This window comes from Staurois parvus, unplaced genomic scaffold, assembly GCF_062004578.1.
Source record: "Staurois parvus isolate SC_StPar_1 unplaced genomic scaffold, SC_StPar_1.0 ptg000303l, whole genome shotgun sequence".
NCBI lineage: Eukaryota > Metazoa > Chordata > Amphibia > Anura > Ranidae > Staurois > Staurois parvus.
In genome coordinates, this window is record NW_028318099.1 from 12,602,489 (window position 1) to 12,674,577 (window position 72,089).

General features: G+C 39.5%; 2 protein-coding genes across 2 annotated transcripts; both read left to right on the top strand.

The window, feature by feature from the left end:
- Window positions 1–16,002: 16,002 nt before the first annotated feature.
- LOC149457797 (killer cell lectin-like receptor 6) lies at window positions 16,003–41,431 on the top strand. The gene is made up of 7 exons (XM_089683266.1): window positions 16,003–16,216; window positions 20,467–20,593; window positions 24,073–24,183; window positions 25,972–26,124; window positions 30,819–30,970; window positions 34,005–34,111; window positions 40,504–41,431. The coding sequence occupies exons 2-7, from the start codon at window positions 20,503–20,505 to the stop codon at window positions 40,532–40,534; spliced, it is 645 nt and encodes a 214-aa protein (XP_089539392.1). The 5' UTR covers window positions 16,003–16,216; window positions 20,467–20,502; the 3' UTR covers window positions 40,535–41,431.
- Window positions 41,432–62,496: 21,065 nt separating this feature from the next.
- Window positions 62,497–68,612, top strand: LOC149457798 (olfactory receptor 5AR1-like). Its single transcript, XM_089683120.1, has 2 exons — window positions 62,497–63,260; window positions 68,376–68,612. The coding sequence occupies exons 1-2, from the start codon at window positions 62,601–62,603 to the stop codon at window positions 68,610–68,612; spliced, it is 897 nt and encodes a 298-aa protein (XP_089539246.1). The 5' UTR covers window positions 62,497–62,600.
- Window positions 68,613–72,089: the final 3,477 nt, after the last annotated feature.

The window sequence follows — 72,089 nt, forward strand, 5'->3', positions numbered from 1 at the left end:
TTCATTCTTCTTCTTCTTCTTTTCATTCTTCTTTTCATTCTTCTTCTTCTTCTTCTTCTTTTCATTCTTCTTCTTCTTCTTTTCATTCTTCTTTTCATTCTTCTTCTTCTTCTTTTCATTCTTCTTCTTCTTCTTTTCATTCTTCTTTTCATTCTTCTTTTCATTCTTCTTCTTCTTCTTTTCATTCTTCTTCTTCTTCTTTTCATTCTTCTTTTCATTCTTCTTCTTCTTCTTTTCATTCTTCTTCTTCTTCTTTTCATTCTTCTTTTCATTCTTCTTCTTCTTCTTTTCATTCTTCTTCTTCTTCTTTTCATTCTTCTTTTCATTCTTCTCAATCTTCTTTTAATTCTTCTTTTCATTCTTCTTTTCATTCTTCTTCTCATTCTTCTTTTCATTCTTCTTCTTCTTCTTTTCATTCTTCTTCTTCTTTTCATTCTTCTTTTCATTCTTCTTCTTCTTCTTTTCATTCTTCTTCTTCTTCTTTTCATTCTTCTTTTCATTCTTCTCATTCTTCTTTTAATTCTTCTTTTCATTCTTCTTCTCATTCTTCTTTTCATTCTTCTTCTTCTTCTTTTCATTCTTCTTCTTTTCATTCTTCTTCTTCTTTTCATTCTTCTTCTTTTCATTCTTCTTTTCAATCTTCTTCTTCTTCTTTTCATTCTTCTTCTTCTTTTCATTCTTCTTTTCATTCTTCTTCTTCTTCTTTTCATTCTTCTTCTTCTTCTTTTCATTCTTCTTCTTTTCATTCTTCTTTTCATTCTTCTTCTTTTTCTTTTCATTCTTCTTTTCATTCTTCTTCTTCTTCTTTTCATTCTTCTTCTTCTTCTTTTCATTCTTCTTTTCATTCTTCTTCTTCTTTTCATTCTTCTTCTTCTTCTTCTTTTCATTCTTCTTTTCATTCTTCTTCTTCTTCTTTTCATTCTTCTTCTTCTTCTTCTTTCATTCTTCTTCTTTTCATTCTTCTTTTCATTCTTCTCAATCTTCTTTTCATTCTTCTTTTCATTCTTCTTCTCATTCTTCTTTTCATTCTTCTTCTTCTTCTTTTCATTCTTCTTCTTCTTTTCATTCTTCTTCTTCTTCTTTTCATTCTTCTTTTCATTCTTCTTCTTCTTCTTTTCATTCTTCTTCTTCTTCTTTTCATTCTTCTTTTCATTCTTCTTCTTCTTCTTATCATTCTTCTTCTTCTTTTCATTCTTCTTTTCATTCTTCTTCTTCTTTTCATTCTTCTTCTTCTTCTTTTCATTCTTCTTTTCATTGTTCTTCTTCTTCTTTTCATTCTTCTTTTCATTCTTCTTCTTCTTCTTCTTTTCATTCTTCTTCTTCTTCTTTTCATTCTTCTTTTCATTCTTCTTCTTCTTCTTTTCATTCTTCTTCTTCTTCTTTTCATTCCTCTTCTTCTTCTTTTCATTCTTCTTCTTCTTCTTTTCATTCTTCTTTTCATTCTTCTTCTTCTTCTTCTTCGTCGTGCCCCGTGACTGCCTAAATGAGTGAAGTGTGCGGTGATTCTAAGATCGACGGCACTCATCTGCATGTCATACTGACTGACAGTATTATTTCTCTTCCCCAGCAGACTCCAAGGGCATTTAAATTAAAGGTACAGTGTTCTGCACTAATATAAAGGCTCTCTGAAGCCTAGAAACCCTTTAAATAAGTTAAATTCGCGGCGAATAAATTCGCATCGAATCGAATTTCTCCCGCAAATTCGGCGAATCAGCCGAATCGAATTCTTGAATAATTCGCTCATCTCTAATCATAATGTGATATTATAACAGGACTCACATTATCACCAGTATCTTTATTTTATTTTGTTATCATTATTTTTTGTACATTTTCATTATTTCGTTTGTATAGTCAGAAGAACTTTTCTTTTCATCGGGTTTATACAATGAGTGCACAACATTTTCAAAGAAAGTTTATTTTTGCATTTCAACCAGGTTTTAGATAGATTTCCATTTGTAAAGTAAAACTAAGCTGGGATATTTTACAATTTTCAAATGCTGAATAAGAAATGGGTCAATAGGTATTTTTGGTTTGCAGCATTTGTAAAGAAAAAAACATAGTGTACTGAATGTGTTTTGTTTTCTATTTTTCCCATACATACAGTTATATACATATATAATTATCTTATTAGTTTCTTTAAGGCACATTTGACATCTTTGTTTCTCAAAGTATAAATAAGGGGGTTTAGCATAGGTATTACACCTATATTTAACAGTGATATAATTTTACCATCAGTCAAAAATGTCTCTGATGGAGGTCGTAAATACAGACAAAACAGCACTAAATATAACAACGTTACAACAGTAAGGTGTGAGGAGCAGGTAGAAAAAGCTTTGGATCTACCACTGGTAGTACGAATAGCCAAAATATTTTGACCAATGAAAATATAGGAGATTAGTGTCAGAAGAAAGCAGGGTATGCCCAGCAGTGCCGCCGCTATAAATATGATAATCTGAATTCTCAAGATGTCTGAGCATGAGAGCTGCAACAAGGCCATTACATCACAATAGAAGTGGTTGATTTCACAAGAGCTGCAAAATTGCAGTGTCGATATTAGAATAGTGATGGGCACAGTGAAAATATATATAGTTATCCAAGAAAAGAGAGATAAGAAAACACACAGCTTATTATTCATAATCAATAGGTAGTGTAATGGTTTACAAATGGCCACAAATCTATCGAAAGCCATGACTGCCAATAGTATATATTCTGTACTTTGAAATGTAAGAACACAATGACACTGTACCATACATCCTATAAAAGAAATTTTGTTCCCATCCACAATAACATCAAGTAGCTTTGGTAAAGTTACTGAGGTGAAGGAGACATCCAGGAAGGAAAGATTACTGAGAAAGAAGTACATTGGAGTGTGCAAATGTGAGTCCATGTATATTAGTAATGTTATCAGAATGTTACTAGACTGACAGGTAAAATACATAATAAAGATACCAATGAATAAAAGAACCAGAGTGTCTGGCTTATGTGACAGGCCAATTAAAATAAATGTTTCTCCAGTAGTTTGGTTGCAGATCTCCATAGACGTACAGACTAAAGTGCTAATATTAAAGAAAAAGAGAATTTGTAGCATTCATTTAGAAGCTGGGGTACAAGAGGTAAAAATGCCTACAACAATGAATGAAAGATGAGCAAAGAACACATGGATCTTGTGCAATTAAATAGGTACATTTATAAGGTAGAAATAAAGTGGCAACTCAGAAGATTCACAATGAAAACAGTGGATGAAAACAGTGGATGAGACTTGGTGGTTGTCAACATCGTTAGAAAAGACTGTCTGTCAACATCTTTAGAAAAGACTGTCTGTCTGTACCGTTGGCACAACACAGACCTGGTCGTAAATAAAGGATAAATATAAGCAAGCGCTATCTTAGAGGAAAATAGCCGCTGAAACACCAAAAAGGCATCCAAATAATCCTTCCCATGGGGGCTACAGCAACTGGACGTCTAGCCACCGGTGGTGGCCATCCTGAATCCTAATAATATATGGTCAGCGTCCTTTGCATTTTTTCATGTATGTCATTGCACCTTTCTTTGATGGAATAAAGTTCCCTACAGTATCACACTATGTGGTCTCCTTTATGGGGCCATCCGCAGAGTTTGCTTTAAAGGTGATCCCAGATGGTGATATGCATCAAGGACCCCTGAGTACTCCATGCAGATGTGACCAGGAGGTGTACAGGATCCTGACCTGACCTGGGAAGCAGTTGACCTGAGCAATACCTGATGAGATAGGTTATATCTCAAATGTGTGTTTTTATGCACTTCTGGTGAGTGCACAATTTACTTACTTCAGATTCATACCTGCCACCTTGGATCAGTTTTCCACGCATGCTTATCGGGATCATACAGGATCCTCACGTAGGCAGCTTTATCTGGGACTTTTTATGCACTAAGCACTAAGCTTGATTAATTGGACCCTATTATAGTCTTTCATTGATCAATAGTTCCTCAATTTATGGATAATGCACCACTCTCTCCTTTTCTGAACCTTAATATCAGGTGGTTTGGCAATTGCAGCTCTCCCATGAATGTTTTGTGGACACAGGCTTTGGAAGACTGAACTCTCTATTCATTTTTGCAGCATTGGATTATTATTATTTTGGGTCAAAATCCTGCACAATGTCCTTTTGTCTCTTTCAGTTAGTTGACCATGTCAATCACGCTTATGCTTCTCAGATGACATTTTCCAGGAAACGTTACATGCCTTCATGATCTTTGATACTACACCTCACAACACCGCAAATAAAATTGGCAACTTCAGTCACAGAGGCACCACCTAAGCGGGCACCATCAATTTACCCTCTTTGAAACTCAGTAAGCTCTAACTTAACTCTCGATTACTAGCAGTGCATGCAGTAAATGAAAAAAGTGAGACTTCCCACCTGTTAGCTAGGTGTCTCATCACACAGCGGAAGCAAATGAATGTTACATCACTTCCTCTTTCAACGTGAAACATGTTGTTGCTTTTGCACCTGCAAATCGCATAGTGTTTCTATATTTTTGTCCCCTGTAAATATTGGAGCATTTTAGATTATACTTATGCTGCATTTTTCTATATATACTGCATCTATAGTCCTTGAGCCAACCTTCTTTTGGAAGCAGCCCGCAACTTATGGGTACAACCAGAAGACAGAGATTGCAGTCCAACTGAAATTACTGTAGCGGGTCCTGTCAGAAGATTTTGACAGACATCAAGTACTTCACCTCAGCACCTCTGAACTGCAGCTGACTGTCCCATCTGGCCTGTGATTTGCTATTTTCATTGTAAAGTGTATGAGGTTCCATGTTGTTTTTATACCAATTAAAAGTACCTGTACCTGTACCTGCTCTTTCATTAAAATAATACCAGGTGATCCTGCTATGTACCGTAGATACTTATTCCTGGTTTGAGGTGACAATGCTCAGTTGTACTCCAGCATTGGCACATGGTCACAGGGGCTCTTGGTTAAAACTAACAGCGGCCACGCCAACACATATGGCCATGCCAACACACACTGTTGATACCATCAGGATGCTGGTCCTGAGCAATAATGTGCCAAGGTTGGAGCAAGGGCATCTAACCAGGAAAGAGCTGAAAAAGGCTAAAGGAGAATACCACCCCTAGATGCAACAATGAATGTAAAAGTAAAATTTTATAAAATAAAAAATAGCAATTGTTTATGATACCCAATGCTAGCCAGTTAAGAGTTTGGATTTACATTGCACTAATTTAGATTTAATATATAATAATTCTGATAATTTATGTAATAAAAAAATGCCAGTTTAAAATATATTAACATGGACACACCTAGCCTCCACCAGCTCATCATTAGAATTAACGTCATATTTTGTGGATATAATGCTTAGCTAACAGACATTATTCAAACTGAAAATCTGAAGTATGTTGTGAAAACAAATAGCATTCCAAATGTGTGATGAAATATCAATGCGTAAAATACATGTTTACAAGACATCAGTGTCTGTACACTGTTGATCCTGTTGGAATTAAGTATTGAAACAATGCATCTGATGCCTTTGGTCAGCATGGCACAGCAAAGGGGGCAGGAGAATGCCCTGCAGTGCAGGGAGTAGGGGAATAGTACAGGGGGGTCAGGAGGGCACACATCAGGAGGATCAGGAGGGCAAAGCATGGGGATTGGGAAGGCACACACCGTGGGGGGGTTGGGAGGGAACAGTATGGGGGTTGGGAGGGCACACACCAGGGGGGTCAGGAGGACACACACCAGGTAGGTTAGGAGGACACACACTGGGGGGGTACACACCAGGGGGGTTGGGGGGACACAAACCAGGGAGGTCAGAAAATCAAACACTAGGGGGCAGCAAAAACCTGGGGGCAGTGACAATGCTTTAATAAGCCCAATTTCTCACAGTGCAACATGAAGCTTCCCATTTGTCAGCTAACAACAATTCTATGCTAAGCTGCAGTAACTCAGCAGACTTAGCATAGAGGTGCCTGCAAGCTAATCTCCACGCACACGCGCTTGGCTCCCTCTGCTCAGCTCTGTTACACCATCCTTTTCCAGGTGGGAGAGATCTTGGAGGTCAGACACATCTCCATCCCATCCACTCAAGCAGCAGAAGCCAGAAGGCTCCACCTCCGGAATGTTTCTTAGGTCTGTACGAGAGCAACTAGGAAAGCGATGTAGGGGAGGTACAGGGGGTGGACATTCCAGTCCCAATGTGTCTGGACAGCAATTCCTAAAACTAGTACAGTGATCCGTGATGTATGAGTGAAATAGCTGCAAGCTGTCCCGACCACGGCTCTGATTTCTGGGATGCAACTGGGGACAAGAGCATGGTGGGACAAGCAGTTTATTAGACTCTGTGGCAGTTGGCAAGTATAGGCAGTGCAGGCTCAAGGGGCAGCTTTGGGCACCACAACAATGACTGGGCCCAGGGCAGCTGTCCCTTTTGTCCTACGTTAAAGACAGCCCTGCTTACTGGTTGAAATGTGAGCAATTAGATGCAGGCCTGTTCCATGCTTCTTGGTCATGCCCCAGAATTGAACCCTTTTTTGGAACTCCGTAGTGCATTATGCTACGACATACCTGGTAAAATACATATCTCCATCTCCTGAATGGACTCATTTTGGCCTAATTAATTTCCCAAGCATTAAAGTCTCAAGGTGCTGCAAGCAACTACTAACTCTCATATCCAATGTGGCACGGAAGGCTATTCTACATAAGTAGATCTGCCCAGAAGCCCCTACTATATCTATATAGCTAATTTATCCTATGTTTTTGCATGGAATGGGTGGAGGCCTCCCTGCATAAGGAATCAAAGGGTCAAAACATAAAATAAAACATTTGTTAACTTTTCATTCAAACCTTCTCTGTAGGAACTCAACAATCTATAATGCAATGCTTTCAACATACTCAATGAAATCTACTCAGACTCTTGTCAATGATCCTCCAATTGACATTTCACGCCTCTCCTAAATTGAATTACACATGGTAATCTAAAAGTTGAGGACTACCCCTCTTCCCTTGCTAGTTACTTACTAGTCCAACAGCCATCCATTCAAATATTTATTAATGTACAATTGTACACCAGCTAGGTCTCTTTCAACATATACTAACATACTGTATATTGTCTTCTTGATTCAACCTGATGGTCAAATGTCACTGATCTTATTAATTGCATTCTCACAATAAAATGTATTAAAAAAATAAATAAAACCCTTTCAGCGGGGGGGGGGGGGGGGATCTACTGTAAAATGTTCATTGGGTCTATGGGTAGAGGAATAAGTTGTAACAACTACCACATTATTCACTCTTGCAGGCACCTGGCGCTCACCTCTTCTGTCCTGTGCTCCTGGTTGGGGGTGGGCCCTCACTCTCCTCATGTACAATGCAGGACTGGTTCTGCATTGTATGGAAAGATGTTAAAGTGCAACCAACTGTTGGAGCACCATTGAGAAGAGGCTTCTGGGGACTGGTCGCACATATAGGATTAAAGGATAAGTAAACCCAAGATCAATTAAACATTAAATGAATTGCAGCTTACCAGTCCTTAGGTGCAATGGCTGCATATTTTCATATAAGGCTAAAAACATTTTCAGAAAGTACAGAAAGAAAAAAAAATGCAATCTTATCTTTTTTTTCTGTAAACTACATAGGCAGTCTATATTTATAGTCCAGCCTGGGAGAGACGGAGAGAGAGAGAGACAGAGAGAGAGAGAAATGAAGTCAGAATGTAGGCAGGTATATATTGTATATATTGTATTTCTAAATGAACAGTCTCTCTCTCTCTCTCTCTCTCTCTCTCTCTCTCTCTCTCTCTCTCTCTCTCTGTCTCTCTCTCTCTCTCTCTCACTGCCCCATAGTAAAACACACCCAACACACAGTTAACCCTTTGATCGCCCCTCATATTTACCCCTTTCTGCCCAGTGCCATTAGTACAGTGTCAGTGCTTTTTTTTTAGCACTGATCACTATATTGGTGTCACTGGGGATGTCAGTGACACCAAGTCAGTTCCCCCCTGTGTCAGAGTGCCCGCCACAGTCCTGCAGTCCCACTATAAGTCGCTGATTGCTGCCATTACTAGTTAAAAAAAAAATCCCAGTATATATACCGCCATTTGTAAACGCTATAACTTTCACGTAAACCAATTAATTTACACGTATTGTGATTTTTTTTAGCAAAGACATGTAGCAGAATACATTTTGGCCTAAATTTATGATGACATTTGATTTTTTAAACTTTTTAATAGCAAAAAGTAAAAAATATTGTTTTTTTCTCAAAATTGTCAGTCTCTTTTTTTTTTATAGTGCAAAAAATAAAAACCACACAGGTGATCAAATACAACAGAAAGAAAGCTCAATTTGTGGGGAAAAAAAGGATGTAAATTTCATTTGGGTGCTCTGGAGGGCAAGTGGTTAAATGCTGTTACTGTTGAAGTCTTTGATAAACTTTATCTACATTTAGATGTGTATAATTGGGTGAACATTAAACAAGTAACTGACTATAAAAACTTGAAGCTGGGATGAAGATATTGGAAACTTATGTTTATGGAATTTACACTAGCTTATTACAGAATGTGTAGCTTGAAAGAAAGTAGTTTTGTCTTGTTCACCAATCCACATTCACTTCCACATATACAGGCTCCATTGACAGTATTTGTCAATGGGGACTGTGTATGTGGTAGGTGAACCAAGAAATGAATGTAAATTCTGTAATTTAACCCACTTTTTTATCACACTGAATACTAATTCTACAAGGATCAGTCAATGAATGGCAAACTCACATTTTATACATGGGTGTTACTTGACAATCCAAATATACACTTCTGATGCAAATGGGGCAGTGGTCAAAATAAGGTTAATCTTATATTAACCTCATTTTGACCACTTTTTATTTATGTTGTTGACATAAAATATGCAATTCTCTAAATGCCACTGTGTCTTAAAAAATACCTTATGAGATCTCTTTTATATTTCTTTAATATCAAAATCTGTGTCCTTTCCCTCTTCCAAAAGGGACAGTGTGTCAGAGGTGACACCACATGAAATGGTATCTTCCTAGATGCACCCCTCCTAATATAATCTAGTCCTCTCCATACCCATGCTGCTGGTATAAAAATATGAGTGGAGCTGGAGAGGGGGGCCTAAGGGGAAGACTTCATCGCAGGACTTGATGTAGCCATCCATTAGATTGTGGGTTTTCCCCTTTGCGGGACATTAACTACTGTAATATAGGGCTACAACTATTGAGTATTTTCATAATTGATTAGTTGACCAATTATTGTTTCAATTAATCGATGAATCGGATAAAAACCTCAAAAACCTTTGGTGTATAATTTAGGTAATACCTGTATGTAAAGTTTAAATAAATAAATATCAGACTCAGGTAGTACAGTATATACAGGAAGTTTTAACTGGGAGTCAGACATGAAGCTATATGAAAGGTGGAGGGGTGATATAAATCTTTTATATAAAAGTAGTACTAAAGGCTGAGACTTTTTCATGGATATAATATTGGTAAACTTTTACTTTATATTTATTTCTAATGCCTTATATTACCTCCAGTCTATCAGCCTCCAGCTTCTCTGGGTTCATATGCTGTTCTTCCCGGCACAGATCCCTTAAAGTGATTGTAAACATTGGATTGTTTTTTAAACTGCAAACTTGTCATTCTTTTCTGCTCTGTGCAATGGTTTTGCACAGAGCAGCCCCAATTCTCCTGTTCTGCGGATCCCACCAGCTCTTCTGGCTCCTCCTGCCTTCAGAGTGCCCCTATAGCCAGCTGAAAACTATAGTATAGATTACCTCTATAGCAAGGTAAAAAAAAATACTTCTGCCTTTTTAGAATCACTTTAAATTACTTTCTGCTCCTGCCCAGGACTACATGTCCCACGAGGCATTGCTGCTCACACATTCACAAGTTCTCAGGCAGTTACTAACATGTATGGATAGTGTACTGAGCTGTATGTGTGTTGCACTGTATTTTCTGATATGTAAACAAATAACGCATTCTGTATGCAGGTCAACTAATCGGTTGACCAACTAATCAATTGTGAAAATAGTTGACAACTATTTTCATAATCGATTATGTCGATTAGTTGTTTCAGCCCTACTGTAATGTGTGCCAATAATTTGGGTAGTTCAGTAAATTAACTTATGTTTATAATGCCTCATTATTGTGTTCAGTGGAGAGAAAGAAAGTTAGGCCTCAGTAGACCATAGCTGGGTGATGGAAGGCTCTGATGGAGGGGTGATCTTGATGGTCCAGGATGCATCCACTTGGTTGTTGGGTTATCATAGTTTCCCAGTCATGACACCAGGCTACATCCAGTGACCCAGTCTGTAACCACAGTGACTGCAAGGCTTTGGAATGGTATAATATGTAATGAATTCTGGCTTTGCCCAAACCTGCTTCATCTGTCCCCTGCTGGCTCTAAGAGTGATCACATGACTGCTGATCACTCAGTTCTCACCGCCGCTGTGAGCAGAGAGTAGTGACTATCAGTCACCACTCTCATCTCTGCTCCCGCTCCCTCCCCCCCGTGCTCCCTGGAGCACTGTGCTGTGGAGGGGGAGGGAGTGACTGCCTCAGGCTCTCAGCGGCTCAATGAGAGGCTGAGTTAGGTTCCATTCCAAGCTCTGGGGTGGATCCTGACTTTAAATTTGGGATCTTTCCCCAGCCTGGACTGGCTGAGTGATGTCAGCCAACATCGGCATTCAGCCCTTGTCAGCTGAAAACAGGTCACAGGAGTGCAGAATGACCTGTACTCCTGTGATCCACAGGAGAAGTACAGCCAAAAGAACTTTGACTGTATTTCTCCTTTTAAGGTAAAAAAACTATTATCCTTTAGAACCACTTTAGGAATATATACAGAGTTTAATATCACTTGAATGCCTTTTGGCTAAGAAAAAAAATGTAATTTGTCCAATGGTGCCCAAAATTTTGTATAAAAGTGTGAATATATCTATCATATATGTATTTTATTTCCAGAGAAAATCCTAGAGATAACATATGATCCATGTGTTATAAACTGAAACAATATTCTGTATTAACCTACAAAATTCTATTAACCTGTTTGCAAGTATATCATTCAGTTTTATGATCAGCATGGATTGTTCAGTCAGTATTTGACTGATTTGAAAAGTCCATTAGCAAGGACAAAGCACAAAGGACAACATAAAAAAACACAACCAATGTTAATATGCAGCAGAACGTGTGCTACTTGTTGAATGACTGTCTCCCTCTCTTGACGTCATATTGATGTTGCACTATCTGCTCATGCTTAATATAGGCACAATTCCTGAATCAGCACAAAATGGAAATCTGTCCATTGGGGACTAAAATTCTCATTGGGATTAGTGTAGCAAAAGAAGATGAACTGAAGGCTGATTATTTTGAAGAACTCATAAACAAGGGAATTGTTTATTTTTAGCTTGCAAACATTAGTCTAGTCTAGTCTAATCATCAGATTCTGTAAGAATTTATATAAAGCATATAAAAGCCACTTCTACATTAAGAGATATACCCTATGTAGGCTATCATTGTTGACCTGCATCTTAAAATTTTGGATGCCTTTTTCTGGCTTCAGTAGTTTGAGTCATGGATCCAGAACAAGCATGCAACAAGTTGAGCCAGAGTGAAGTCAATGCAGCAGATCTGCATACTTATTCCTCCGATTGGTCACCAGTGAGCCTTCCTCCACCCATTGACTTCCAATACTGGTGGTTTTATTTGTCCCACTGGGCACCAATGCTGGAGCCCTGTAATGACACTCGCCCAATGAGAGGTAGATATGGGAGCAGGGCCACTCAGTTAAATCACTGGGTAACTTTGCCCCTATGTTTACCTGTCATTTGTCTATGTCCCTGGATGGGAACAGTTGTGCTAGGTGAGCGGCAGTTTTGTTGGTCAGCGTTTTTTTAATACAGGACTTGTCAAAAACTGTTGTGTTTTTATTAACTTTGACTTTTTTTTAAGATGAATAAGTAGGGGTACATAGTATACTCATTCACATGGGGGGCTGGGATGTGGGGGCCACCTTGTTAAATATTCCGATAAGTCACCCCCCAGCAGACCCCAGAGCTAGCCTGGGTTGTAGGAAAGAGGCCCTTGTCCCCATCAACATGAGGACGAGGTGCTTTGGAGGGGGGAGTGCCCTGCCCCAAAGCGACCCCCCCATGTTGAGGACATGGGGCCTGGTATGGTTCAGTGGGAGTGCTCTCCCACCTCCCCCCCCTTTCCTGGCCTGCCAGGTTGCATGCTCAGATAAGGGTCTGATATGGATTTTGGGGGGGAGCCCATGCCTTTTTTTTACATTTTGGGCCTGGTATAGATCCTGTATTAATCAGGATTTTATTTTTTTCTATTGTTTACATTCAGTTGTGAGAGAGGAACCCTACTGACAGCGGTAACCCCGAGCTACACTCGGGAATACCATGCGGCGCTGCTCCGGCATTTGTTCTTCACTTACCTTACCCTGCGCTCCCACGATGTGTCCCCTGCAGCGTCCCCGGCCATCTCCTTCGGCCGATGCCGGCATCCGGCTTCTGTGCCCTGTCCCTGTGACGTCGGGACGTACGGGCGCCGCCGGCGGCGGGAAATTTAAAAATTTTAAATAATGTCATTTTTTTTTTTTACATTTTACATAGTAAAACATTGCTGTCTCAACCAATTTCACATACATATTGTCCCGAGTGCTTTGTCCTGCGCCCTGCCTGCATTTTGTCTGTTCTTTCTGCCTTGAAACTGAGAAACGTCCATGGCGTCCAAAAAGTGTCCCTTTAGGTCAAAAGCGGTTTAGATCAGCTAGAGAACAGCGATAGTAAATCAGAACCACTTGCAGAATTGAGTGATAATGATTTGTGGGGAAATTCGTCATCAGACACTGAAAACGATTTTGCGACTTTGCTCAGCAATGTGCGAACTTATTATGGCGCTATATTTCAAATTTCAGTGTTTTTGGTTTGATTATATTATTGAATTAAATGTATTATTATTATATTATTATTTTTTATGATTATTTATTAAATTATAATTTATGATTTTGTGATTCAAATTTTATCATACCCGGGATGTTTAATAGACTCTTGTTCGGACAGATTTCAGTGAGTTATTCCTAAATATTACAGCCTACAATAAAAAAACTACATATTTCCATGCAAAATAATGGTACCGCTTTCAGCACCAAAAATCTGAAATAATCATACCGCCAGGGAGGTTAAGGATGCAGCAGCATGCCTGCTCCTTAACAACCAGAATTCGTATTGGTCAGTTTTGAGGGAAATTTTGATACGCAACCTGATCATGCCAGAACAGATCTGCTTCTGCAGTTGGTATGGTCAAGATTGCAGCTGCAATGAAGAGGAATGTCAGGGTCACCTGGTAAAAGGTGCAACGGAAGCAGTAACACTTTAATAGGCTACAGTTCCAAGCACAGCCATGATAGCACATTTATTAAATAACACATCTAGGGGTAACATGCACTTTATTCCTTTCAAGGCCACCAATGCTGGAGCATTCTTTATCCCACAAGCTACCAATACTGAGGTATGATTAATCCCACTGGCCCCCAATACTGAGACAGTCTTCATCACACAGACCACCAATGATGAGGCATGCTTTAGCCCACCAACCACCAGTGCTTAGGCATTCTTCATCCCACTGGCCACCAATGCTAAGGCATTCTTCATCCCACTGACCTCCAATGGTGAAGCATTCTTCATCCCCCTGACCACTAATGCTCAGGTATGCTGTAGCCCACCAACCATCAATGTTGAGGCATTCTTTCTCTTATTTCTTACCTTATTTTAAAACAGAAATGTATTCTCACTTCTCTTGCCATAATTATTTTTCGCTTCCACTGATCACCAGTTCTGAGGTATATATATGTCGCTCTAATCATCGATGCTGGAACATCCTAACTTGCACTGGCCACCAGTGGAGGTGCTTTCTTTCCTCCTCTGGCCACCAGTGCTGGTGTATTTATTCCTCTCAATGGCTACAGATAGAAAGATTTTTGGCAGTGCCCATTTGCCCAAGCTGGTATACATAGGAGTTTGTAGAGGGGACTTATCAGAATCTGCAAGCCACCTTTAAAATAAGAGGGACCCAGATACTTCCTCCCTACATAAAAAAGTAAAAAGGTACATACTGCCCCTGGTTACTCATTCATAAAATGATACAATACAAATAAATACACCACAATGTCCTTTATTGTAAAAGGCAAAGAAACAAGAAGTGTGTGTCTTTCAACACTTATTCTATGGCATATGTGTTTTAATTTACTTTTCAATATTTTGTAAATTAATAATCGGGAATACTATGTACCCCTTACTCATTCACATAGGGAGACCCTTATTTTAAGGGGGCTTCTAAATACTGATAATTTCTCCCCTGCAAACCCCAACAATCCAAAGGGTCTAGTATAGAACTGAGGAGGGAGGGGGTCTGGAATGAATTTTTAGGGGAGTCCACACTTATTTTTCTGGGGTCCCCTATTTCAGAGCTCGACTACAATGCCACCTTTGAAAGAATGGCTAGACTGTGTTGATTAAGTCCATGAAATTGATTGGTCCTACGATCTGAGCAAAGCTGACACAATTTGACCATACGCGGTATGCATGGTGAGTGTTCTAACAATCTAACTCTTACAAAGAAGTAAAGATGAAGGGATGAAACACAAACTGAACAGATGTAAGATAAGCTCTTAGCCAGGGAAAACACTCATATTCCCTGATGTGATTCCTTTTGTGAGCCCCAACTCTACCTTACCCCCTTTGTTTCTTTCTCTGAGTTCCTCTGAATTCTATCTCTACCACACCTTCCTCTTTTTTCCTTTTATTTTATTACTGTATATAGATTCCCCTTCCTGGATTCTGTAGCTGGCATTCTTTTACACTTGCACATAGATCCAGAGACGATTTTGGAGTGAGACAAGCCAGAAGAGGCTTAAAACCCTTAGCACTCCTCCCCCCTTTCTGCACTTTTTTTTTGTTACAAAACTAGATGAAACCTCAAACTACTTATTTGAATACAAACAGGGCAATTGTTTTGTGTCGACTATATGATTTAACTTTATTTTTCCTGGTTTGTGAAAATGTTATTGTATTAACCATGGTAAAGTGTTAGTTGCCATCAATGCATATGGATCGGTTTGTAATCTATTATAAAATGAATCTAAATATATGGTTACTAATTATATGTATTGACTATACGTTATTTCCAACAGCTAAATTTGTATATCTTTGACTAAACAACTGTTAATTTTACTCTTTTTTTTTAAAATAAAGTCCTCTATGAAAGAAAATAGTTGCTCCCTATCAAATAGTATTTAAAATTTTTTTTTATTATTTTGCATTGGTGTATGTCTCCCTGGCAGCTCCCATCTCCCCATGCCTTTTGTTTGACAAGCCTTTGTCCTTTAGCATTAAAAATAGAGAAAATTGATTTTAAAGATTAATTTCCTATTGATTTCAACAGGGTGCATTAAAGTTCACAATTTACAGATTTGTAGACATGATCACCAAAACTGTCTTTGAATTTAACCTAAGCAGATTCACTTATCACTAGCCACCAAAATTTATGTCTCCCACTGACTACTAACGTTGAGGCATTCTTCCTCATCCTTTTTCCTTATTTTGAAACAAAACTGTGGTCTTTCAGCTTTTACAATAATGTACACATATGGCCAGTGGAGTGGGACCAAAGCATACATTATAAAATAAAATTCCTAGGACACAGGAGGAAGGGTTTTATTTTTTAGCAGAACATACCAGTACATGCAAAATCTCTTCTTCTAAAAAGAAAACTCTATTTCCAAGATTTTTTTTAATTTAAAAAGTTCCACATTAAGTTCAAGATGTGCCGACAAAAGGAATGTGTTTCTGCGTCTGTCTTTCCTCCCCCATATGCATAAACATGCAAACTCAGGAAACCAAAATGTGTATGTCCATCCACCATCTGATAAGTCTGATAAGACTGAACGCTGCTTAGCTGTGACAAACCAAGGAGGTTTGACAAGATGCACAGAGGATGTGTGGTCATGAATATATAACCTGACAAAATCCAAGTATCGAATCGTTTTTACAGAAATCATTTTAGATGTTCTATACTTAGCGTGTGGAATTCGCATGTCGACATAAGTAGTGTTTAGCAGAAGATAGGTTCAATTCACATCAAAGACAAGCACGTTGTTTTAGCCATGTGACTGGAATCTTCAGATGTCTTTGGACTTCGCTGTAAGTAATTGTAACTTTTGAAAATAAGTATCATTATTATGACTCTTACTAAATATCTTGGACTGTTTTGTGATCTGAGCCATAAAAGGTAATATTTACCAGAAAGGTTGGCATGCCAAAGGCTATTATTGGTGGGCTAAGACTCAGTAAAATCAATTTGTTCATGGTGTTATTTATAGTGAGAGGTGAGGGTGTAAATGTACAAATTCAAGTTTTTCTGTTGATGTTTGTTAAGGTTTACCAAGATTTTGTGGGTCATACAAATTTTACGTCTTCACTGTTGTCACATATATTTCCCACAACCTAGATACCTTTATTTCCAGTGACTAGCCTCTGTGTTTAATGCATCTATGTTTTGTGATATTTTTACTATAGCAATTACACAGTTTTCTTTTGCAGAGCAGTGTTGTTCGGCTTTAATTGTTACCACCTAATACCAACGTCCATCAGTATCCACACTTATTAAGCTATATACTAGTATGTCTTCACACAGAAATTTAGAGTAGTGGTATGTTTTCCTCCTACAGAAGAGGAGAGTGAAGTTAATCAATGAAGGAAGTGTATTGATTAGTTATCATATAGGCACCAGGGTGTGTTGAGGAGTGTGAGAACCAACAAATCTCAATGATCAGATGCAAAATGCGGCATTTGACCCATGCTTTTGAAGCACGCTGAATGCCAATCAAATCTATCACTAAATAAAATCGATACCTTACAGTCCTGTAAACACTGAGTGGAGTTTGCTTTGCTTCAGAAATTATACCCTTTGTCACTTTCTTGGTGCATCACCGCATCTCTAAGGCTCCATGTACATGGTGCATTTGGAGAACTCTTCTGAATGCTGGAAATTGACAGCAGGAAAATACAGGTTAAAAAACGTCAGTTTTGCTGCATTTGCGTACCAAGTTTATGCGCGTTTAGCCGCATTTATGAGCATTTGTGATCAGAAGCGTTTTTTAAAGATAAGCACAGGAGAACCTCCCAAATGCCCAGAATCCACTGGAAAATTGTAACTTATTAACTATTTCAGACTGTTTAAGAGAAATAGAGAGAGTAGAAGCAGAGATTAGCTGTCTTTTTTCTTTTTGTGGTGTTTGGATGTGTTCCAGCTCATTTCTGTGCAGAAATTATTGAAGCAGTGTCAAACATGTTTTCTTTCATGCAAAACCTCAAAGTATGGTGTACCAGGTCTATTTGAGTACCGGGAAAACGCTTTGCATGCATTTTTCATGATGAAAAAAGGTTCTGGACAGCATCTGGAAATGTAAGAGTTAAAAAAATTTCCAAACGTAAACGCATATAAATGCGATTAGCCATGTTTACAAGCATTTGCCGTTTGAAACGCTGATAAAATCTACTCCTGAACATAAGTTTGGTGCGTTAAAAAAAAGACTGTACACTCAACTGCCTGTAAACGACTGTAAATGACATAGTGTACATGGACACATAGGAAAACATTAGGGAGAGTTCAGGGGCTGCTGAAAAAAATACAGAAAAGCTCCTGAACGTGAGTTTATCAGCTGTAGTGTACATGTAGCCTTAAAATATCGATCACAGTGCTCCCTAATTACACCTAAAACAGGAGAAGGGTGCTTCAGCCTCACTTTGCAATTCCCGTATTAGAAAAAATCTAAAGCCAAAACACACAGGGTATTTGTCAAGCTTTATCACAGGTTCAAAAAAGCCTCACAAAACTTCAGAAACACATCAAAACTGCATGTAAAGCAGCAGATGCTTTCATGTGTGTTACAAGTTAACTCAAGTGTATAAGAGCCCTTCGTGTGAGAAGGATAAGTAAAGATTTTTTCTGTGGTTCACAGTAGTTGCATTACATATAATACTGCATAACTTGTTGCAAGGACAAACAGATTATTAACTATTACAGATACATAGTTAAAAACCGTCTCCAACATCACTGAGAGTTAAATAAACTTAGCAGATCTTGATAAGCATTAAAACATGAAGAAATAAAACAACAGCTTCTTAGCCTATCCACTATAAACATCTGATCCTGTAAAACATTTAGGGACAAAGGGGAGATTTACTAAAAGTGCAAAATGTGATGCAGCTCTGCATAGAAACCAATCAGCTTTCAGGTTTTATTGCCAAAACGTAATTGAACAAGCTGAAGTTAGAAGCTGATGTTATGCGATGAAACCATGTATATTTCAGATGTATGTCCTGACAGGGGACGCTTGCATTTGCTGATACTATCCATGATCTGAATGCAACCTGTATATGTTATCATTCTGCTTCTTTTCTCAATAAAAATTGTTTTTGAAAAAAAAAAGAAGCTGATTTGCTACCATAGACAGGTGCACCAGATTCTGAGTGCTCCAGAAACCCCTAAATTTCCTTTTGTTTTTTAAAATTGTCACTTGTAGCGTATTGTAAAGATGATGTTGTCATTAGTGGTATGTATGATATTTATAAAGCTCTAGAAACTGATGACACTCATCTTTTAGATTGTAAGCTCCACGAGCAGGGCCCTCACATTCCTTCTGTATTGAAATGTATTGTAATTGTACTGTCTCCCTTATATTGTAAAGCGCTGCGCAAACTGTTGGCGCTATATAAATCCTGTATAATAATAGTAATAATAACTAGAAAAGCTACAATTTCTGGGGAAATTGTGTGAAGTGTTCTTGCCTTCACCAGTAGTCTACAACTGGAGTGGGCATTGAAACACCTCAAATACTCTCTACTATAGAAAACTTATTTCCAAACCTTTAACCAGAAGCCGACCAAACTGTCACGAATTCAAAATTAGATTTCAAATAGGGCAGAGAAGGGCGGTTAAAAACAAACTGCTCCAAATTGCTCACTTCACTGGCATCATCAAATGGTCGTAGTTTTAAAAGTATAAATCCTACAGTGAAGAGCCTTATATTGTAAGAATCACAAGACCCAGACCTACATTTTGATGCATGCAAGAACACTTAATAATCTTGAGTTTTTCCTGTTTATCCTTTTTTAAAGTAACTGCTCAGTGAAAGCACAAAATAAGTAAGCAACATCTGAACACTCTGTAAGTCTGTCGGGATTTATTGTATAGAATAATATTACCATGGGTAGTTTATTAATTATATTTTTACTGAATGTTGATTTTACGTAACTTGGAGTTCCTCCTCCTGCCCACATTCCTTCTCTGTTCTCTCAGGTACGGCCAGTGACCTCATCATCCCCTTCCTCCTTGTCAATGGAGCCAGCTGGGCAGTGTGCTGTGGCTGGGGAAACATGACTTCCAATTTATTTTCCCTCACTGGCACCCCCTCACTCTAGGCTCATATCACTCCTTTCCTCATCCTGGGAAGTAACATCAGAGCATTCAAATTGCTGTGCATCCTCTAGCAGCATGTAACTGACACTATGATCAATAATTCTAGTGACTCCTCTGTGCATGATGGTGAAGCTACAGAAGGAGCAGCTGTGGTGGACAAGGAGCCTGTGGAACAGGCTGCTTTGGCAGCTGTGGTGGAAGGTGAACTGGTATGAGCCTGGATGACAGAGGATGAAGAGGATGAGGATGGCTGAGTTATCCACTCCACCACTTCTTCTGCATGTTGTTGCTCAATATTACAGCCAGCACCAGAAAAAAATGGACAAGCGTGTCCTGCCTGCAGAGGATACACCATGTCCATGACCACCACTTTTCACTGTGCACACAGAGGGCTGTTTCTCCTTTTGGGGTTTTAAAGCGGTCTTCTAGATTTTGTGCTTGTGTATCTACATGCCTATAGCTCACTTGGCTTGAGAGTATATTATGTTTTCTTATACCCTTTAATAAAGCGTTAAAGATATTGCGAATGCTTTTGCGCCCGCTCTGTTTGTGTTTTGTCTAAGAGCCACTTGAACTGAGGGGGTGTGGAGTGTATATGGAAACTGGGGGTAGGTCTGGGAGAGAGGAAACAAAAAGAATACAAATGGGCAGGGGAGCATTTCAAAGCTCTATTGTGGGTATTTAATTAGTTAATTAGTTCTGGACACTGTGGAGAGTCATCATCAGAGAATGACTGATGTTGCAGGTGGATGTGGCTTGCCAAGTTAGGTCACGGAGATTACTTTAGAACACTTTCTGCTTCGTTTGTGCCTTACTGTTGTCGAGGCATAAAACTGATTGGCTTATTCTTCTGAACAAAGCATTATTTTATTAAATAAAAAGCGAGTTCTGCACATCTGCTGTCTTCATATTGTGTGCTTTACTTTACATTTCAGGAACTTACTAATATTGGCATTCTGCTTAACTATAGCAACTTCCTGCATAGCTGATTATCGCTTTTAGGACTATGGGGACGTTTGCTGAATATTCACTTTTAAGTCTTCCTGCGTGCTCAAGTCACTTGCAATTGGATCTGCCTAGTGAAAGAAGACCAGTAGGTAAACACTGTTTATAATCCATTCTGTGCAAACCTTTTGCCGCTCATGAAACAAATGTTTGACATTTATGTACATTTCTTATAAAACAAATACTGCAGTGCCAAAAACACTAATTCATAAACCTAAACTTTAGACTCCTTGCACAGGTGATTATCTGCATACAAGGAATTCCAGCTGCATTCGTCCCTTGCGGATACATGTGAACAGTCAAGGCCAGGGGCGGACTGACCATTTGGTAACTCGGGCATTGCCCGAGGGCCTGGGGTCAGTAGGGGGCCCCATGAGATGCCCCTGGTAACTTTTTCATAGGCTTTTTTGAGTTTGGGAAAGGACACAGGGGCCCCATGATCCACTTTTGCCCAGGGGCCCCATGAGTTGTCAGTCGCCCCGGGTCAAGGCTCTTCTCAGGCTGCCATTGCTTTGTACTACTGTTCACATACACCTATGATTGCAGCCACTAGAATCTGCTTATTCTTGCCCCTAGAATCTGCTGTATGGAAATAATTGTCCCTGTGAAGGAGGTCCAAATTGCTTAATAAAAGAATAGGGAAACAATCAAACACATATTAGTATTTGCAGCTGCTGACTTAATTTTTTGGAGGGAGACTGGAACAAATTCTGTGATACATATTAAACTGGAACTTCACTCTGCCAATCAAGATTAACTATGTTTAATCCTTTTGTTGCTAGCATTATAAAATAGATAGGAAATGATATCACATTTACTTGTTTTTATTTAACATTTCTTCAGTTACTTCCCGGTTTCCAGGCCTAGGCAAATTATGCCATACATCCTAGGAATTTTTAGGAGAGGATGGTAAGGTTTTCGCAGCCAAGCCTGGATGCCTGAGCTAAGGACAGATGGATTCCAGGAAGAAAATGCTACATGACTCGCCTAACCCTACTCAAGATGGACATGGCTAAAAATGCTACGGGGGTGTTTTTCAAAATGCATTTTATCACCACTGGGTTTTTTATTTATTGTGTTAAAAATGAAAAAAAAGAAAAACCAATATTTTTTACTTTTTGCTATAAAACATATCCAATAAAAAATAAAGAAAAACAAAATTACTTCCTAAACTTAGTCCAAAATGTATTCTGCAACATGTCTTTGCAAAAAAATTCCCAATAAGTGTATATTAATTGGTTTGCATGAAAATTTTAGTATCTATAAACAATGGTATAGATACTGGAATTTTTTTTCATACTAGTAATGGCGGCGATCCGCGACTTATAGCGGGACTGTGTTAGCATGGCGGGCATTCTGACACTAAAACTGGGTGGGAACTGACTAACTGCCACTGACATCTCCAGTGACACCAATACAGTGATCAGTGCTAATAAAAGTACTGTCACTGTTCTAATGACACTGGGCAGGAAGGGGTTAACATCTGGAGCGATCAAAGGGTTAGCTGTGTGCCAGGGAGTGTTTTTACTGTTTACTGTGTGGTGTTTTACTAGGGAGTGTTCTGGTTTTTATCTCCCTGCTAAAAACCGGCACATTCCCGCTGATCTGTGTTGTTTACATTCACAGATTTCCCTCCTGTCAGTTGCTCTGACGATCACCAGGACCAGACCATGAATAGTTGGCTGGGACCCAGTGACTGACATGTACAGGAGCCAATGAGAGAGCGAGGTACGCAGGCGTGAGCAAGCACATACCCCCTACCCGTAAATGCTGAATCACGTATATATACGCAATTCTGCACAGGGTCGCCACCCTGTAGCAGTAAACCTACTATAGGGAGGATGGAAAGTGGTTTTTAAACAAATTATTATTAAACCCTTAATGATAAAGTTTAAAAAAAGTTTTACCACCTGAACCCAGTTTTGCTACTTTGGCGTGTGTTATAAAATTGTACATATCTTTGCAATTACTTAGTATACCTATAATTTGCTTTTTTTCTGGATAAATTTGCCCTTCATTTCGCTATAAATGTTTGGGGCTAATTCATGATTTTTTTTTTATCTGGAAAAAAACAACTAAAAATAGTAAAAAATGTATATATATATATATATATATATATATATATTTTTTTTTTTTAAATGTTAGTTCCCTGCACCCAAGAACAACCCAAAAAAAATTCTACTACTGCTGTCCTGCAAAACTGTACTGTATGTGTGTGTTTTTTGTTGTTTATACCCTTTGTAGGGCCCAGAAACAATGGTGTGCCTTTAACATTTTTTATCCTACCTAAAACACACTGATACTAACTAGCACTAACACGGATGCTAAATATAAATAAAACTAAATGTAAAACCAATTTTTTTAAATGTTATCCTACCTAAAAAACACTGAAACTATTTAACACTAACACCACACTAAAAATTACACTGACCCTAATGCTAATATTGACACTAATACTAACCTATATCAAGCCTTGATCTAGTCATTTTATCTCAAATTTGCTTTCTCACAGACTTTTCTTGTTAGGAGAAAGGGATACTGTCCTTCCAGTTCTTGATCATTAATACAAGACCAGGAGCTGTTAATGACAGCTCAGTCTCCATTTTGGGGGGTGCTTCCAGCACAAATACAGTATGCATATATGCAGCACCATGGAAGAAAGCCTGCCTCCATGATGACGCATATTACTCTGGTGGAAACAGGTAAAAGTCTGCAATAGAGGGGGAATGTGTAAGATACTAAGGTTGTATGTTTCATTGTGGTGCATTAATAGACGTGTATGCACAGTTGTGTTGAGACAGATCATTCATCATTAATGGGCTACCAAAACACCATTATGGACACAGCACATCGCTATACACAGTAGGGGCATTGTGTTGTGCTGTGGTGCGTCCTGCATTGCACTCTACTACAGTACGTTGTGCCATTCACAATGTATGGAACTGCTGTCCACCACACATAGAGAAAAGGTCTTCTAAGTACCTTTTAAATGTAATTTTTTTATGTTGAATAAGGAGCAAAATACAAGCTCTGGGTCAGGGGCAGACTGACCATTTGGAAACTTGGGCACTGCCCGAGGGCCCGGGGTCAGTAGGGGGCCCCATCAGATGCCCCTGGTACATTTTTCATATTTTTTTTGAGTTTGGGCAAGAACACAGGGGCCCCATGATCCCCTATTGCCCGGGGGCCCCATGAGTTGTCAGTCCGCCCCTGCTCTGGGTGTAGCTATAAAGGGTTATTCCTCCAAAAACTGATCATTTTTGGTGGATTTGGTTAGTAAAACCACCTCACAGGATTTAACTACCAGAATCTCTACTGAGAGATCTCTGCACTTGAGTTCCTGGGTTTGCACACCTGCTCTGACCAATATGAGGTGATCCCATTTTCCCTGCTGGATTTTTATTTTTTTTAATTTAAGGAGAAGGTAAGAAAAGACACGCAGGTACTTTTTGCATACAAACAGGTAGAAGTCTACCTTAATCAAGAAGGAAATTAATAATGCATAAAAACACTTATGATACAAATTATTACCGTTACTTACTGATTTATAGATTTCTAACATTTTGCTTAGACTCAACTCCGACACCTCCAGGAAAAAAGCAGGGTCGATCTTGTCTGCACAAATCCATCATCTTCCTTACAATTACCAGCATACTTCTTTGTTTCACAGTATGCTTCTTGGGTAAGAAGAATGTGACATTTCATATACTGATGTAATGACATTAAATGAGAAACCTATTATAAGATACAGAAACATATCTTATTATTATTGCTATTATTATTATTATTTTAATTTGTTTGCATCTCTTTGTACTTATGTATTGAAAAAAACCATGTTCAAGTCTTGACATTGTCCAAATGGACTCTATCTCACTAATTATTTGGGTATGCAAAAAGCAAACTGTAATCCACATGTCCCTGCCCATTTTCTTTTACCTGTATTATTATTTTGGGGTGTAAATGTATATGTAGCGCTGCTCCCATAGGAGCCACAGGCATACTGTCCAGATCTTGCCCATGAAGCCAGGCATATAGGGTCATCTACATGTTTCTTCAATGACCAGTCTAGGGGTGTTGTTTTTATTTTTGGAGAACTTGGACGGGGATAAGGGAATTAAGTGGGATACTCCAAAAACAAGAACTATGTACAACTTGAGGACTTTAGGTATTCTTTCGGATAAGCTATGACGAAGTCCATGGTTGAAACAATCATTAGATTTCAGCTTTAAGACAGCAGTAGAAGTAGTAGTAGTGAGCTAGAGCATAGTCCTTTCAAGTTGTGAATTAAGTGGACAAAACTCTTCAAGACACCATCTGGAGTCTCCTTTAGCTAGACCCGCAGCTGGCCCCGTTGCACCAGAGGGGTTTAAGCAGCACAAAGTCTTTAAGATCCTTTAGAGATATCTGTACTCACAAGGCCCAAGAGCACCTGAATGCCTTCCCCTGTGATACCAGACCAGATTTTTAGGTGGACGGACCCTCAGTCAGCTTTAGCAGAACCTGGGTCTTAGCATTCAGGCCCTCAGGTCGCCCACCTGCGGCCTACAGCAGTATATATAGCAGCATGCGCTCTCCGAGCTGGGACAATCCTAGACAGGAAAGACCCAGAACTCAGAGTGCTTACTGAATATATACAGTTACCCAGAATGCCATCAGAGCCTCTCTCTCTGGGATAGGCCAAGACTGCTGCCATCTGCATAGTTGCACACCTATTATCCAGAAGCGTCCCAAGCTTTCTGGATGCAGAGAGAGCTATCAAGCAGGCCGCAGCTGAACATGCTGAGCAGACCTAACTAGCAGAACACATCAGCACTGATTACAGTGTGTACGTTATGCTTTTATCCAACTACAATTACAACCACACCGACTACAGTGTGACAACTTAATTTGCCGATCAAAACACAACTAAATCTTATTTATTTAAACCTAGCACCTATCTAGGAGGGTGCTACATGTATTATATCAAGGCAGTGCAAAAAGTCACGTTGATATGTAAATTGCAGCAACCTATGACAGCCATTTTAAATTGGCTTTTTTCAGAACAGTACATTTCTTGTCACAGATGCTATCTTTACATGTTTTAAAATGTGTCTCTAAAGCCTGTACTGTAGTTATATTGACTAAACAGCTGTCTGTCTAAGCATTTAGCTGGACTCCACCACTTCAGTCATTGCAATGCAGATCACCATTGTTTTACAGCTTCCACTGCACTTTCTCTAGTTCACAGCAATTGAAGATTCCACAGCAAGAATTGGAACCTTTTGTATTGGTTGCATCTGGTGGGCAGAGCTGGGAATGCCTGAGAATTATAAGACATTGGTTGAAGATAACCCTTTGGCATCTATCATAAACTGCAATATTAATTGAAAAAGTCAAAAAAATTTGGTTTACTGTTATGCACAAAAATACGTTATCATAATATTATTATCAGTATGTTATCATCATATTTTGTCATTATTGTCTCCTTCAGTAATCAAAATAAAGCATTTAACAGAAGATTTAAATGAAGCACAAAACCAGGGCAATGTGCCGCTGGAAGAAGAATGCATACTACATCATATTAGAAAAGAACTATGTATTGATTTTCCAAGAACTTTAAATGAAGCCAAATATAACCAAACAGGTAAAATAAAATACTTTAACATATGTCAAAAACGTATATATCATTTTTACTGATTAATACTTGATATTTCATTAGCAAACTTTGTATTTTAGAATTACAAACACACCAACGGATTGGAAGGACATCTAAATCAAATGTAGTGCCATGTTTAAATGTGCTATGTTTAAATAGGTGTGCTATTTTTCCACTATAGTTAGATATAAACACACATCAACTACAGTTAAATATAAAAATACAACTTACATCTAAACTCCAGGCAGATGTAAAAAAAAACATAAATTAACCACTTGCCCTCCAGAGGATTTACTCCCCTTCCTGACCAGGCTATTTTTCACAATACGGCGCTGTGTTACTTTAACTGACAATTGCGCGGTCATGCAACACTGCACCCAAATGAAATTTGTGTCCTTTTTTCCCACAAATGGAGCTTTCTTTTGGTGGTATTTGATCACCTGTACGTTTTTTTTTGCACTATAAACAAAAAAAGGCTGACAATTTTGAGGAAAAACAATATTATTGGCTATTAAACATGTGCAGTAAAAACATGTAAAAAATCTAATTTCGGCATAAATTTAGGTCAAAATGTATTCTGCTACATGTCTTTGCTAAAATTAAATCCCGATACAGGTAAATTAATTGGTTTACGTGAAAGTTGTGGTGTCTACAAGTGGCGGTATATATACTGGAAATGTTTTATTTTTTATACTAGTAATGGCGGCAATCAAAGACTTATAGCGGGACTGCGACGGGCATGACACTGGAGGGGAACTGAGTAATTGTCACTGACATCCCCAGTGATACTAATACAGTGACCAGTGCTAATAAAAAGCACTGACACTGTACTGACACTGGGCAGGAAGGGATTAACATCTGGTGTGATCAAAGGGTTAACTGCATGCTGTGTGCTGTATTTTACTGTGTCAGCACATTTGTATGGTTGTGCTATGTAGAGCAATACAAAGCAATGTGCAGGAGCTGACAGGGGAGAGATCTGTATTGGTTACATACAGACCTCTCCCCCATCAGTGATACTCGGTGATTGCTGGGAGCAGGCGGGGAATCAATCCACCAATGGCCTACCCGGAGATGAAAAATCACGTATGCCCTGTAGCAGTATTTCTGCTATAGTGTGGCGAGAAAGCAGTTAAGTGAGTTCTCTATTCATTAAAAGAACACTCAATTTGCTTTTCTTTTAATGTGAGCAGTGTGAGAATCTAACTTTGACAGCTGTACATAGCATATTTCAGCCTGCTACTGCCTACAGCATGAGGGTTGCATCTGACTGTCTTTCACTAGCCTGATGTATGTGTATATTACAAGTTGCGACTTCAGCTTTAATAAACGTATGTTACTTTTTCACATTGGATCCATGTGCTCTGTGCTCTGCACACCAGAGAAATACACAGCAGTATGTGTCACTAGTAAAACACACACAGCACCCAAAGTAAAACAGCACACCGTTAACCCTTTGATCTCCCCAGATGTTAACCCCTTCCTGCCCAGTGTCATTAGTACAGTGTCAGTGCTTTTTATTAGCACTGATCACTGTATTAGTGTCATTGTGATGTCAATGTCAGTTAGTCAGTTCCCACCCAGTGTCAGAATGCTCGCTGCAGTCCCGCTTTAAGTCGCTGATTGCTGCCATTACTAGTAAAAAAAAAAATTTCAGTATATACTGTATACCGCCATTTGTAGACGCTACAACTTTCACGTAAACCACTTAATTTACACGTATTGGGATTTTTTTAAGCAAAGACATGTAGCAGAATACATTTTGGCCTAAATTTATGAAGAAATTATTTTTTTTTATTTTTTTACTGGATATATATATTATAGCAAAAAGTCAAAAATATTGCTTTTTTTCTAAATTATCGGCCTTTTTTTGTTTATAGCGCAAAAATTAAAAAAAAAGCAGAGGTGATCAAATACCACCTAAAGAAAGCTCTATTTATGGTATAAAAAAGGACATACATTTAATGTATGTACAGTGTTGCATGACCGCGTAATTAACAGTTAAAGTAACGCAACGCTGTATCACAAAAAATAGCCTGGTCAGGAAGAGGGGTAAATCCTCTGGAAGGCAAGTGGTTAAAGGAGTGCTATAGGCAGGAAAAACATTCAACCTGTTGCATGCCCCTGGTTACTTAGATAATTTAAAACCAAAATCCAGACATAGAAAATCACCAATAAATGCATTCAATTATTAATAAGAAATTAATAAATGTATACATACTCTTGAAGAATTGTCTCTTATAAATAAGAAGACACCCTGTATGAGGTTAGAATTTTATTTTTAACTAGGCTATAACTCTGGCTTGATGAATAGTCTTTCTAGCCTAAATTAATTCTTTATAAATTATATACATAGTTAAAGTGGAACTCCGGCCACTATACTATATTTCCAATATACACAAAGGATGTATAGTGTCATGAAAAAGTATTCATACCCCTTGAAATTTTCCACATTTTGTCAAGTTACAACCAAAAATGTAAATGTATTTTATTGGGATTTTTTGGGATAGACCAACACAAAGTGACACATACTGTAATTGTGAAGTGGAAGGAAAATGATAAATGGTTTTCAACATTTTTTACAAATAAATATGTGAAAAGTGTGGTGTGCATTTGTATTCAGCCCTGCTGAGTCAATACTTTGTAGAACCACCTTTCGCTGCAATTACAGCTGCAAGTCTTTTTGGGTATGTCTCTACCAGCTTTGCACATCTAGAGAGGGACATTTTTGCTCATTCTTCTTTGCAAAATAGCTCAAGCTCTGTCAGATTAGATGGAGAGTGTCTGAACAGCAATTTTCAAGTCTTGCCACAGATTCTCAATTGGATTTAGGTCTGGACTTGGACTGGGCCATTCTAACACATGAATATGTTTTGATCTAAACCATTCAATTATAGCTCTGGCTGTATGTTTAGGGTCGTTGTCCAGCTGGAAGGTGAACCTCCGCCCCAGTCTCAAGTCTTTTGCAGATTCTAACAGGTTTTCTTCTAAGATTGCCCTGTATTTGGCTCCATCCATCTTCCCATCATCTCTGACCAGCTTCCCTGTCCCTGCTAAAGAAAAGCATCCCCACAACATGATGCTGCCACCACCATGTTTCACGGTGGGGATGGTGTGTTCAAGGTGATGTGCAGTGTTAGTTTTCTGCCTCATATAGCATTTTGCTTTTAGGCCAAAAAGTTCAATTTTGGTCTCATCTGACCAGAGCACCTTCTTCCACATGTTTGCTGTGTCCCCCACATGACATCTCGCAAACTGCAAACAGGACTTCTTATGGCTTTCTTTCAACAATGGCTTTCTTCTTGACACTCTTCCATAAAGGCCCGATTTGTGATGTGCATGACTAATAGTTGTCCTGTGGACAGATTTTCTCACCTGAGCTGTGGATCTCTGCAGCTCCTCCAGATTTACCATGGGTCTCTTGGCTGCTTCTCTGATTAATGCTCTCCTTGCCCGGTCTGTCAGTTTAGGTGGACAGCCATGTCTTGGTAGGTTTGCAGTTGTGCCATACTCTTTCTATTTTCGGATGACAGATTGAACAGTGCTTCGTGAGATGTTCAAAGCTTGGGATTTTTTTCATAACCTAACCCTGCTTTAAACTTCTCCACAACTTTATCCTTGACCAGTCTGGTGTGTTCCTTGGCCTTCATGATGCTGTTTGTTCACTTATGTTCTCTGACAAACCTCTGAGGGCTTCACAGAATACTGTAGCCGTATTTATAATAAGATGAAATTACACACTGGTGGATTCTATTTACTAATTAGGTGACTTCTGAAGGCAATTGTTTCCACTAGATTTTAGTTAGGGGTATGAGAGTAAAGGGGGCTGAATACAAATGCACGCCACACTTTTTAGATATTTATTTGTAAAAAAGTTTGAAAACCATGTTATCATTTTCCTTCCACTTCACAATTATGTTGCACTTCGTGTTGGTCTGTCACATAAAATCCCAATAAAATACATAAACATTTTTGGTTGTAACATGACAAAATGTGGAAAATTTCAAGGGGTATGAATACTTTTTCAAGGCACTGTGAATTCACTTTGTAGATTGCCTTTGCAAACCCAAATATTACCTTGTATATTTAGCAGTGACATCATCACTGTGCTGTACATATTATGTTCACAGAGCAGAGCTCCACCCACTACAGAAAACTACAGGAGGATGTGGAGCCAAGAATACTCACCCTGCACAAGGAGGTAGCAGCAGTGACCGGTCTTTATTAGGCTATATTTGCACAAGAGATTTGGCCTAGTGGTAGTGGCAGAAATATGCTGATTCTTGCTGTTGATTTTGCCACCTGTGAGTGGTAACTGTGGCCGCTGAAACCATACACTTTACTGACAGGTTGGCGACAGTTATCAACAGCTGTTTGCACAGCCAATGGTTGCCTGCGGTGATTGTTGCAAGCATGGGCTTGGTGGGCACGGCTAGATGCTCATGGAGGGTACTGGGCCGAATTGCCCAAGTGAGTGTAGCATTACAAGAAGCTCCTGACAGGGGCAATTTCACACTGCTTGATTGCAGAGATCTGGAAGAATGCACATTAAGATTCAAGGATGAATACACACGACTCTTGTATTTAGACAATTGGCTTATCCAGGAGCTCAACTTTAAATATTCTAGCTGTTTAAACAGTATAACAACTTGATTTTTATATACATAATGCTTTCCTTTCAGAATGCAGATTATGTCCTGCTGGCTGGCACTTATTTCAAGACAACTGCTATTTGATTTATGATTCTCAGCAACGTGAAACATGGAATAATAGTCTCATGATTTGCAATAAAATGAATTCTCATCTTCTGAAGTTCAAGAATGAAGAGCAAGTGGTAAGCATATTTCTAATAAACAACTATCTTCAATCTTTTCGTAGACTAATTTAAAGTGTATGTCCACTTTTGCTGTCAAATTTGAAGAAACGTAACTATATGTTTGTTATACATCTCTATTCACACAACATACCTAAGAAAAAGTAAAAAATAGAGAGTCTCCAGGCTTACTGCAAGCCCGATTGCCCGATTGCCCGATTGCCCAACGCATTAAATTAAAATGACTAACTCTGACATACAAAGCCATTATTAACGCTGCCCCAAACTACCTCACTGACCTGATACCCAAATACCACCCTACCCGTGCCCTTTGCTCCTCACAAGACCTCCTACTCTTTAGCTCCCTGGTCTCCTCCTCCCACGCCCGACTGCAGGACTTCTCCAGGACTTCACCCAACCTCTGGAACTCCCTACCCCAATCCATCAGACTGTCACCTACCCTCCTCACCTTCAGGCGCACCCTGTAAACCCATCTCTTCAGGGAAGCTTACCCCACCCTTACCTAACAGCCGTTCTCCTCCACTCCTCCTACCACTCCATCCCCCACAGCCACTTCCTCCTGTACCTCTACCCCCTCCCTCCTAGATTGTAAGCTCGAAAGAGCAGGGCCCTCAAACCCCTCATGTATTGTATTGTTACTGTCTCATGTACTGTCCCCCCACTGTAATGTACAGAGCTGAGCAAACCCTTTGGCGCTATATAAACACTGTATATTAATAATAATAATAATAATTTATTAACAATGTCAGAATAAGTCTGTCCTAAGGACAGGTTAAGTTTCCTTCATTATCAAATAATGCAAGAAGCCCAGCTTCACCAGCCCAGTTAATTATTTCCCTGTGGGATTAATAAAATATTCTAACCTGAATATGAACATCTATAACCTTTGTTAGGATAGACAGTTATCAAGTTTAACATAATATAAAAATGATGAATAGATGACCACACAGGCACAATGCACCACATCCCTAAGAAGACAGAATCTGATAATGTGGAATTTATGGGACTTTAAAGGTGCAGAGAAAACAAACAAATATAGTATTGTTAAAAAAGATTTTTCTCAATTGTATTACAAACCAATATTAAAATTGTAAATAGGTACAATGGTTCTAGACAATCAAGACAGACGTGGCTGTTTACTGAGTCTTTGAAGAATGTAGCTTCCTCAGGGAAAGGGATGACTTATCCGCAGTACAGTCTACAATTATATCAAAAGTATAAACCAAACAAGATTCCAACAAATATCAATCATTATTATACACAATGCATTTTTAACTGTTCAGAACAATGCATGAATCCCCAGCTTACCGTCAAGATCATACTCCCAAATATATTGAGGCACACCAATGTAACTAACTTAGCATCATTCTGGCCCAAGTATCCGTGCAATTGCAGAGGATATAAAAAGGGTCAGATGTCCACCTAAGCATGAACATATGTCCATCAGCAACAATGCAACAGAGGACAAAAAAAAAAGAAGGGAATGACTATAAAGATCTAGCAGCTGTAAAATTACTTACAATAACCAAGATAAATAAGATTTGTTTCTCAATGACATTGAAAAACAAATCTAACAAAAGAGCTTTCTTAGAAGACTCAACCTCCTCTAATACACACATAGAATTTCAAATCTAACAAAAGTCCAGGGGACTAGCTTAAAGCTCACTTCTAGGGCAGCTAAGCTCAAAAGGTGTTTCCTGAACGTAGCAGAAAAAACAAAGTTAGCTGATCTCCAGTTTTGTCACACACAGGCTCACTGATCCAGGTTTTGACCCAAATTTTAGGCCATTCTAGTGACACCCAGTATTATTCAACCCTCTTCCTGTTAGCTCAGGGCATTAAGACCCCACCACCTTCCCTGGACTCACAGGACGTATGCTGCAAAGAGTGGTGATATATTATGACATGGTGCTGCTTTCTGCAGTATTTGGGATTAGATAGACTGATAGAAGAAGAGTGAAGAGGACCTATGACATTATCAAACCCGGGCCAAATACACCTGAAAATGTATATATTTTAATTTGTTTTAGTGACCATGGCGGTGCTTCATAGGGGTGTGGAAGGATTTATAAACAGGGAGGGAGGCACCTGAGCACAGAGCTGGGCTCTAATATTCACTTCAAATAAGTCTCCTACAATGCAACACATCTAACCTTATAAATGGTCTGGTACCTTAGACAATCTCACTGTCAGGAATCTTGCTGCCGTGCAGCCATACGACGGCGATAGATCCCCTCGGACCGCGGCGGTGCGAGTGCGCATGTTCAGGAGCGTGTGGGTGCACATGTTCAGGAGCGTGCGATTGTGCGCATACGCAGTAGCGTACACGTCACCGCAAGGCGGGCTATTTAAACCTGCAATACAGTGTAATCAATGCCTTCTGGTCTATAACATCCTGCACTCCATAACCTGATTCTGTTGCCTGTATCTGATCTGATCCTGACTAAAAGAGAACTCCGCCTGCACTGACCCCGGCTGCCCCTGACTATCCGCTTGCCTGCTCCCTTGTACTTGATTTGCTCGTTTGATCCTGACCCAGCTTGTCTGACTCTGTTGCATCTACTTACCTGTGTCTGCACCTGGCTTGTATCCTGATTGCTGCCATACTTACCTGCTGCTGCACCCACAGTCCTGCACCTGGCCTGCATCCTGGTCACCGCCATACCTGCCTGCTGTCGCATCCACGCTCCTGTGTCCAGTACCAGTCTGCATCCTGATTGCCGCCATACCTGCCTGCTGCTGCACCTACGTTCCTGCATCTGCACCTAGCCTACATCCGGATCGCTTGGGTCTTCACCTGTCTGCTACCAGCTCCAGACCTACCTGGCACTCGCGCCACTCCTGGCTCTGCGCTCTCTGTTCCCACTATCAGGGGCTCCGAGCGGGAGTAGTAAGAGGAAGCCTCCTGTCTACGTCAGGCTCCCCAACCAGGTACGTGGCACTCACACCACAGATATGCAGCTATTAGGCAACAGAGCGGGTGTGCCGAAATGCACTCAAATCTTTGACACAATTAACCTTTTTTATTGGACAGAAATTTATACAACAGCAAAAAGTTGTGAGTCACTGGATTGGCTTTCATTACGATAGAAACACAAAGAAGTGGATTTGGGAAAATTGTGAATCTTGCATGGATATTAGGTGAGTATGTTTTCAGCAATGGTCTACATTTAGCTTAGATCTCTAAAAGATGTTTGTGCTTAAATATCTTCATTCTTGCAATATGTCAGGCTTTTAAAGAAACATTGTAAGTTAACTTTTATTGTGAGTTTTTGTTAATTTTCTACATCTTTAAGGGTCCTCTCACAGCGCAGACCTGTTTAGTGGATCTCTCCACTGATCCCCACTGAGCAAGCAGATGACAGGTCTGTGTCTGCTCCACTGCTGTCCTCAGAGGGCTGTCAGATGGAAAGGGGCCACTTGTTCTTTTCCATTGGATCCCCGTCCATCTCTTTTTTGCAGGTTGGATTGGATGTTGGAAGGTGTAAACGGGCACATGCTCTATAGAGGAGAACGGAGGCTCCAATCGGGCCCGCCTGAAAAACGGGCAGGTGGACCAGATCGGAATGTCCATATGAAAGGGGCCAATCTTATGTATTATGTGTTATTATTAATTTTAATACTTTGCATATTAAAGTATTAATTCAATCTTCTCTGTCCTAAATCACTTTTATTGTTTTGACAAATTAGTGCAAACTGTAAGTAGCAAGATATTTAGGAGAGAAAACAGCATGAGCAGCATGTGGGATATAAGATAGCATTCAACATAAATTATATAATAGCATTCAAGAAATTAGTATTTCACAGTCTGGATTGTTCCCAAAACTTCTTTTCCAAAGAACGCGTTGATCAGTTTGTGCACTTTTCCCTAGTAATCTTTGGCCTTTATTACACTATGCACATCATCTTAATATTTTAGAACTAGCTTGTCACATTCTCTTGTAAAATATCTCTACATGCAAAAGACAATAGGCACATAAGATCATCCTAATGGGCACTGATGTGTGAGTTAATGCAATCCATTTTTTGTTACTTCCACCCCATAAAACTTCCCGATCCCTTCACTAACTTGATGTTATTGCTTCCTGTGAACAGGTATACATTCCTATTTTGCAGATCTTTGTTGTATTGTATTTGTCCAAAGTTAGAGACAAGTCTTCAGTGTGCTTGATTGTAGAAACAATAACATTTGTAGCAGAAAAGAGGCCTGTAGCACCCTTTACAGGTTTTTTAGTTTCTCCTGGTGATCTTTCCAGTAACACACTTCCTGTCTTAGAATACCTCAGTATATTGTATCTTTGGAGGAACAGTATTGTCATCCTAGGACAGGACTACAGCATGACTCCTCCATCTGCATCTCCATAAAAAAGAGGAGAGAGGCTTAGCAGCACTTGTGTGAATGATAAAAGTGCAGCACAGAAAGCAGAGAAAGTTATGCTTTCTAGTGGCATAAAAGGTCTTTTTGCACTTATTGAACAGATATGACAAAATTCTTTCATTGGTATATTTAACAGATCAAAAGAGAAAGAATAACCGCAGTTAACTGTTAGGGTTTACATAAACATGAATTACTAAAGGCAGGAATGCGTTGTGACAGCCAGATACCTAGGAACTGTAGAAAGATACATCAGCATTGCAATGGCAGACTCCATAGAGTTGATTTACTAAAGGCAAATAGGATGTTCACTTTGAGGTTCCACTTTGCAAAGGAATTTTCCCCAGAGCTTAAAAATGCGGTGAAATTTCAATCCGCTAAGAATACCCAAACACGTGCAAGGAAAGTAAAAAGAAAACAGCATTTTTGCTTCCATATGACTGGATAATGGAAGTCAGCATTCATTTACTAAGCTCTGGGTATAACTCCTAGCATTACTGTACAGAAAATTAGGTGCAACTTCCCTTGCAAGATGAAGATTTAATTTGCCTTTAGCAAATCAACTCTGGTGTTTCTTTCAGAAATTTGCTTTTAAAGTGTTACTAAACCCACAACAGTAAAATCAGTCTGTATGTACAGTAAAGCCTGCTTGTTATACTCACTGTGGAACCTAAGGGGTTAATCCTCTGCATTGTGTAAAAGGTTGTTTGATCCTTTCTTCTCTGCCCCTCCTCTTGTTGAAATGACCACCTGATACAGACTGAATCCCTAGTCACATGAACATGCTCAGTTTGGCGTGTATTGCTAGAGAAGTTATTTTTTCCTTGGGAGAGTGCATGTGATCAGCACAGGGCCAATCAGCACTGTCCAGACAGAGGTCAGGGGTTCTGCATCCTCCTAGAGCAGAAAGAAAACTCCTCCTACAAGTTTTAACCAGTGCTTATCTGAAGTCACAAGACTGCTCTAACTGCTGATGAGAAAAAGTATTTAGCAGTTTATATTTACTAAAATAATTGCATTTCCATGTTGTGTGTACTGTGGGAGACCAAATATAGTGAATGCAGAGTCCTGGATTTAGTATCACTTTAAACAAAACATTATTTGTGCCAGGCAACTGAAAACCAACTACACTGCACTAATGTGGAACAGAATGGCAGCCTGAACAAAATTTACTGTATACAGTATATACTGGCCAAACTGTTTAATTATTTCTTACAACACATTTGATCAGCAGAGGTGACTGCCAACATCCAAATCAAGAAAAAGAGAAATCACATACTGGGGTTGATTTACTAAAACAGCAGATTGCAAAATCTGGCGCAGCTCTGCATAGAAACCAATCAGCTTCCAGGTTTTATTGCCAAAGCGTAAATGAACAAGCTGAAGTTAGAAGATGATTGGCTACCATACACATCTGCACCAGATTCTGAGTGCACTAGCTTTAGCAAATCAGCCCCACTATGTCCATTTAAAATTCTATTCTTTATTCTAAAAGATCACAGAATACAAGACAAAGCTCTGATGTGTTTCTGCTATACTCAGCAGTTTGTTAAAATGAACAAATAGTAAAGGACACAGTGGGATTGATTTACTAAAACTAGGGAGTGCTAAATCTGGTGCAGCTGTGCATTGTAGCCAATCCGGTTTCTATGCAAAGCTGCACCAGATTTTGCAAGCTCCAGTTTTAGTGTGCAAGTTTCCCTTGTCTTCACTTGGATTTTGTCTAGGCTAAGTAAGAGGATAGATCTGTTAAACTGCATGGAGAAAATGGAAGTTATTAGTATAATGTCTTTCTGAGTGAATATCTGTCTATTTATATGATTTCTGCTGAGTTTATATCAATAAATGTATTTATCGTATTGATAATATATTGTTTTACTTTGATTGATATTAAAGGAACAATTCTAAAGTGGGTTCACCTGGAAACTACTGTATGATAAAAACAGAGAGTACTTATAATCCAGAGAACTGCAATTCCACATACCAATGGATTTGTCAGAAGAAAGCTATACCTATTTGAGTTCTTCTTTCTATGAATTATTATGTTACACAGGACATAATTATGTTCAATATGAGGGTCTGTATGCCAATCATTATACCTAATGTGATTTAATGTAAAACAGTTTCCTTGTTAGTTTAACAAATGTTCCTCTACGATGTTTCATTAAATTCTATTCTTTGCAGTTTACCTAATGACATCATATGTCAGCTATAACAGCTAATAGTACAAGCAAATGCTGAGGGATATCAACAGTAGTTAAACATACAGAAATGTACATCTAGGTTGATTTCCCCCAGAGGTAGACCAACGGTGCTCCAAAGTTCACAGGGGTTTATTTACTAAAGCTGGTTCACTCAGAATCTCATGCACCTGTGCATGGTAGCCAATCAGCTTCTAACATCAGCTTGTTCAGTTAAGCTTTAGCAATAAAACCTGAAAGTTGATTGGTTTCTATGCAGAAGTGCACTCATTCTTCCAATAAATGTACTTTATTAATAAAGGGCGTTTCAGTAAAAAACCTTATTCATAGCCCATAGCTTGGCACCAATGATATTGCAGCACTCTAGGTGAAAAAAATGGTCATTGATGACTCTGTAGATAAAATGGGATATCTGTTAAAATACTTTTCCAACTTATGTCCAAGACATGTGACCAGAACAAATGTTAAAAAGCCATTCCCCCAAAATTTTTATTTTCGTTGCTGGTAGATGCTGGAGATATCTCTAACACTATATCGGAGAATTATCTGATTTTACAATCCTAAATATGCACACCCACTTTAGCCATTTTTTAAATGTATTTATTTTTATGGAGAAAGCAACATGAGGAGCTGGTTTGGTTTGGGTGGGAACACCCAAAAATCCTTAGTGAACAGAAGCCAGTTATGATACGGAGATCTAGTGTTTGAGCATTCAGCATATAATAAGCAATGGGCTGATCCTGCCTTTCATGTGCCACCTTAAAAAAGATAACATTTGAGTGGACTGGTCCTTTAATTTAGTATTCAGAGAAGTTATGGTCTAAACAACATTAAAAACTAACATTAAGTCTGGGTTCACCTATGTGCGGTGCGGTATATCGCATGTGATTCGCACAGGAACCGCACGCATTCCTTTGCAAGTCACATTAGATTTGTGTGCAGTGCGATTGGAGCCATACGTTATGTATGGTTCTATTTGCATCGCACCTGCACTAAAAAGGTGCAGGACCCTTTTTTTTGGTCCGCACTAGATTTGGATCGCATGGGTATTGACACCTATTCGATCGGATTCTGCAAGCCACACCAAGTTTTGTGGACCAATTTCGGGTTGAGCTACCACTCAACCAACGAATTAAATTCAAAATACTAACAGCAACTTACAAAGCCATCCACAACTCTGCTCCCAGCTTTATTAACTTGGTCTCAAAAAACCAACCAAATTGCTCTCTTCATTCCTCCCAAGACCTCCTGCTTTCTAGTTCCATTGTCACCTCCTCCCATGCCCGCCTCCAGGACTTCTCCCAAGCCTCTCCCATCCTGTGGAATTCCCTACCCCACTCTGTCCGGCTATCTCCTACTCTGTCCATTTTTAGGAGATCCATGAAAACATTTCTCTTTAGAGAAGTCTATCCTGCCTCCACCTAACAACTGAACATGTATTTGCTCCACCAGAATATCCCTCACAGTTATTACCTTCTGTGTCACTGTTAGATTGTAAGCTCTAAAGAGCAGGGCCCTCTGATGCTGCGCAAACTGTTGGCGCTATATAAATCCTGTATAATAACAATAATAATTACTTTCTGCTCCAGTGACTGTGTTCACCAGGAGAAACAGAGAGCGCTTAACTTTTCTGCACTCGATCCAAAACTAAAAAATGTAAACCCAATTGCTAAAATCTCATGCTCTCATGTTAAATTAACTTTAAAACTCGTTTTCAATATTTTCAAAATAAAAGCTTTCATCAAAATAACAGCTGGTGATCCTGCCATAATGGTCCTTGTGTAGGCACTTCCTATTATAGGGGGTCAGTGTTCTGTGCTTGTCTCATCTCTCATTTCCTCTTGTCATCCTGTCACACAGCCTCCCAATGTAGACAAGTGGCTGTGGTGATGCAAACTGCCCAGTCATTTTCCACTGTTACCATCAGCAAATCCACCTTAACAATAATGTGCAGCAGTTGCTGGAGTGCATGTAGACAGGAAGTAGCTGCAAACAGGCAGGATGAGATCAGCAGTTCTGAGACAAATTATATTTGATACACCATGCTTTAACAAAATAAAAGTATTTTAGTCAGGGTTCATGTGCACGGTAATTATCATTGTAATGTTAGCTGCTTTCAGAGAGAGTTTGAAGAAATTAACTCTGTTTGGCTTGTAAATGGAATAGATTGTATCATTTTGCTGCATGGTCACATTATATGTAAATACACATTTTAAAATAACTGATAAAAAGAACCAATGCAGACTTTTAAAGTGCCACATGCCAATGTATAATAGGAAAAGTGGAACCAAAACAGGGGTATACCCGCCCCCCCAAACCCCAATGAACAATGGACTTTATTGACACCTCACAAGATGAATAAAAAAATACAATCCTATAGGAATGGGATTGCCTGCTTGTTGGGTTGGTAACCCACCCCTACCTTGATATTCCTTCAATGTACATACCTTTCATTTGCCACATTATTTCTTTTCATAGCATTTGTTCACATGTTTTGTGTTATAGGTGATGGCATTGTTATCTGTATAATTTTAATGGTGTACATCTTTGGACATTATAAGTAATTTTTGAATATCTATCCTATGGGAACATAACAAATAATATCAACACTGCTTAAACATATCAGCATGTTTTTGTTGTAAGTATCCTATCCTATTTTGTGATTTTCCCATATATCCGGCCATCTTCTTAATAATTAGAAAATGTATATGAATTGTATTTGTTATTTTAAGGACTGACATGTTCATTATAACTATGAGCAATACACATCCTGGGGATTGATAACTATATGCACCTCTATGTCCGTCTGCTTGACTTTGTATGCATGGCGTCTTCGGTGCAGCCAAAATGTGATGTGAGCATAGCTATTATTCACAAACCAATGAGAGTAAATATAAGTTATGTTATAATAGTTATTATGGTGTTTCTCACTTATGTCATTTTTTTTTATTATTTAGTTTTGATCTTCATACCAACTTGCCTGGATGAGGCAACTCCATTATGAAATGCATTGACATCTGGATTTGAGAAGCCAATTGTAACACCACTTGCCATATATTTGCATATACATATGTTAAGTACTTTAGGTGTTGTGCTTTCCAATCCAGTAGTAGGTAGAGTTATGCATTTTTAGTTCATCATACCAGTGTTTATACAGTATATGCACTGTCTATGTTTTAATGAATATTGTAATATACTCATCGAATTTTTATTATATGTCTCGTGATGTATCAATAAAGTCAGTTTTTCACTGGGAGCGGAAGAGGATTAATACTCCTGCTCTGGTTCCACTTTCTTTTCCAATTGATAAAAACTGTATTGACAACATGCGTTTGAATATTACAGAACTATTCCTTTATTAATAATTATTTGTATTTCAATATTCTTTTTAATTACCGGTATATTCTGTATGTACTTGCTAGCTCACTATCTCTGACTGTTGGGCTTGTCACAAAACACAACATAGATCAATGATTCTGTTAGCTTATTCTGTTGTTGATAAAAAATGTATAAAGACTTTGGGGTTGATTTACTAAAGGCAAATAGGCCATTCACTTTGGAAGGCAAGTTGCACTTTGCAAGGGAATTTTGCCTAGAGCTCAGTGAATGTGTTCAAATTTCACAAAATCGTGCAAGGAAAATAAACAAAACAGCATTTTTGCTTGCACAAAATTGGATGATGGAAGTCAACAGAGCTTTGCCTCATTCACAAAGCTCTGGGGATAATTCCCTTGCAAAGTGAAGAGCCTATTTGCCTTTAGTAAATTATCCTCTTTACATTTGCATTTGTTGCAGTGTCACAGAAAATAACCATTTTATACTTATATACTTGCTCATTACATGTGCATGTTTTGCTTCCTTTATAAATAAAAAGAGTTCTGTGGATCACAATGTCCCTGAAATCAGAAAAAAAGCAAGCTAGTAAAAAAATCTAACAAAAATGTTGCAGTTTTGTATATAAATCCAAAAGGAAACTTATACTGAGCAAAATATGTTTTGCCATTAGAGATCAGTGAATAATGATCCCGCAAATATATGCTTCACCAAGCATAATTATGAACTGATAAAAAGTAGATTGTAACTGAAAATATTCCTAAAGGGAGGAACTTCCAAGGTCTATGGGATGGATGTGCTGTTTTATTTTATTGGAGGCCCACTAAAGGTCTTATCTGCCTGCTAAAGATGGGTGAATGGATGGAGAGTTGCATCTCTACTGAAGATCCTTGGAGGGCTAGGTGCAGAGTGGCTTTGGTTATATAGTGTCACTAAAGTGGGCTATAGCAAAGTCTAAAGAGGCTGCCTGAAGGCAGGGAGATGCATCAACACGGAAGGTAATGGAAGAACTAGATACAGAGTTGTTTGGCATCTACGGTGTTGATAGGGTGGACTAGAGGAAAACCTTAGTTCATGTACCTGGTAGAGACCAAGTAGATAAGAAGCTTCTCTTGCACCTCCTGCCTAACACTCTTGAAGGTGGTGATAGAGAGTATGAGGGCATATATTTGGCACGTGTTCCAGGGTTGCATGCTGTACCAGATCTATGTTTAGTTTTTCTTCACAATCTGTGCCTTATTGGAAAGATTTCCTTTCACTTGCTGCCTGGTGGACACAGCAGGAAGCGAGAGTCAATCTCGCCAAAGTTAGGACAATCCGATCATACAGAGTTGTTAACTGAACAAGTGTTCACATTGGAACATTTTGTATTTTTCTTCATTTTGGGTTTTGGCAGTGGTCAGCATGACATATAGAGAGAGGGAATCTCCTGGGACACAGACAGCCTCTAAAACAAATTTTCTAACCAAATGTAGATACCCTTTAACTATCCAGTCCACGTTCGCCAATCCCTAACAACACATTCACTGATGAAATTGGAAAATGTATAGATGGAGCACAATTTTTTTTGACAGCCACAAATATTACGGAAACTCCTTTTACAAACTAAAACAATTAGAGTGTAAACAGCCTAAACAGTTTACAAGTAAACTTCCTTCCTTTAGAGATAAAAATTCAAACAATGACATTTACTTAAATGGAACATGGCTTAACAGCCATTGAATTATTGGACAAAGGTAAGGCATAACAGAACAAGTAAAATAGTGTGATGCCAACAGTAGCATGTTCCCTTTTACCATGGCGTTTACAAGAGACTACTGACATTATGGAAGGGATCCTAAGAAGTCACTGGCATGTTGGAAAAGTCTTCTAGTTGTCACTGATGTGTTACAAGAGACTGCTAGAAAGTACTGAAAGATGACTAGAGACCAGTATCATGCTGAAGAAGACCACTGATGTGTTATAACATATCTAGAAAAATGACTAAACCAAAGGTCTACCAAATAATCCTGCTGGAAAATTTTTAAAGAATTAGATCATTTACAATTTTGTCTAATGTCCTGTAGCAAGCAGTAGGAGTACACCGATGCCATCTACTTGTTCCCAATACTGAAACCAATACCTTTTGAGGTGCAATTTGAGCCCAAACAAAATGAATGGGCTCAAATTGCACTGCAAATAATTGCATGTGATTTGAACAGGAATGTGGTATGACTCCTGTCCAATTCACATGCTGGTTCCTATACAGCTCCTACGCAAACCCAGGGTTGTCACAGTGACTGAGTTCACACAGGAGCGGTACGGGAAACCTCCATGCATGATGTGTTCCACCAGCTCTGGCTCCCGATCCCACTGTGGACATCAGCAGCTGCAGCTTGGTCTCCTCCTGATTTTCTCATGGCTCTCTCCCCTCTCTCAGACACAGAAAAGCTGATTCATAGGTTCGGGGATCTGAACCCTCCCATGGCTTTCTCTCCTCTCCTTGCAGTGTAGACAGTACAGACTATAGAGATTTTAATTGGTCAGCACCACCACATGGACAATAAGCAATAAGCATGGACCAATCAGAAGCAGTCTAACACATACTGTCATTGGGGCCATCCAATCGATCAAATGGAGAGTAAGCAGTGGTCCAGGTTAAGATGGTCATTGTGGGACATCCATGGATACCAAACTTTAAAAAATTTAGCATGTGAGTCAGTCACTACAGAAGTGTGCTTTTCAAGGATCATGGTTCCCATAAGACGTTGCCTGAGCTCAGTGAAGTTGAGGAACGGGTGGCGCCAAGCCTTTGCAAGAGTTTTCTGGGCCACCAGAAACACAAACCCCACCAGCTTCCTTTGGGGTTTAGTCAGAGACAAGTTTGGCTTTTGTAGCAGATCTTTCATTATTATTTTTTGTAAAGGTGAACCTATCCTTTAACTCGCTTTCCTACTTGTGGGGCTGTCCTTGTGTGAGCTCAGCTCCTCTTCTTCAGCAGCAGGTAGCACACTGGAGGCATGATATCACTGGCTCACAGCCCCTGAGTTCAGATGATCATGAATGGGCTGGTCCAGAACAGTACATGATCAGTGATGTTAGGACCCTTTCATATGGTCCAGTTTGTTCAGCAGGGGATCCATGAACAGTTCTCATACTGTATCAGAGCAGAACGAGACAGATGGAATTTTTGTGACATCTGTGCTTATTCATTTTTTCTGCATTTTCATAGCAGACATTTTTTGGACCTGTGTTTCAGCAATGGGCAGCCAGATGAAACTTGCATTGGGCTACCTACAATCTGTCACATTTAGGTCTGGAAAATGGAACAGGATGCAGTTCAGGGCAGACACAGAGGTAAGTGCATCTGCCTTTCTGTAGACTGACGTGGAACTTCCAGTCAGGTCTACCTGAAAAACCAATGTGCAGGCCTGATCAGGAAACTTGTATCAAGGAACCCCTTAAAGTGGATTGAAAGTCCACTTGTAGGCTTTACCTACAGGTGAGCCTATAATAAGGCTTACCTGTAGGTACAGTGAATAGCTCCTAAACTTGCACCGTTTAGGAGATATTCACACAGCATGCAGCTGCTGATGTCACTGACACATGCAGTCTGAAGGAACGGCACAGCATGCCAGACCATCAGAGCTCTGTACCGCAGCCGAGGGCTCCCGCACACATAAATGGGAGTGACATCATAGCCGGACACCCGTGAACCCAGAAAGAAGACAGGGTGAAGACGGTGGCACCAGGGAGAGATGACAGTGCGGAGCTGGAGAGCTTCATATACAGGTAAGTCTGTCATAATGTACTAGTATGCTGTGCATAATAGTACATTATGAACTATACCTGCAGGGGGCCGATTATTTTGGGATTTTTTTGGGGCGGTTTACTATCGGTTTAACTCTTATTCAAAAACAAGGTATATAGGGCTGGATATACATTTTTAAATTCAGTGTCATTACTTACAGTCATTTCTTTAAAAAGAACTAAACCTATACCTCCAGACTTCTGTAAAATAAAAAAAAGCTGCAATGTGTGCTATGGTCTATGGATCTATGGTCACCTATCACCTGCACTAAACAAATGCATTACTAAATCTGGTTGAGGCAAGAGGTCCAAGTAATGGCAACTGCAGATTCTAAGGGCCCACTTAGGGCATTGCATAATATCCAACAACACAAATTGCATGCATTGCAATTGTAGTGCTACCCCCGTAGGAGCAGCTGGTTAAAATGGGTCTTTTATTCTTTACCTTAACCACTTTTGTGAACTTCAGCACCTCTGGCACATTAGTTTAAATGTACAAAGCATGCAATATCACAGAAGGTCTCTGCAAGTAATACTTAGTACCCAGTAGTAGTACTACATCAAAGAAAACAGACACTGAAGCAGTTAGTAAGGCAACCTTAATATATTGTTACCTGATATGGTTGGTAACGAAGTAAGCATAGAAATGGATTAACAATGGTAATAACATAATTTAGTATACAGGGTGAAAGTAATAAGGACTAGACATTAGATGACACTTTGGGGTGAATTTACTAAACTAGTGCACTCAGAATCTGGTGCAGCTGTGCATGGTAGCCAATCAGCTTCTAACTTCAGCTTGTTCAATTAAGCTTTGGCAATAAAATTTGAAAGCTGATTGGTTGCACCAGATTTTGCACGCTTCAGTTTTAGTAAATGACCCCCTTTGCATTCAGATCAGCATAAACTCTAACAAGGTCAAGTGCAATTTTATTTTTGTATACCAATATTTTCACCATTTCTTGAGCGCGGGGATATTTAAAATGGCAGCTTGGTTTAAATATTTAATTACTGGTTTAATAATTTTTATTTTATTTTTGTATACCAATATTTTCACCATTTCTTGAGTGTGGGGATATAGGCTGGTTTCATCCTATATATATTTAATATAGAAAGATAGGTACATGGCATTTAACAGAAAGACCCTAGCAGGGGGACGGGGGGAGATCCCCCCACTAGTGTCAAATATACTATCAACCCAGATGGGAACTCAGCTAATATAGCATAAGGGAACAAATATAAACAGCCTAAAGGGGAAAAAAAATGAGCTCATCCGAAAAGGAGATTCGAAGCTCCACCTGCGAGAAGCATCAGAACTGTATATCGAGTAGCATTTTGCAAGTATAGGTTAGGCAAATTGGAGCAATAGGAGGCATAGCAGGGAGAAATCCCCAGGAAGGCTACCAACCTGGAAGACTAGGGAGTTGGGCTACTGCCTATGGCAGAGCATCAGGGTGCTATATTAGCAAAGAGTTGAGTGAGATATCAGTGGAGGTCCCTGGTCAGGGCCTGACCCATGACAACCTCTGTCCACTCTCAGCGAGATGTGATATCAATACACAAGAGGGTAAAGCACTGCAGGTAGTGGGGGAGACAAAAAGACCCCCTCCCCAGTTTTGGAGGATTCTACAATGGTTAGGGACTGAATAGGGCCCATAATAACATCAGAAGAGTAGCTATAACCCAAACCCCCGCCCCCCTCCTGATGCCCCAGCCAAATAAATAATATAGGAGAGGGTGTGCGGGGTTCAGACATAGGCTCATTGCTTAGATGAGAAGCTTCACTGTAAATACTGGTAAGTTGCACGGCTCACTGCAGAGATTCAGGTCAGTCCTCAGGTGACACAGCGAAGTCCAACGAAGTGCAGCATCAGTGGAATGAGATCAAGATCTCAGGCGACTGCGGCATTGTGGGAGAAGAGTTGAGCCAGAGAGATGATGATCATCTGGAGGGTCCAGCCAGTTGGGAACATCTACAGGACCCTGTCCAAGGAACAGGAAAAAGTCAGGCAATTAATCCGGATCTGATAGCACAAATTTAAGGTCTTCATGGGTGACCTTAATTCTGAATGAGTGGCCCCAGGTGTAGGTGGCTCTTGACAGACAGATAAGATCCAGCAAGAGTCAAACCACCTGACGCATGTACAAAGTGTGCCTGGAGAGGTCCGGGAAGAGGTGTATTGAAGAACTGTCAAAGTCCACCAGACCCAGATGCCAGGCTTTAGACATAATTTCCTCTTTCAAAGTGTAGTAATGTACTCGGCAAAGAACTTCTCTTGGGTGGTCAGAATGAACACTACCAGGCCCCCCCACTCTGTGTACCGTGTCCAGCTCTATGGGCAATGTAGTGTCTCAGGACCTGGTAAAGGATAGCGGTGACAGTAGGGTTCAAATCTGGCCCTGAAGTCACCTCTGGGACACCCCGTATCTGTATATTACTCCTCTGGCTGCTATATTCACTATCCTCTATGCGGAGCTGGTGTTGGCAGAGGCGGGTGAGATGTGTAGCAGACTCCATTTCTAGGGCCTGGATTCTGGTGGCATGGTCCTCCTGGGTGGTAGTCAGGGCCATGATGACAGATCTTTAGGCTGAGACTTGCTGTTTCACGATGTCCAATTCCTTGTGGAGCGAGGCTTCCATTTTGGATGCCCAGGATTCAGAGTCTGCCCAAAAGGCAGAGAGAAAGGCCGTGGCCTTTAAGCTGGTTGACCCTCCTGAAGCTGAGGGTGTGTTTGAAGAGGAGCCATCTCTGAGGGTTGCAAGCGGAGGTTGAGTGGGTTCCCCACAAAGTGTGGATACCTCAGTTCGGGTAACTGGTAGGTCAGTAGTCAGCATCCTAGGCCAGTGAGGACGTTAATTGAGGCCGAGCAGGTAGGCCGTGTTTTGGCCGGGGTCCCACTTGGCACCATCTTGTCTTTGGCGGCCCAGGTTTCTGAAGGTTTCTCTACGGAGCAAATAACGTTGTATGGATCTCTATTGCGGCTCGGTAGAATCAAAGTGATAAGAGACATGTACCAACATTAGTGCAGGTTTAAAGTCATTGGAAAATGCCTGAATGGGTCAGGAGGGCACAGAGCTCAGCAAGACACATCTTCAGCCTTCCAACGTCGTCCAATCCCCCTTGATACATTTTTATGTTGTGCTTGTTATATTTTTTATTTTATACAAATGCAGTATATGCATTGCGTAGTTGCTTTATTTTAGTCATACTGATAAAAGCTCAATATTTATTATGACCTACTTTTTTCTGGTGTAAATAGGACACATATTATTAACCACAAGGTAAAACCTAATTATCTTACTTTTTCGTTTTGCTACCGCTCTATACCTTTCATTATCACATCTGCTAACCTTTATAACTTTACACATACTAACCATACCCTAACAGGAAACTGCAATCGTGCTAGTGAGCAATACACCTCCCTTTACATTTCCCTTTCTTTCGCTTTTTTTTTTTTTACATCTGTTGCATAATGTTTACTTTTCCCAGCTTAATTTGGCTACATCACCTATGCCATTTACAGAAAGAAATCTTTAATTGATGCCTGGAACAGACTTTCATGGTACCATCATAGACATTACAAATGTTTGTTAAAATCAAAAGTACTTTATTACAATATTAAAATACAATTATGTGCAATATACACACCAGTGTATCACACATTATATTTATGATTCTCTCATAACTGGACTAATAACTGAAAACTATTACCAACTAGTACAAAGCACCAGGAGATATTGTCTACAGTATAGAAATTAGCCAGTTCTTCTCAACATGTTTCATGCTTCTTCCTCTTCTTCAGGAGTGTTTTAGAGGGAATATAAAGCATCTGAAATAACAAATAAATTCAACACAATTCATGCATATATAAGATATGCAAACACCCATTTCATCAATGGAGCATCTAAGCTTACCCGGAGGATCCAGACAGAAAACTCACTTCTGTAGCACAGGGGGATCAAGCCTTCATGGCGAGCATGGGAGCAATATGCAGGTAGGAGATAGATAAATGCATAATCACATATACCTATCAGATAAATATATAATGATTATAAACTAATTATATCTGCAAGATCATACATCTCATAAGATACCACTATATAAACTGTATATACACACCCCATAAGCTAGATATTTGAGCATCCCCGGGCAGCAGACAGAAAAGACTCCCCAAAGAAAGGGGAGTTTCATGTACATATATCAACACCAGCTGGAATGGTTGTCACGTACCTGATGGGAGACTAAATTGACGAGGTCGGCCTCACTTGTGTCACTAGCCTGCTGAAGTTGGAACAGAGGGAGCCTAGGGACCAGGGGGACAAGAGCACCAGTGGTTGTTGTTTGCAGCTCTTGCAGATGATGACCTTGGAAGGCTGATGATCCTCTGATTTGGACACCGTAGTAATAGGCAGAGCAGGTTTTGTAGATTGCCAGGCGTGCTGCAGAGCAAGGCAGGCAGTGAGGACAAGAGACAGGAGCAGAGTCATGGAATAGCCAGGGTCATCAACAGTTGGGCAGCACAGTACAGAATCAGAAGGAAAAGCCAAGGTCAGGAGCAGAGCCGAAGTCAGGAACCAGTATCAGGAGAGTAATTGAAGTCGGGTCAGGAACAAGCCGGGTCGGTAACGGAGGAATCGTACAGGAACAAGCATGACATGGGGGGAGCTGAAGACCAGTCAGCACTGAACATGAGCAGAGGCACTCCCTAAATAGGCCATCTGGCGCCAATCTTCACCGTGCGTGTGTACGTGCGTGTGCGCAATCGCGCATTCCTGCGCACATGCGCACAACCGGCAATTCTTCTGCGGGAATTCCTATGCGCATGCACATTTCCGATCGCGATTCTTCTTGCCGGAAATCCCTTACAATGGTCCATTTTATTAGGCCATAATAACATAGGTATCTCTGTAGAAAGAAGAATATTGGTACTTCATCATGTGGAATGATGTAATATATAATGTAGTAGTATATAGGTGCATCTCAATAAATTAAAATATCATCAAAAAGTAAGTCATTTGTAAACTCTATAACTTTCACGTAAACCAATTAATTTACATGTATTGGGATTTTTTTTAGCAAAGACATGTAGCAGAATACATTTTTGCCTAAATTTATGACGAAATTTGATTTTTTAAATTTTTGTACCGGACATGTTTAATAGCAAAAGGTCAAAAATATTTATCTTTTTGTTTATAGTGCAGAAGCAATCAAACACCGCCAAAATAAAGCTCCATTTGTGGGGAAAAAAAGGACAAATTTCATTTGGGTGCAGTGTTGCATGACCACGCAACTGCCAGTTAAAGTAATACAGCGCAGTATCGCAAAAAGTGTCCTGGTCAGGAAGGGAGGTAAATCCTCTGGAGGGCAAGTGGTTATACTTGTACCACTCTACAAACCTTTCGGCAAACAAACTTTTTTCTGTTCATATACTTCAAATTTGCATCCATCTGTCCAGATCGCCTGCTACTACTTTGTAGCATACCAGTTCTTGTGTTTTTATGTATAGATGAGTCACTTGGCTTTGTTTTCATGTTAGACATATTGCCTTTCCAGCACAGAGTTTTCCATGAAGAACATTTCTAACAAGACTTTTCTGCACTCTAGACAGGTGAAGTCCCAATACCATTGTCACTTTTACAGATTTTTTTTACAAGTGCCTAAAATAATTGCACAGTACTGTATATATCCAACACATTTTTATTATTAATAACCTGGCATATGCAAGACTGCCAAAACAGTACATATAAACGGAAACATTCAATTTTATTTTGTGTTGTAAATAAAGATTTGGTGACTTTACTTTAGTACCACCCAGTGGCCAACATTTATAAGTACATTCAATGTGTAACAAAGTTTTAGAAGATATTACACAAATAAACCTAATGCAGCACACTTCCACATGTTCAAAATACAATGTCTAATTAAAAAATAAATGGATATAGCTAAAACAATAACTGTCAGGAACCATGCCTTCTTTATATTAGAGATGCCCTTAATTTTCTGTAAAATTTAAACTCACATATCACATGAACCAAGAATTTTCTAATAAGTTCAAAGGAATATATCACATGTTAACTGTATGGCTAAACAATAGGAAAATGACGGCATGCATAAAAGAAGGCTGCTCAAAGGTTCAGAAAGAAGAATGAGAGAATGTGAGAAAATATTGTTAGACTGACATGAAAAAAGAAAGAAAGCCCCAGTCATGGGTGGAGCAGCCACTTTGTCAAATGGGTTGCTGCTTTGGGACTTCTGGAAGCCTAAAGCCATTTTCTTTTCAGAGATTGCCCATTCTGTATTTCATTACATTTGAGAGTACTGTCTTGAGGTGGTTTGTGCACTGGAAATGGAATCAGATGATATAATGTTCACTGTGGTGTTTATTGCGCTAGTTGTTTAGAAAACATGGTGTGAAAGTATGTTACCCCAAAGGAGCCACTTGGTAATTTGGGTTCTCTTTTCTGTACCTTCATTACAAGAACAAACTCAGCTCCTCTGACACACCAAGTTGAATGAAAGTTACTGCAAGCACTTATGTAAAAACACAAACTTAGGTACCTTTAACTTGGCTATGAGTTAGTACCCAGAAATGGACATAAGACACTGGGGCCCAGTTGTACAATTGGTGCACATGAGAATAGTCCCAGTCAAGACTGCAGACAGCAAACCAGCTTTTAATTGACTGTATGGTCAATTTTGTAAAGGGCTTGGACTAGCATGATATGTTGGGCCTTACTAACTTGTCAGGGATTTTGCTTAAATCAGTTGAGGTAGCAGGTACTGCTATCTGTGTTCATGCCCACTTCTTGGTAAGCTGCCATTTTTTGTTGGTGTCTTGGCTGAGTTCCAGGAGACTAGTGTGCACTGATTTTCCTAAGCTGTATGCCTGAGGTCAAGGAAAATTAGTTGGATGGTCACTAAGAAACAGCAGGGGGAGGGGGGATGCTGGTATCTGCGAAGCCTTGGACCTCCAATGTTCTGTCCTCATGTATTTGAGTTTTAAACTAGTTGTTGTAAGTGGGCAGCCTAGTTGGATTTCAGACTTTGGTGGTCTTGGACAGTCACGTCGGTAGTGTTCCACTCCTCCCCACCTGCTGATTCATTGTTTTCTTAAACATAGAGTTTATAGACTGGTTGAGCCCTGGAATACTCTCACCCAGTGATGCAACAATTTCCATTAGCTGGGCCATCTATGACTTTAGGGTGGCTATCTTTGAACTGACCTCTATCCCACCAAGTGATCCAACTTTGTACAGTGATGTTGATACAGGCCTGACCACAGCTTCCTTTAACTCAAACATGGCTTCTTGTTCTCTCACTGTTCCAATAAGCTAAGGATATTTTAGCAACATGCTATTTTCTGAAGCCTTTAACTTGATCCATACTGGATCAAAGCGTAAAGCACCTGTCAGAATGTGCTTCATTCTGGCTTGCTCTATGACTATAGGCTCCATCCTTTTCATTAGCATGATTTGGAATAACATCTTGCTAATCATCTGATGTACTCGGACAGATGTTTACCCTGGTTTTGGAAAACATGCTTGAATTGAAAGGCCAAATCCAAAGCCTTTGTTGGTTACCTGAATTCCTCTTGTAGCATCTCAAGGTATTCATAAGCTGTGCAAGTCTTTTGACTGAACTTGAGATGTATGTAAGCAGCTCTTCTTAAGCTCTTGGTGATGTGCTCAGTGATTCTTTTGCACTTCTGGAACATCCCATTCTTCTAGGGCCTGCATGGCCTGTTCCATCCAAGTTTTATACTCTTCCTCCCCAACAAGCACCGCTTTTATGTCCCCGAAAAGAGTCTCAGCTTTCTGTAACCTGCCCCTAAATGGATGGAACTAATCTGATTGCACATGGTCATAAAGGTCCCCAGAAGAAGTCTGCCTCTATGGTAACTGAGGTCACTGACTCAGTAGGTGTGGCATAGCATAAGCTCTCTGAACTTTTATTTACACTTTCATTTGAACCAGGAGGTGTTCAATGTCATTAGTCAGCTGCAGACAACCCCCCTGGAAGCAGGCAGCAATCCCCCTTCTCCACTCCAACAGCACAAGTGAGTGAGAGGTGTCTTGATCCATTTTCATGTCTAGCTGATCAAGAACTAATGCTGTCACTTCTTGGTGGATCTGTTCTTTTGTCCAGGTATTTCCTGGGATTTTGATCACCACACTTCATTCCTGGTGACCAATTTGCTCCTCATACCACTGGATTGCAGCAGAGGGGTCCATATTGGCTGTTTCTGGCTCATTGTCTTGGTAACTTTCTTGTAGAACAGAGTCATCATGGATGAGAATCCCCACATGTAGTGCTACCTCCGAAGAACTCGCTTGTTCATTTGGTTTCTCTACTCTGCACCTTGACTCCAAGAACAACCTCAGCTCCTTTGACACACCTGGTTGAAAGAAAGTTACTGCGTGTACTTTTGACAACACAAGCATAGATACCTTTACTTGGCTGAGAGTTAGTACCAGGAAATAGGCACAAGATTGTTTAGTGGTAAATTAACTCAATGTATTGGACAGGGTTAGAATGAATGGTGGTTTGAGCATAAATGAGCATACAAAAGGTAGATTTAGACATAGTCTGCTAGACAGCATATGACTATGCCAAAATAATTAGAATAGAATTCAGTACCGATAGACTGGAATCAAGATATAAATCAGCAAAGTCAGCAATGAACAGTGCATATACAGTGGGGATCGAACGTTTGGGCACCCCAGCTAAAAATTTGTATTAATGTGCATAAAGAAGCCAAGGAAAGATGGAAAAATCTCCAAAAGGCATCAACTTACAGATTAGACATTCCTATAATATGTCAACAAAAGTTAGATTTTATTTCCATCATTTACACTTTCAAAATAACAGAAAACAAAAAAATGGCGTCTGCAAAAGTTTGGGCACCCTGCAGAATTTATAGCATGCAGTGCCCCCTTTGCAAAGCTGAGACCTGCCAGTGTCATGGATTGTTCTCAATCATTGTCTGGGAAGACCAGGTTATGTCAATCTCAAAGGTTTTAAATGCCCAGACTCATCTGACCTTGCCCCAACAATCAGCACCATGAGTTCTTCTAAGCAGTTGTCTAGAAAACTGAAACTGAAAATAGTTGACGCTCACAAAGCTGGAGAAGGCTATAAGAAGATAGCAAAGTGTTTTCAGATGTCAGTATCCTCTGTTCGGAATGTAATTAAGAAACGGCAGTCATCAGGAACAGTGGAAGTTAAAGCAAGATCTGGAAGACCAAGAAAAATATCAGACAGAACAGCTCGCAGGATTGTGAGAAAAACAATTCAAAACCCATAAACATAAAATTAGTGAAGCGCTTGTATCTCATGAATACAATCATGTGTCTCCATAAAGTATAATAGTAAATCAAAGTGACCACGATATATATTAAAAATATGTGAACTCCCTCTAGTGGATAGAAAAAATAATGTCAACCGAAATGACTATAATGGCTAAATATCACACATTAAGAACCTAAATAAGTAGTGCATAAATCAGATATACTACACAAAGTATATATACATGAAAACAGAATAATTGGCCACATACAATGGTGTCTAAATCAAACATAACTAATATATGCCATAAGTGAAAAAGACAATATCAAAGGTGAAAAAATATTCCATGCATGTGACTGTGCTTTAAGCTGGAACACACACGTGATCTCCACTTCTAAGTGCAAGTACTCTCCTTCAAATGGCAGCAATGCCTGCTCACCTCCCTTCCTCGACCCACACAGGGCCTCAAAGCAGTTACCACCTCAGTGGTGTATTCCTCTGGCAGACTCCTTAATCCTCCTCCTCTCTTATGCAACTCATAAAAAGACAAGCAAGCCTTCCATAGTGTAGTAAGTTTTAATAGGCAAAGTAAAAAGTGACAAAGTAAACCACTCACATGCTCCTTTCCATAAACAAGTGTTTTTCCCAGCCTGTGGGTAGATATGCATGCACCTGGGGGAATCCAATATGGCCACTGTGTCCGGACATACGTCACCAGGAAGTAGACAAACCGACGCGTTGCGTCACGTGCGTCGTGACTTCATCAGGGTGCCATCACTTATGGCATATATTAGTTATGTTTGATTTAGACACCATTGTATGTGGCCAATTATTCTGTTTTCATGTATATATACTTTGTGTAGTATATCTGATTTATGCACTACTTATTTAGGTTCTTAATGTGTGATATTTAGCCATTATAGTCATTTCGGTTGACATTATTTTTTCTATCCACTAGAGGGAGTTCACATATTTTTAATATATATCGTGGTCACTTTGATTTACTATTATACTTTATGGAGACACATGATTGTATTCATGAGATACAAGCGCTTCACTAATTTTATGTTTATTTCTTGCACTTATTGGTATTAGTTAAAGTGACAGCAGCTGTATTGTGTCAGTTATTCCCATGAGCGCAGGAGGATCCCATACTATTTAAATTCAAAACCCATGTTTGACTGCACGATCCCTCCAGAAAGATCTGGCAGACACTGGAGTTGTGGTACACTATTCCACTATAAAGAGATACTTGTACAAATATGGTCTTCATGGAAGAGTCATCAGAAGAAAACCTCTTCTACGTCCTCACCACAAAAATCATCGTTTGAACTTTGCAAATGAACATTTAGACAAGCCTGATGCATTTTGGAAACAAGTTCTGTGGACCGATGAGGTTAAAATTGAACTTTTTGGCCGGAATGAGCAAAGGTACGTTTGGAGAAGAAGGGGCACAGAATTTAATGAAAAGAACCTCTGTCCAACTGTTAAGCATGGGGTTGGATCAATCATGCTTTGGGGTTGTGTTGCAGCCAGTGGCACAGGGAACATCTCACGAGTAGAAGGAAAAATGGATTCAATAAAATTTCAGCAAATTTTGGATGGTAACTTGATGCCATCTGTGAAAAAGCTGAAGTTAAAGAGAGGTTGGCTTCTACAAATGGATAATGATCCTAAACACACCTCGAAATCCACGGGGTTTACATCAAGAGGCGTAAACTGAAGGTTTTGCCATGGCCTTCACAATCTCCTGACCTCAACATAATTGAAAATCTATGGATAGACCTTAAAAGAGCAGTGCGTGACAGACAGCCCAGAAATCTCAAAGAACTGGAAGACTTTTGTAAGGAAGAATGGGCAAAGATACCTCAAACAAGAATTGAAAGATTCTTGGCTGGCTACAAAAAGCGTTTACAAGCTCTGATACTTGCCAAAAGGGGCAGTACAAGATATTAACTCTGCAGGGTGCCCAAACTTTTGCAGACGCCATTTTTTTGTTTTCTGTTATTTTGAAAGTGTAAATGATTGAAATAAAATCTAACTTTTGTTGACAAATTATAAGAATGTCTAGTCTGTAATTTGATGCCTTTTGGAGATTTTTACATCTTTCCTTGGCTCCTTTATGCACATTAATACAAATTTTTAGCTGGGGTGCCCAAACTTTCGATCCCCACTGTAAGCATTAACTGAAAGTGAATATTAATACTATAAATACTTTAGTGTGTACTCTAGGAGAATGGCTGGTATATGATTCAATGTCTCCTGAGAGGTGCACCTTAGCATACACAATAGGCAAAGATCTCTGTGTAGCAACTTTAATGGGCAGTCTATAGTCCTAACTCTTCAACCAGCTAGCTTTAGGGCCCAGTTGTACTATTGGTGCACATGACAACAAGCCTGCGGGACGCAATAAGGCTACTAGGTGGCTATATAGTCAGTTTCTAAAGGGCTCATTATTTTTAGCAGCAGATTGTAAATCACCACTATATCAGCTCACCAGTCCTAGTGATATTGCAGCTCACTATCTGGTCACACACAGGGATTAATCCACTCTGCTCTGCACCCAGGTCTGTCAGCACCCCGAAATCAGCACTCTGGATCCCACTCAGGTATGCAGCAGTGATGGTGCACCCTAGATAGCAATGTGCACTCTCTGGTCTGACTCATGGCAAGAGGAAGCTGTGTCCTGTACAGCCTGGGAAAATGCAACTCTTTCCATCCACCCAGAAATCTCTCTGGGGAATATAGTGCAAAAACTCTTGATTACACAGTAGAGTCTTTCCTCAGGACTACAGTTCCCACGATGAATTGCTGTCTGACTGAGTCTATTGAATTCTTCCTGCTCAGCAACTCCCTCCTCTTGCGGAAATATATGTTAACCAGTTCATCACCAGAGGGCAGCATCTACAGACCATCTGCAGCCAATGTTTCTCTCTCTCATTCTTAGCCAATTACGTGGCTACATATTACAAATATTAAACCACGTTATCATTTGCTGAGTGAAATTTCAGGTGTGACAGATCACTAAAATGTATTATAGGCTGGTGCCAAGTGAATTAATGTGATAAGGAGTGTCATCTTATTCTCTGCCTAACCTGTTCCCACCCGGCCAATAGCAAAATGACGGCCAAGCAGGACACTCGTCGATCTGGGTGTCATATGACTCCTGGATTGTGCCTTGCGCATGCCCACTGGGCTGCGTTGTGGCGAGATCTGTCAATGGCTGTGTACCTCGGAAACAGCCAACAACAGATCTGTGTACCGGTTGCCTGTTGCCAGTACCATGTGACCACTGTGACCAATCACAACAGGTCACAACGATGGATGGCTTCCTTTCATGCCATCGGTTGTATACTATTTTGTCACTAACTGTGATTGGTCACAATGATCACATTTACAGACTGGGCCAATCACAGTCCATCTGTGCCATGTGATTAGTTTTGGCCAATCACAGCTAATCACAGCAAAAAATCTGAATGAATCAATTTCATTCAGTTAACTGCTTGCTTAAAGCAACAAAAATCATCATGTGTAAAACAAATTACTGATCACTTTCCACGAGTAGTACAATGTTACTATGGTAACATTATTCTGCTCTGGTCACAGTGTGTTATGAAAAAAAAATTGTGAAAAAAATTGTAAGAAAAAAAAAAAATTGGGTTATTTTCACCAAAGAAATGTAGCAGAATACTAAATTGGCCTAAATGTATGAAGTACAATTATTTATTTGCAACATTTTATAACAGAAACAAAGAAAATCAAGTCAATGTTTAATTTATTTTAAAATAGTTATTTTTCCACTAATAATGTAAAGGTCTATGGCTGTTCATTTAGCTTCTGAAGCAGTTGACCTAATTAATGACACACAATACTGCTTATTTGCATCTCCCCCTCCCTGTTTAACATTTGGCATTTTTTTGGAGGGGAGCGTGTACCTGTTTTTTCCTGGTTGGATTGCCACGGTGGATTGCCTGTTAGGACACATCACTGTCCAAATCTTGTAGACTTCACCTCTGCAACATCTCCAAGATACGGCCGTTCTTAACCTCGGAAACTACTAAGCAACTTATTCACTCCCTTGTTATCTCTCACCTTGATTATTGTATCTCCCTCCTCACTGGTCTACCTAATCGCAGGCTATCCCCTCTTCAGTCTATCATGAATGCTGCTGCCAGACTCATCCACCTTACTAACTGTTCTGTATCAGCCACCCCTCTCTGTCAATCCCTCTACTGGCTTCCTATTGCCCAACGGATAAAATTCAAAACATTAACAATAACATATAAAGCCATTTATAACTTTGCCCCAAATGACATCATCAATCTTGTCTCCAAATATCACCCAAACCATATTCTCTAGTCCTCCCACGACCTCCTGCTCTCTAGCTCCCTTGTCTCCTCCTCCCAGGCTTGTCTACAGGACTTCTCCAGAACCTCCCCCATCCTCTGGAACTCTCTACCCCAATCTATCTGACTATCGCCTGCTCTGCCCACTTTTAGGCGATCTCTGAAAACCTCTTCAGGGAAGCCTATCCTGCCTTCAGCTAATAACAGAATCTTCTATTCCTCCTATCAGTTCATCCCCCACAGTTATTACCTTTTGTGCCACCAGCCCCTCCCTCTTAGATTGTAAGCTCCAAGGATCAGGGCCCTTCTAACCCTCTTGTATTGAACTGTATCATTGCTGTATTGTCTCCCTTTATATTGTAAAGTGGTGAGCAAACTGTTGGCGCTATATAAATCCTGTATAATAATAATAATAATCCCAGAAGACTGCAGGACCATTCACAAACACAGCCTGGCTGTATTTGTAAGCACAGGATTTGTAACTGCTGACCTTTCTTTTTGGAGGGGAGACTGGAGAACAGCTTTAACTAAACTAAACTATAAAATATATTTTTGATGATTAAAAATATGTTAAAATGATGTTTAAAATATTATTTCCATTGACAAATCGTATAAACTAGGAACATTTGGCAATCATTATAAAATAATTTTATCTATACTGCCCAGGGGTGGACTGACAACTCGTGGGGCCCCCTGGGCAATAGGGGATCATGGGGCCCCTGTGTCCTTGCCCAAACTCAAAAAAGCCTATGAAAAAGGTACCAGGGGCATCTCATGGGGCCCCCTACTGACCCTGGGCCCTCGAGCAGTGCCCGAGTTTCCAAATGGTCAGTCCGCCCCTGATACTACCCCTTAATCTCATGTGCCATTTAGACTTATGTATAATGTAGCAATAATCTTGATGATTTCATGGACTGTAATGGAATCGCATCTAAATGTTTGTAGCGGAAGTAAACTGCCAAGCAAAGATTAAAGTTTTGGGACCCCTGGAGCTTTTTGTTATAATGTGAAAGCATGCACCGTATATTTGCACATAATGGCAGACTTACCTATAAAAGCAATCCCATCCAGAACTGTAGTGTCCACTCTCCCCCAATTTTCTAGATTTTAGGTCTTTGGCCATCTTGATTAATCGGGCAAAGTCAGAATGATGTGACTCCCACACATGCACATGGAAGTTACTTTCAGCTGACACAGAATCATGCCATGACTGTATAGTGATCAGCAGATGTGACATTCAGTGTAAACAGAAAAAAATGTTGACAAGCTGGTAGAAGCATTTAAGACAGAAGAGACATATATGGTATGTTAAGTCATTAAAAGCCTTCCTGTCAGCACTTCTTATCAACTCCTTAAAGTATAGCTAAAGGCAAAACTTTTTTTTTAGTTTTGGATAGAGTGCAGAGGGATTAGAACACTTGTTTTGTTTTTTTTTTGTTTTGCTGTCTGTGCCTTTGTGGAAGAGATTCACCCTCCCTATGTGTTCTGTTTACCAATATCATTGAAACTGAAAGTAAAAGAAAATCCTAAATGTTGGGTTGTCCCCAGAAAAGTAATTGAGGGGAAATCTTGTAATGGGGACTCTAGTTCTGATGTCCTGCGATTCCCCAAGGAATTCCTTTACTGTGCAGGGATTTCCGCTCACTTCCTGTTTTGACTATGGGACAAGAAGTAAAGGGAAATCTCCATAATGGGACCCAGATGGCGAAAAAAAAAATCTAGCAGAGGTTATAACCCTCCCTTGCTCTAACCATAATGAAAAAAAAAGTTTTGCACATGACTCTTTATTACTAGCAGTGAATGACAAAACTGATGCTTTCCACCTGTTAGCTAGGTGTCTCATCACACAGCAGAAGCAAAAGAGTGCTACACTTCCACTTTCAATGCAAAACGTTGTCAATTTCACACCTGCAAATCATGTAGTATTTCCATGTTTATCCAACCCCTGTATCTAAGGCTTAGCAAATCAGTAAAATTATATTCTGCCTAATTTCCCAGAGGGTTAATTTCCCACGTTAAGCATGAAAACATACATGGCAAATGTATATAAATATTGCAGCACTAAACCCACATTTATGTCAACATTTTTCTGCTGCCAGAATCTCCCCACGTCATATTTTTACTTTGATCTCTTTAGCTGCCAAATTACTCTTACTTACCATCACACTCGACTGTTTTATGCCGTATTTGAAAGCTCTTGATTTATAAAGATTATATACTGTTTCTTTACATACAATACAGCTGATTGCAAATATTTAAAACCAATCTACTGAAGAAGTTAAAAATTGCATATTTCAAACAAAAGTGTATATCATTTCAGGATCTGATTACATGTGAATGGACCTGGATTTGATTGAAATTCTGTTTGATGACTGTAGTGTACATTTGGTGACCTATACCTAAAATGTATACATGCTTTTGTTCCTTGGGACATTTGATTCCCCACCACTCCTTTTTGCGTTTAATGTCAGGTACTTGATCACATTCACTACAACACTTTTGTTGGCCTCTCTGCCACAAAATCAGTATATTTGCTAATTGGTAAAATTACCTAAAAACTGGTTCTTCTCACTTCTTTTAATTCATGTCATTGTCATAATCCTTGTAGCAAAGATTAGCCAGATGAGGTTTGAATCTTTTAAAGGCAATTGGTTCTTTTATTAAACAGAACTTATGTGTACAAAAAACCCTAAAAACATACACCCCGTCCTTTACCAGTATAGACACAAATAAATTCTAAATTCAACACAAAAAATACCCATATGATTCCTCTAACATACTCACCTGCTTTGCTCTCCCTTTTTACTATTTTTTGGCTATAGTTTCTGCTGTATAAATTAAGATTAATTTTTTTTAGGAATTCTTAATTTACTAATTTTACTTCTAATATAAATTTGTGATTCCGCTGTGTTATATTTTTGTTTAGTTTTGTGCAATTTTCATTAACCACTGTTTCAATTGTTTAGCTTTATTTAGGTGGGATGCCCACTATAGGTGAATTTATGTATTGATAGATATGGGTATGGATATATATGGTCTATTGGATTGCATATTTCTATATAAATATAGAAGCATGTAGTTACAGTGATTTTTTTTATATTTACTATACCAGTACAGTAAGGGAAGGTCTGGATGCCCTAAATAAAAAGAACAGTTGAGTGAAAGGGTATAGATTATGAGTTGTCATTTTTTTTTCAATCATTTGTGTGTTTATTGTTTTACTTTGTTCAAATGTAAATGTTTTACTCTGTATTTTTTGTGATACATTTTGAATGCATTTTTACTGTGTGTTTCTATACTGGGGGAAGTTGTGTTATTTATTCTGAAATGACGATTGATACATATTTGACTGTACTGACACCTTTTCTTTTGTGTTTTATGATTTTTTTGTATTTCACAACACCTTTGATCTTTGTAGGAGGTTGTCTCCTGGAGGATCAACTTTAGAGAGCTTGAGAGACAGAGACAGAATGTGATGATCCAAGGCTAGTTTCCTGGATGTTCTCCATGTGATTCAACAATTTGAACATTCATAAATTCCTCAATCAAAGATTTTTTTCATGAAATGCTACCTGCAACTGTTGTAGGCTGACAAATAGATTGTTTTTTTTTTTAACTTAACACCCTCTAAACTCTAAAATTTAAATTTACTTTCATTTTAGTCACCACTAATCTCTAGTAACTCTGCTTGTGTTGAACACAATTTGAAGCATTTTTCAAGATCTATGCAAGTTCCAACAACTACAATGTGATGAGGAATAGCTGGTGCTCCTGTTCTACTAAAAGATTTTATCCAGGACTTTTCTGGGTGTTTAGAGCATTTTGTCTCTGGTTTTCGCTAAAAAGAAATATTTAATTCACACAGAGGGAATTCTAATAGATTTTCACACAGCAGTCTAATTCACAGTGGTGATTAAGGCAAATTGTTGCTGAGCTGATTTCAGGGACTTCCCTTTTCTATATTTCTGGAAATACCTCTAATGAATAAATATATATCTTATTCTTGTTTCACAAAGGATAAGGAACTCATCTGTTTGAATTGAGCCTCTAAACAAATTAATTGTACCTTGTTTTGGTATATTTTAGATAATGTCTCTAACATCGATTTCACGTGCTATAATATTAGAACCTTTTAATAACCAAAGCAACACTGTTGAGTTTGTTATTTGGGGGTTTTCAAGTTCTCCACAATTACAGCTTCTACTATTCATTGCTTTCCTATTAATTTATCTTCTTACTATTTTTGGCAACTTTACTATCATTACTTTGATTTTTGCAGACTCTCGATTGCAAAAGCCAATGTACTGTTTTCTCTTTAATATGTCTTTTTTAGACTTTTCCTACAGCACCGTCACTGCCCCTTATTTGTTATACAGATTTGTCACAGGTAATAAAAAACTTTCTTTCATGAAATGTATGGTTCAGCTTTACTTCTTTAACTCTTTTGCTAGTACTGAATACCTTCTGCTTACTACTATGGCTTATGACCGATACGTAGCTATTTGTGATCCCCTTTTCTATCCACAAACTATGAACAGAAGAACTTGTTTTTGTTTAGCAGGTTCTGCCTGGTCAGCAGGATTTTTAGCTGCTGTACCTGTAACTGCTCTAACATCAAAACTTAGTTTTTGTATGTCTACTGTGATTAACCATTACTTTTGTGATGTCGCTTCCTTACTGAAACTAGCATGTGATGACACCCTACCTGTAGAAATCACAATGTTCTCTCAAGGGGTTGTATTGTTGTTCAGTTGTTTCCTACTTACTGTGATGTCCTACGTCTACATCATCTCTGCCATCCTCAAGATTAGGTCTACAGAAGGAAGACTCAAAGCCTTCTCCACTTGTGGATCTCATCTCACTGTTGTTATTCTCTTCTACCTCCTGGTTGTTTGTGTGTATATGAAGCCGTCCTCCACATATTCACTGGATGAAGAGAAATTTCTGTCTGTCTTTTATGTAAATATTATTCCTATGTTAAATCCATTTATATACAGCCTTAGGAACAAAGATGTCAAAGATGCATTTAAAAATATGTATGAGAAAACACTGCAAAATAAAAATCGTAAAATATAAAACTGTTGAAAAATTGTGTTTGCCATGACCTGTAATTGAAGATATAGGGAGCGGGTATGTGATATAATTATCTCTAGATGTCTCATAAGAGGAAAAAATATTTAGATAGGAATCCCAAATTATTACTTAATTTTATCATCAATTTCATCATTCCAACTCTTCATAAAACATCTTCATACAATTTCTGAATGTGGGAAGAAAATAAACATACAATACAGTCAATTTATGTTCATATCCTTTCCAAATTGCAAGAATGTATAAAGAATTTATAAAGATAGAGTTGAAATGATGGAAAATAATTAGGTCTTCTTTCTTTTCTATGAGAGATCTGGAAATAATGGTGAGAATGTGCATAAAAACTTTAAAATTTGAGATCAATCCCATTTAGAAGGTGGTGGAAAACACAATTGGAGCACATTTTATGTGGAGTTTAGAACACATATGGTGTTGTATATAATTTACCTGGTTAAAAGTGTTGGATCCCATTCCAAGGACTTTACCTGTGTGTGGAATGAAACACAGTTATACAGAAAGATTGGGGACTTTGCAATATTATATTTACTACATGTAGCACACATTTTAGCATGGATTGTGTATTTGGATATAATATTATGTATACTTAATAATGGCTGCATTTCATATTATAACGGTTTATAAAAATGGTTGGTTTGTTGGATAGCAAGGTTGTAGGGGATATATTGTTTAGTGTTTAAATTCATTTCTTTAATCTATGATCTCCAAACAGCCAGCCCAGTCAATCTGTTATAATAGTCATTTGCCCAAACTGTTAAAGCATGTCCTTCTGAATCTGTGAAATTTCACTGTTTTGGCTTTGACTGGAAAATTGGCAAATATGTTATCTGATGTACAGTACTTGAAAAATCTTTACAGTTGGTCTTCTTTGTTCCTATCTATGTACTGTTTACTCATGCAGTAAATATGTAAACTGTGCATGCTTTGTAAAAAAAATTAGGGTGCAATATATTTTAACAAATGTTCTTGAGGGATTTTATTTAGTATTTAAACATAAATAAACATCAAAGACTCATAGAAAAGATAGACATTTATTGGTAGTTAAAGGATGGAGATCTTGAGTTGTCACAGATTAGTTCTCAATGCCACCAGCTCAGTACAGGTCCATTTTATCTCAGATGGTAGCTTTCAGCTTACCTGTACCTGTCACAGTAAACAGTTTAGTTTTAGAGGTTATTTAAAAGGCTAAGTTAGCTTATTGATTAGGGGTTTGGTTTTTAAAAGAACCATTGTTGCAGTCACATCCTCTGTCACTGACATTTTTGATGGACAGCTAAGTCTGCATATAAAAGGGAAGTAAAATAAGGACCAAAATAAAAAGTGAAAAACAATCTTTACAGTCCTGGGTATTGAGAGTAACACAGTCCCCTTGCTGGTGCCAGTGACAGGGTCAGTAGAACATGAACTTCAGTGATTCACCCCACACAGTGTATGTAGAAGGGTTACCAGAAAATGAAGACTCTCAGAAAAAGAATGGTCACGTTTGCATTGGTATATCATACATAAATGTAAGATGCATAAACACTTCCCATGGCATAAAATCATAAAAAAATCCTTTATTGAATAAAAGTGCACTTACAAAAGTAATTAACATCATTAGCACTGTGTACACCTCAAAATACAAATTGCCAGAATCAATTATGGCTGCTGCTCAGCACGAATGCATGGTGACATGTATGCAGCTATCAGCAATGCACTTTCTGGACTATTAATTTAGGTCAGGTGGCTTAGAATGACAAATGATGTTGAATAATAGGGGCTTTGTTATGTGCCAGCATACTAACTATAAAAGGCAGTGTTCCCAGCAGGCCATATTCTAATGTAAGATATATCAGACCATTAGCTAAGAGAGCCTTTTACTGGAGGTGGTAAACAGGTGGCTAAATAAAAGTCTTATCTGAATTAAAAGAATCAGCTCCCAATGACTTCAGTGGTGCTCAGATCCAGCACCCGAACTTCAGTAATGTCAGTCAAACCCACCTCAAACCAAACCCAGAACTGTGTATGAGACCTTGAAGTTCAATTTCTAGAGACCAACAGGGATGCTGAAGATATCAGGATTAGCTTTTCGGCAGAGAGCACTATGTGTTTCCCATTTTTTAAATTACATATCTGTGTGGGATAAAGTGCAAGTACATAAGGAGACAGCAGTATCCTTTTTGATCCTCAAGTGGGAAAGAATGTTATGACCTTCCTGTTAGCCCAGGGGTCACATTGGTAAGGTGAGCAGACACAGTTTTTGTGGTGATTTAATTGAGCACCTTCACACTTGGATGTATGAATATGACCACTAATTTGAATCACTGGATTATTCAGCTGTTTCATTGATCATCAACAGTGATTATAATTTGATTCATGTGTATATTATTGCACTGCACTCTGTTTGTAATTCCCAGCAGGTCAGTATGTGTTTCAGTAGATAAGGGAGAGATGACAGTGCGTGACACTATGTTTTGCGGTTTCTCTCTTTTTATGCATGGCTGAGGAGGATTGTTAAGTGGAGGTGGAACAACAGAGGAGTGCAAAAGATCTAAGATTAAGAAGTGGATTCATCTGATTCATTTGGGAATGTTCATGTGAGTCCTATATAAGGGACACAAGCGCTATATGACCTTACTTAATGGTTCGGTCATATACAGTATTCTGGGTGAGAGTACATCTGGTAGAGGGCTCATATCACTTAAAGCATTGGGCACACAGTGGTGATGAAAAGATTGGAGAAGTAATACCAGCTTTACATCAATATTGAGGAGTGTGAACACGCACATATAGTACTATTGCTGGGCTGAGTTATTACATTCTCAAGCTCATTTGTTTTTATTTATCACAAACATATTCTCATTTTTGCTCATGTTATGTAAAATTAGTTGGTTTAAAGTGAAGCGCAGCACTCTTGAGCAGAGACAGACTGACAACTCATGGGGCCCCGGGCAATAGGGGATCATGGGGCCCCTGTGTCCTCATCCACGCTCAAGCCACACCCAAAAAAGCCTATGAAAGGTACTAGGGGCATCTCATGGGGCCCCCTACTGACCCAATTGGGCCCGAGTGCCCAAATGGTCAGTCCGCCCCTGCTCTTGAGGTAAATTGCATGATAAATAACGCATCTGATATGAGAGTGTGAATAGTGTGGGTGATTAACTGCCATATATTATGCACAAATAGCAGCTCACAAGGTTATTGTATTTAAAAGTATGGGCATACATATAATTACATCTCCAAGCACATTGTACTCCGACTGAGTATGGGGGTATCACATGTGTAAGACTTTCAAAGCTTGGACTGATTAAGTAGCTGACATTACCTCTTGTGTATTACAAAAATCAACCAATTTGCTCACCTCTGTATGAGCTATCAGGAATATAGCTTAGCGTAGCTTGGTAGTCCCCTTTCTCATAAGCCAAGCAAGCATACTGCTATGTGGCTGCCCCAGAAATACTATGCAATGCTATATTTACTGACCTGGAAGTACAGGAGGATATACAAGGGTTCCAGGAGTGCAGTTATCCACAGAGGACGGTTAGCACTGGTGTTTCACAGGAACAGTCAGTGGATCATGCCGATGGGTGAATTTAGGTGACAAGCAGAGACATGCTGAGAAACAGGAAAAGTGTCTTTCCAGGCAGCAGGCAGAAACATGGTCAATAAACAGGCTAGGATCAGTTCAGGCGACAGGCAGAGATGTGGTTAGCAACAGACAGGCGAAGGTAAGTTCAGGGGGCATACAGAGGCAACACCTTACTGGTATGGTAGTGATAAGAAACATTGTTGCTTGCTTAGACTGGTCTAGTGACACTGGGAATCGTATGACAGTGATCAAGAACACTGTTGCTGTCCTATGCTTGCCTGGTGACATTGTTCTCGGTGTGGCGGCAATCATGAACACTGTCACTGGCTTACGCTGGTCTGTTGATCCTGTACTGGTATGTTGGTTATCAGGAACACTGTTTATGGCTACACTGGTCAGACTGACCATTTGGAAACTGCCTGAGGGCCCGGGGTCAGTAGGGGGCCCCATGAGATGCCCCGGTACCTTTTTCATAGGCTTTTTTCAGTTTGGGCAAGGACACAGGGACCCCATGATCCCCTATTGCCCGGGGGCCCCATGAGTTGTCAGTCCGCCCCTGGCTAGGACCATAGCTACTGAACCATACCCCTACCCAACTCTCTCTCTCTCTCTCACTTCACATTCCTACCCGACTCTAATTATACCAATGAAGGAGACCAAACCACAGTTGCAGTAAAATGGTCATCACGGCCTTTTATTAACAATTCAAATTAAATAACTCAAAACATTCCTTAAAACATCTCCTTAGAAACACCAGTCCAATTATTCAAAGGCCAGACAAAACACTGCCACACTGTTTTGCAGCCATTATGCCTGGGAGGCAGGAGCTACAGAGATTCTAACAATTCTTCAGGGACAGGCTGAGAGGTGGCTGACCCCACACCATTTTGTGTCAGAGAAGGTTGTGTGTGTCTGCCTTTCTGCAGGAAAAGTTCACACGTTCCTTGCTTGGCACATATATTGAACGTGATAATGCAGCAGTTCTTTGTTAGATACCATGGCTTTCAGGATGTCCTGTGGCAGGCCAGAAGTGTACGCAGTCACTTTAGTTGTCTTTACTCTGCAAATGTTTGCCTAGCCAAAATGCATCAGCAACTCAAGCTGCCCACCAACCATTTGAAATGCAATAGACCCATGTGTTCGTTGTTGGTCATGCTGCAGTGGCCGTGCCAGCAGTAGTACATCATTAGTGAGCATCTGTTTGAGTACCCAAAGAGGACAGGCTCTGGAGAGCATGAGTTCTCTTTACTATGTCATTAGCTCCAGATTTAGGATGTGCAGCATCATGTTGCTCTTCAAAGAGGTTACCTAAATGGTGAGCATGATGAGGCAGAAATTAGCAACAAAATGCCTCTGGTGTTTCTGCTGGAGCACATATTGTATGTTGTGCTGGACAGACACTCAAGGCACAGCAGCAAAAGGAAGAGGAGGAATTCCTGCTGTTTCAGATCCAGCAGGATCCTTTGCTTGCCTCTTTCATCTCTGTGAGGCACAAAAAGCAGGAGGCAGAGGAGGAGGAGTGCGAGGTGGAGGAGGAGGGTTGGGATGCTGACAGTGATGAGGAAGAGTTAATGGATCAGGCTATCGGGGATGTTTCACCCCACTTAAACCCCAGCAGTTGTATGTGGGCATAGAGCATTCATTGAGGACACAGGGTCCTTTGCGGCATTTTGTGGCAAATGGGCACTTATGTGCTAAAATGCCTGCACAAGAGTCCCAGGATTCACCCCAAAAAGGAGAAGGGTCAATACTGTGTGACAACCCTTTGTGTTTTTTGATACAAAGGAAAATCTCAAGCTACCATCCCAGAAGGAACAAAACAATTATGCTTTTAAGTAGTTTTTTCCAACCACAGCCAACAGACTCAGCTGCAGGCAGTAGCCCCGGTCAGTGCCTTAACCATATGATTATAGACTACTTTACTTTAGCCGAGTCTTTGAAGTGAGAACCTTGTGGACCTAATGGGTGTCCAGGCTGGATCCCTGGCCAGAGCTACACCCTGGAGCTTCTGCCTTGCCCTGCTGCTATTGTGCTATCTGAGAAGGCTTTCAGTGCAGTGGGATATTTTATTACAGAGAGATGAATTTGACTGCATGTCCAACAAAGTGGACTGGCTTACTTATAAAAATGGACCAGTCCTAGATCAGCAATTATTACATAACCTCTGCAGCGGATGTTAATGGCTAGATTTTTTTTTTCTCATCCAGTACCCCCAAAAGTGGTACTTTCCACCACTTCAAGCTCCTGCCACCATTGCCAGTCCCTGCCACCTTTGCTAGCTTGCCACTCTTACCAGCACCTGCCACCATTACCAGCTCCTGCCACCTCTGTACACATGCCACCATTACCAGCTCCTGCCACTTGCCCTGACCTGCCATTGCCATCATTACTAGCTTCTGTCACCACTGCTGGACTGCTACTATCACAGCTCCTGCCACCTCTCCTGCCCTGCCTTTACCTCCATTACCAGCTTCTGTCAGCTCTGCTTAACTGAAACCATTATCAGCTCCTGTCACCATTGCCAACTCCTGTATACTCTACAAGCCTGCCACTGCCATCATTACCAGCTCCTGACACTTTTGCTGGCTTGCCGCTATTCCAAGCTCCTGCCACCTCTCTTGGCCTACTGCAGTGCTTGAGCACTGCTTTTTCAGCTGGTCTTTAGCTGCAAAATTTCTAATGTTTGCTTCAGGTTATATTCAGTATTGTGTCCCGATTTTGTGGCCTGGTTTCTCTACACTGCACTGATGATGACCAAAAATCCTAAAACAGCTCTATGCAGTTTGGAATAAATGACTCTGTAATATTATCTGATTCTATACTCTACACCACTTATTTTGGATGTGCAGTTGACCACTGGGCCAAAAATTAAATATTTGCATGGCTCCTCCTACTGTGCTGAAATGAAAAAAACAATAGTCTTACTTTTAGGATTTGTAATGGAATGAGACAGGTGAATAACTAAAACATCTAGGGCCATTAGTCTGAACAGCCAAGGTTGGGTCCAAACTTATGTTCAGACCAAAACCTAAGCTCATCCCTACTCTGTACATAGGCAAATCATTTTCCTGAGACAACACAAACTGAATATAGCAAAAAGCTTATTACATTCATGTCCACGCATTTAAAGCAGTATTAAACTCAAAGCCAAAAATGGAATATGGATCATAAGATGTGGTGGCTGCATTCATTTTCTTGTTTTAGACTTTTTCCCTCTGTTTTCACCCAGTAATCTGGCAAATAACACACGTCATGTATTAGAGTGCACCAATTCTGGATGAATGAGCACAGCAGCATCTTTGGACAGCAGCATTGTGAGTCTTTAGTGATAAGGGGAATGTTAAATGGATTAGCAATTTTAGGTAAACTAACACATTGAAGTTGAACTCCAGATAACATCTTATAAGCAGTTATAGCAAGCAGTTTTTTTACATTTTGAGATAAAGGTTTTCCATAAATAAATAAAACTGATCATTGTAAGCTCCCCTGTCAGTAGTAATTGGTTTGTCTTACTCCTGTAACTGCTACATCTGCAGGAGAACTTGATCTTTTGATGAACAACACACATATTGGCTGGATCACCAGGTGAAAATAAAAGAGAGAAAGCCTAAAAAAAGAAGATTAAAGCAGCCACCACATCAAAGAATTGGCAAGTTGCAATATAATGAATGTTTGCTTTTGGGTTTAATATCTCTATAATAAATATGTGTACACCCAGTATAAATAAAGAGTGAAAACAAAGCTAAAATTAAATTAATCTTAAATTACAGACTCCTCTACCTTTTTTCTCCTGTCTCCTAAAAAGCTAACAAAAGTTTTCCAGTACTTAACCCTTAGCTGCTCAAAAGTCCACCACATTGCTGATACCCAACCAAGCTATGATGGTGGGTCATTAGGGTTGCCACTTTTAAAACTGAACACATAATAATTACACAGGTTCTATGGTTGATTAAGGTGGTAATTAAACTCACTTAGTGGCCACCCTATGAGTCATGGTATTGCTAACAAGCAATAACTTTCTGAAAGAGCAAGATGACTAGTGTTCATGCCTGAACCCAGATCTATCTCCATTGGTCAGCAAACAAGTGAAAGCTTTAAGAGACCAGCAGCCAGGGACAGACTGAGTTGGAGACAAGTATGGCAAACCTTTTTTGAATAAAAGGACAGTGGGTATAAGTGGAGGCAACTTAAAATTAGACCTGGGTTGATTTACAAAGGGGAACAGGAACTTGTATATACAGGTGAAACTCGAAAAATTAGAATATCATGCAAAAGTTAATTTATTTCAGTAATGCACCTTAAAAGGTGAAACAATATATGAGTTAGACTCATTACATGCAAAGCAAGATAGTTCAAGCTGTGATTTTTCATAATTGTGATGATTATGGCTTACAGCTCATGAAAACCCCAAATCCACAATCTCAAAAAGTAGAATATTGTGAAAAGGTGCAATATTCTAGACTCAAAGTGTCCCACTCTAATCAGCGAATTAAGCCATAACACCTGCAAAGGGTTCCTGAGCCTTTAAATGGTCTCTCAGTCTGGTTCAGTAGGAATCACAATCATGGGAAAGACTGCTGACCTGACAGTTGTGCAGAAAACCATCATTGACACCCTCCATAAGGAGGGAAAGCCTCAAAAGGTAATTACAAAAGAAGTTGGATGTTCCCAAAGTGCTGTATCAAAGCACATTAATAGAAAGTTATGTGGAAGTGAAAAATGTGGAAGAAAAAGGTGCACAAGCAGCAGGGATGACCGCAGCCTGGAGAGGGTTGTCAGGAAAAGGCCATTCAAAAGTGTTGGGGACTTTCACAAGGAGTGGACTGAGGCTGAAGTCCGTGCATCAAGAGCTACCACACACAGATGGATCCTGGACATGGGCTTCAAATGTTGTATTCCTCTTGTCAAGCCGCTTCTGAACAACAAACAACATCATAAGCGTCTTACCTGGGCTAAAGAAAAACAGACCTGGTCTGTTGCTCAGTGGTCCAAGTCCTCTTTTCTGATGAGAGCAACTTTTGCATCTCATTTGGAAACCAAGGACCCAGAGTATGTAGGAAGAATGGAGAGGCACACACTGCAAGATGCTTGAAGTCCAGTGTGAAGTTTCC

What these genes read in the sequence shown, in the direction of transcription:
- LOC149457797 (XM_089683266.1), top strand. Translation starts at nt 20,503, where the DNA reads ATGGGGACGTTTGCTGAATATTCACTTTTAAGTCTTCCTGCGTGCTCA. An exon ending in TTTCACAGTATGCTTCTTGG is followed by an intron (nt 24,184 to 25,971) that starts GTAAGAAGAATG and finishes TGTCTCCTTCAG; the next exon opens with TAATCAAAATAAAGCATTTA. An exon ending in AGCCAAATATAACCAAACAG is followed by an intron (nt 26,125 to 30,818) that starts GTAAAATAAAAT and finishes CTTTCCTTTCAG; the next exon opens with AATGCAGATTATGTCCTGCT.
- LOC149457798 (XM_089683120.1), top strand. Translation starts at nt 62,601, where the DNA reads ATGTACTGTTTTCTCTTTAATATGTCTTTTTTAGACTTTTCCTACAGC. An exon ending in AATTTCTGTCTGTCTTTTAT is followed by an intron (nt 63,261 to 68,375) that starts GTAAATATTATT and finishes TGTGCTGGACAG; the next exon opens with ACACTCAAGGCACAGCAGCA.